This window comes from Rhipicephalus sanguineus, chromosome 2, assembly GCF_013339695.2.
Source record: "Rhipicephalus sanguineus isolate Rsan-2018 chromosome 2, BIME_Rsan_1.4, whole genome shotgun sequence".
NCBI classification, from domain to species: domain Eukaryota; kingdom Metazoa; phylum Arthropoda; class Arachnida; order Ixodida; family Ixodidae; genus Rhipicephalus; species Rhipicephalus sanguineus.
In genome coordinates this window covers 62254252-62321624 of record NC_051177.1, presented here as the reverse complement: position 1 = coordinate 62321624, position 67373 = coordinate 62254252, and the positions used below count along the sequence as shown (strand labels likewise).

The window sequence follows — 67373 nt, the reverse complement described above, 5'->3', positions numbered from 1 at the left end:
CTTCGCAACGCGCTACACAGAATTCCAGCCATGGCGCGCGCACTTCGATTGTTCGGCGGCGCGGTGCGGCGAAAGGCGCGCGCGGAAAGCGCGATAACAATCACCCGACGCGGCACTCGGCATACAAAGGGAGATAAGGACGTGATGATGCGATCACCGGCGCACAGCACAGAGTGGAGGAGGAGGAGGCGGGGACAGAATTCGGGCAGCAGGGGAACGCGTAGCCGGGAATTCCATTGTGCTGCCACCGCTTTCGTATTTTGACTATCTTCTCATTCGTAAGCTTCGGTACGAGCATCCGTAACGTACCATCGGGGAACCGGCTTAATCGAGGCAGAGGTATGACAAGGCACGCTATACGGGTATATACGTATATGCATGCGCGATCGGCTGTAAAAATAGAAATGAATCCAGAGACCAGAGCACATTTTAGTCTCGTGGCTTGTACTACTTCAGAGAATGCGTTGTGACATATTCCTGCCCGTCGACTGCCCCATCGGGAACTTCGTCTCTACACGATATTGCATGCACGTACCTTTGTTTAACGCTGCGTCTTGCTGTCTGAAAAGCTGCCTTACCTTTCTTCATGACCACCCATCCCACACGGACGGTAATCATCATTGTGCGAAACGCAATTGTATTCTCTAAAAGATGTAACTCTATTAGAACGAGGGCGGGTGAGACTGTTTTATTCTGACTTGTTCTAATTTAATTTCGGTCGAAAGTAGCAGTTCAGTGCCTCATTTATGACAGGTACATCAAGTATAATAGACATTCTTTTTTTTATTTAATTTTGGAAAAAAGAGCAATACTTGGTGTTACGCCCATACGCGTGCGCAGGGTTCCCCATCAGGGGGGGTGGGGATGGGAAGGTTCATTGCAGCGCCCGCCCACCATACTAAGTCAATGTACGGGGCAGATTTTGTGCCTCCCTCTTAGGTGATAAGGGCCCTCCCCCCTGCCCCCCCCCCCCCCTGTGCGCACGCCTATGGTTACGCCACTGTATATACTCTTTGATAGAAGCTATTGCTTATATGCGTTTCGGAGCTGCAATCGATGCAGCGATAGCGACAAAGTTGAATCTCGTAAGCGACACATGGCACACAGTGACCACATCACTGCATAAAGTATTCCAGACACTGAGCAGCGAAGTTTATCCACAAAACAATAACAGCCACCGCTGCACTGTCTTTCCCGTCAAGGACATTTCTAAGATGCGCGCTTTGATTATTGATTATGCAGTGGAAACGTTGGCAAGAAGCGCAACACTTCGTCAGCTTCGCCGTAACTCAAAAAATTGTTAACTGGGTGACGGGCGATGATTGATGGTGGCGAACATTCCAGCTGTTGAAAAGTTCACAAGTTTGAAAGCTTGGCAAAATCGTTCCCTTGGAGGTCTGCTTATTTCAAGAAATAAACAGAACCGTTCCTTCGCCCTTCTGTTAACGGAGCTCCCGACCTGCAAACGAAATGCCCATATAGAAACACTCCTCGCTACGATTCCATTATGAGCGATAATACTTGGATGCGCTTTCCGCATCTGCATTCTCCTGCAAGGTGAGATCTTAAAATTAGTTCAGTTTTATTGCGATAGCAATTATATGGACAGTCTCGGCTGGATTTTGCCGTCGCCGCCGTCATGCACCGTATATATATATATATATATATATATATATATATATATATATATAACAGCTGCACCGTATATATATATATATATATATATATATATATATATATATATATATATATAAAGCCCCAAAGAAAAATAATTCAGAAAAATGCTTCCGAAGCGCGGAATCGAACCAGGGACCTCTTGCTCCGCAGCGAGTGGCGCTATCCACTACGCCACGAAACGCAGCTTTTACTTAAAACGCAACGTTTTATTACGAGGACGATGCTTGGCATCACGACGTTCCTTCCCCCTCGGAAGCACTGCTTGAGATGCGAATGATAAGCTGTATAATGATATACTCCGGATATATTGCAGTAGCCACATATAAGTGGTTGATGCAGCATACTCCCGGAGATCGCCAATTTCTGACCCCTTATCGAGTCTGCCATCCTGCCATCTTGTCAGCTTTCTCACTGCATTATAATATAAACCATGTCGTAGAGAGAAAGAACACCTCCTTTCTGGACTGTTACACGGGAGTACGTGTATATAAAGGCTGACGCCGCTGCCTCGGCAGTGCATTTTTGGAGGGCCGTTACAACAGCCCGGACGGCAATATGGCGGCACCCAAGACGCCCTTGTTGCCAGAAGTACATAGAGCTAGGACTGCTACACGGCCTCTCTGACTGCCATGAAACGCCGCAGGAATTTGACAATATCCACAACAGAAACCCTAGACACAGTATCCAGGTTCCATGGGATGCACACAAGAGCAGCCGCCGCTCGCTGTCGACACTGCAGTGACTACCCGCTGCGTCTGCTGCATTATCTTGCGAAGGAGAGTTGCAAAAGGCGTACACGCGGAGGATAGGGTTAATTAGATCCGAAGATTCGCGCGATATAAGCAAGCACGCCATGCACTCTGAGCGTGCCGTACGCGAGGCGGTCTTAAACGCTTATCTCTCGTATGCGAGAGCGACCAATGCAAGATGCAACACATCGGCAGAGCCGGTCGCGCGCAACGTGCGCGTTGGTATAATCGGCGCCTGAATGAAGAAAGTATAGGGCCACGCATATCATTAAGCGGGTGAACCGGGAAATCCGCCTGCTTGCAATGCCGCTTTCACAAGGCGTTGCAACCCCCCCCCCCCCAAAAAAAAAAAAATCTGACTTAAAAATCTGCACAGTGCAGCGCAATCAAACATACAGACAATGGAAAAGGTCAGAAAATGGCGCTTTGCGGGAAGGGATCAAGCTTGATCAACATTGCACTGAGTGAGATACCAAAAATAAATCTGTTATATTGTTGCGATCAAAATTTAGAACTCTGTGCAAGGTCCATGCAAGCATTACACTACAGGCTTAGAGCAAAATGCAGCCGCTAATCAGGGCTGGTAAGACAAGCGGCGAAGAGGGGGCGAGCAGGGGCGTGGGCAGAATTTTTTTTCGGGGTGGGGGGGTGTGGGGGGAGGCACCTCCTTGATCTGTAGTGGGGGCCGGGCTGGCAGATGTGGTCGAGTGTAATTTTCTGCTCTGTATGCTTTGGCAAAAAATGCTTCGGGGGGGGGGGCACGGGCCCGGTGTGCAACCCCCCCTGGCTACGCCATTGGGGGTGAGGGCCGGAGCAACACCCCCCGGCCTACATTCCCCGCAAACCACCCCTTTTTCTTAATTTGGTATGTCATATACACACACGCACACTTATACATAAAGGTTGGTAGAACCCTAACACCCCCCCCCCCCCCGCCAAGAAAAGATAATAATAAAGAATATATATTCTGCCCTCTGAATCGAGAGGGTGCCCCGCTCCTCTACGAAAGATCAATTAAAAAAATTCCTGGCTACGCGTCTAGAGGATATTATTCTAGTCCGCTATAGCCACTACTCCAGGCTGAGGTCCCCCAATAAACCATCAACAGAAATTTTATCTAGGAAGCTACTATTTTTGGTAAGCTAAGCGCTCGAAACTTAGACAAGTGAATTAACAAACCTTGGGTAAAAATGTCAGTCTCTGTGTCACGCAGTGGAACATGTTCCCACGCATAACTTTGATTAATTTATTAAGTATGCGCTTGCTGACTGTTACTAATATCGGATTAAGCTCACCACCGCCGCGAACCATCGTTGCTCTGTGCGCACTAGCGCGCGTTGACGGAGAGTTCTCCAGTTAGCCGCATGCTGAAAGACGGCATGAAAGTCATAGCCTCCGTGATTAGGCGCGCAAAATCAAGGAGGCCATGCGTCAGCGTGACAGCCCTTACAAAAAGTGGTTTCACCTGTCTGTCACCTATGAGTCACCACCCAGTCACCCCAGTCAGCTCCCTGTAGACTTGACCTTTCTGCAGACCTGGTCTGCAGATTTTCTGCAGACCCCGAGGAGACGGCAAGCAGACTTTTCTGATAATGTGCGCCCAGAGTGTGTGCGTGTGGATGTATATAATATATATGTATGTATCTATATACTCTGGACCATGACACATTTGATAATAAGGATTAAATGAATTTCACCTTTCAGTCACCCACCAGTCACCCCCATAGAGACCTAGTCTACAGATTTCCTGCAGACCCCTAGCAGACGGCAAGAAGACCTTTCTGATAATGAGCGCCCAGAGTGCGTGCTTGTGGATGCATATAATATATATGTATCTATCTCTATATTCTGAACCATGACACATTTGATAATAAGGATTAAATGGATTTCACCTTTCAGTCACCCACCAGTCACCCCCACATAGGCCTAGTCTACAGATTTTCTGCAGACCCCTAGCAGACGGCAAGCAGACCTTTCTGATAATGAGCGCCCAGAGTGCGTGCTTGTGGATGCATATAATATATATGTATCTATCTATATATTCTGAACCATGACACACTTGATAATAAGGATTAAATGGATTTCACCTTTCAGTCACCCACCAGTCACCCCCACATAGGCCTAGTCTACAGATTTTCTGCAGACCCCTAGCAGACGGCAAGCAGACCTTTCTGATAATGAGCGCCCAGAGTGCGTGCTTGTGGATGCATATAATATATATGTATCTATCTATATATTCTGAACCATGACACATTTGATAATAAGGATTAAATGTTTTTCACCTTTCAGTCACCCACCAGTCACCCCCATATAGACCTAGTCTGCAGATTTTCTGCCGACCCCTAGCACACGGCAAGCAGACTTTTCTGATAATGAGCGCCCAGAGTGCGTGCGCATGGATGTATATAATATATGTGTATGTGTCGATATATTCCGGGCCATGACACGTTTGATACTAATGAATAAATGGATTTCACCTTTCAGTCACACACTGATAGGGGGTGACAGAAAGTCTGTCACTTGTCTTCACGTGCTCTGCACCTGGGTTGTTCACGGTCTATAGAATTTCTGCAGAAAGGCTGCAGCTCTTCTAGAGCACCATGCGACAGCCTGCCAGCTGTTAATTGGAATTCGCTAATTAAAACAGCGTTGCACATTTGGCTGGTGTAGATTAACAGATCTGTGTGTTTTATGGCTACCTAACATCCAGCATACATTTACATTCTGTGAACGTGTAAATTTAAAATTTTGAAGCGTGGGAATTTTCCCACCGGCACTGAATGGCAGGTCAAGATACCATGGCTATATATACCGGGTGGTCGGTTTTAGGTTGTGAAGCGCGAGTGCGCGGTATTTACTTTACTGTTGCGTGTACGCAGTAGTCGTGTGTTGGTGGGTGTATGTACGGTACTCTATCCCTGGATGCTGCATGTTACCTGACTCAGGGTGCTAACGCAAAAGGTAGCTCCACTTTCCCTCTCCCCCTCCCCTCCCCACTTTTTCTCTTTCCACTTTCCCTCTCCCCTCTCCTCTCTTCCTCTGAAACGCGGGCTAGACATGCCGAAATTCTCTCCTGCGCAACGCCGCGATGAGCTCGAGCGCATGCGCGTCCCCTCCCCTTCTCTCTCCTCTCCTACGCTGCCCCCCATCTCGCCCGCCTGTCGACCGCGTTCCCCGCTCGCCCTGTGAGAATTAACGGCCAGGCTAGATGAAAGATACGACGCGCGTAGCGTCCCTCTTCGCGTTCCACGACGCGAGGTCGGCATGCCCAACGAACGCCAACGGAACGCGATCGTGCAAGTGCTCCGGCTTCGCATCGCCTCATGGTCCCCTTTAGCGGGAGATGGTGTAATTTTTTTTTCATCCGCGACAAATCTCCGCACATATTCTGCAGAAATGCTGCGGAAATTCTGCAGACGTTCTGCAGACATTCTGCCGGCATGCTGCATCCTGGCGGCTACAAATGCTCTGCAGACTTTCTGCAGAAAGGGTGTTCCAATTGCCTACTGGGAGGTGACAAGGGGTGACAGAAAGCATGGGCGTAGGCAGGGGGGTGCAAAAGGGGCACTTGCCCCCTCAAGCCACACCGGCACTTGGCCCCCACCCAAGCTATGCCAGCTCTCTCTACCCCCCCCCCCCCCCCCCCCAGCCACGATGTAACACGGGTTTGCACCCCCCAAGGCAAAATCCTGCCGACGCCCATGACAGAAAGTCTGTCACTTTTCTTTTCGCATTCCGAATCCGAGGTGATACCCCGGTCACACTGGCAAATTTAGTGTCATTTTGAGCGAGTGCACTTACACCACCAGAATGTCACTTTGGCGGCGCGCTGCTACACGAGAAAGGTACAAGGTACTTTGGAAATGATGGCAATGGCGATGGTTAACTAAGTAGAACAGCAGATATTTGTTATTTCAGGCAATGTTTCTTAAGAAGTAATGTATTATAGCCAAAAGCAGCCTTTTAATTAAACTTTAGATACAAACGCGGCGGATGCAGCCATTGCACGGCGTGTGCTCGGCATGCCCCTGGCGGCCGTGGCTCCAAACTGCCTGAGAATGAGAATAGTAGTTTTCTGTGGTATAGTATGGTTTAGTACATAACAATATTCCTAATAACGAAAACGATAGTTTAAAAAACACTATGAACTCAACCTCGGATAATAACTTACTTGTTATCGAGCCACTGCTAACGAGGCTACTCGGCGAAGTGAGGTTGGCGAACGCACTCGACGGCAAGTGCGCTTTGCAGCGACTGTCACTTAGCAGTCCCGTGTGACAGCGTGTGAAAGACACTTGCGGCGAAGTGCACTCCCTCAAAGTGCACTTAAGTTACCCCGTGCGACAGGGGTATGACTCGTGGTCTGTAGAATTTCTGCAGATGGGCTGTAAGTTTTTTGGTAAGGGAGCGTCCCGTGTAACGGCCATAGGCGTGCGCAGAAGGGGGGCGCCCCCCCCCCCCCCCCACTAGTCACTTAAGAAGAGGGGGCGCAATATCTGGCCCATACATTGCCTATGAACCTTCGCCCCCCTATAGCCCCCCCCCCCCCTGAAGGGGAACCTTGCGCACGCCTATGGTAGGTAGGGGCAACAGGCATGCAGCCATCAGAAACTGCGCGGCTACTCCATGTGGACTTTTGAAATGTGTTCCTTTCAATGTTACCAGGCTCTGTTAATTAACCGGCCAGTGACCACAGCTCATTCAGAAGTCATTATTGGGCTGCGTTCCCCAATTTGTGCACGGCATAATTTATTGTGTCAGGTTGTCAACATCAGAAACCAGTTGTGACAACAATGAAATAGCTTTTGACAGCTGATAGTTCTGTGTTCTCAGCATGTAGGAATCGACATCCAGATTACTTGCGCTCTACGAATTCGTGGGCATTAGTCTGGTCGCAAACCAATGAGCAGCTGGCGTAGTGTGCACTGTCAAATTAGCACAAGCTCATCTCGTAGCGTATCTCGACAACTTTCACAATGTTTTAAAAGTGGACGCCGCGTTGGTGAAAACAACAGAACTGACAACTGCAACGAAACAGTGACTCGCATGCAAGCGGTCCTCTTAACCTCACCGAGATGACACACGCAGAAGCAAAACAAGTGACAAAATAAACGGTAATAACGCAAAAGGAAAGCTTACTCATGCAACATGACAGGTGCAGATCGCCAAGATAACGACGCGGCGGCATGCTTTCGGAAAGACACGAATTTCAAAACTTTCGAGGCGCTCGCGCACACCGCAACTTGCCGCAACTCAACGAACAACTAGCGGCGCATAGCGACCAAAAAGTGAAGCTTATTAAAATCCACACTTTTAACAGTTTCGTATAAAAACACATCGTTCCCAGCAACTTATACTAGTGTTATAATTTGTAAAACAAATAACGCACAAATATTACAAAAGGAACTTTTGAATTGTTTTACGAGAAATTTCTGCGGTGTCAATATCCTTAAGATACGAAACTGGCTCAATTAAAACGTAAACAAGGAAATGTAAACCGTTCGGGACGCTGCGGGAAGACTAATGAGGCGTTATACCAACCTGCTGGTGAGTAGACGTTAATTTGCGACTTTGAACGTGTTGCTAATGCAGTTTAGTCTCGCGTAACCCTTCACGAAGTGTCGGCTTGCAAGGGCTGGCTCTCTTGTTCGCGTTGCGTGCCATCGAGTGACATCCCCGAATCCTATCGTGGAGGGGGGACGCATTGCCAGCCGGATTGCCAACTTAACGAGAAAAAACTCTCCCCGCATTACTCTCAGGCGGTCTAACAAAGCCACGCGCCGGGTATTTCTTGAGGCGCTACAGTGGAGATCGCGATTTCTACGAACCGCAGCTCATCAGAGTTGATCGATCCCGCTGCGGCTCCCACTGCCACTATCATGGAGGAGGAATGCTCTGCGCTTCGGACCCAACGGGAAAGTGGGAAGAAGACATGTTTTTAGTGCTCGTCCTAAGTCAGGTTTGTGCCCTACGTCGACCGCGTGATACGCGTTAGGTTGTGTTTCGTAGTTTAATCGCGATTGTGCCGAGGATTCCGGCCGTTTTTTGGCCGCAGTTCGCAGTTTTTCGAAACCTGACCTAAATCCCGTCGCACTGGACGCCGCCTTCTCCTCGCTTCTTAGGACGTGGAACGTCTATTGTTGTCCCAGGCCGGTTCTGTGGGACTGTCGCGGAAGGGAGAGGGCGGGGTTGTTGCTTTCAAAGCCGCCCTTTCTTTTCCATTTTTTTCTTTGCCCTTTACTTTTCCCTGGATGTGTGTGTGCGCGTGCGCTTTGCGAAGCGTCCCGCGTGTTTTTTTTTTTTTTCTTTCTGACCTAAGCTTTTATGCCGAATAAATGGAATCGCCTTTGTTCGCTTTAGCGGAACATGTGACCGCGACAGGTGCGCTAGGCTTCCTTCGTCTCCCTATGGCATGGGAAGCTCCCTTTATCTCTGCCAGACTTTTCGGGCGTTGATAAGCGTGCTGCGTAGCTTTGGGAGGCGGCGCTGTGCAGCTGAAGCGATAGCAAGCTTGCCTTGTGGAGCGAGTGTCATTTGCTTTTCGAATTTAGTTCGATCGCGGATGTCTTTGAACGTGGGCCGTCACGGTTAGGCATCCGTTCCGACTTAACCGTTTATTAATCGGAAAAGGTTGGTATATTGTTCGATTGTGTCACCATTTCAGCGTTAGTGTATAAATCTCGCGCACGTCCTGTAGGCGTTGCATAGCGTGGCTGAGCATTCCCGTGTTCGTGCTCGTTGCATTTTTTTTTTTCCTTGACGCGCATACCATTTTAAGCGTAGGCGAATGCTCTGTGCAACTTCGCGTTTGGCGTAGTTGCTTATGGCTAACCACGATGATGTAAACATTGATTTTTTGTTTGCTTTTGTCGTTGACAAACATTCCGGGTAGGATTTGTGTGGTGACGTATCCACGTTTGATTTGTATGCCGTGCGAACTGAACGATCGCTGTCTTTCCAGGCCAGCTCCTGCTGACTGTGTGTTCCCGGGGCGTTTATTTCACCAAATGCCAGCGCACTTGTAAGTAGGCAAGATATCCGCACCTCGAGCTTAACAGAAACGGTAGTAGTAGTGCATATGAGTACTTCTTATTGCCTTTTTTTTTTTACTTAGCGGTGATTACTTTTTATAGGCACTCTTTGAGACTGCCGTTGTCCAGTCAACCAAAGCATTGTTCTTCATGTGCTAGATTGAGTGATAATTAATTGTATGGCAGATGTATAGTTAGTAAATATGAACTTGCTGCAGTTGTTAATCTTGTTCAGAATTGCATAGATCTCATTGCCATGTTATTGCTTCTAGTGTCTGTATAGGCGGTTGCCAGTTTTTCACCCTTCTATGTGTAATGGTCCCATGGTTTGTTCACTTCACTAGTGATTACGTAACAAGAACTAAGAGTGGGCAATATGCAACAAAATTGAAACCGTGACATGTCAGGCCGGCACATGCTCATGCTGCTGTAAGTTTTGGTGTTTTTTATTGCTTTGCTAACCAAGTACAGTGCACGCCTTTCTTAAAGACAATGCGTACGACATCAACATGCAGCTACCACACTTGCACGTTGCTGATGTGTATGTTGCAATATAAACAAATGACATCGTGCAAACACGTTGGGAGCTGCTTTAAATCAAGCACACAAAGCTGAGTTCACCGAAGAAGGTCATAAGTTTGGCCACTTACTGAGCCAGAGCATTCAAAGGTAGCCTTGCGATGTAAAGCTCCCTCCTAGTTCATTACTTTCGCTGTCCATACTGCGGGTGTTGTGATAGTGGCAAGCCCTAGCCTCGGCAGCGGGCATTACATATTTTGACGAGGTGAACAAAAGTAAGCAGGAAGTTAACTGAAGACAAAAACAAACAGTTGTAAACACACTTGTTTCCTGCGGGGAATCGTTTCTAGAAAAGTTCCCTTGCCTGCTAAGGGTGTGTGTTGCTAGTGATACTGTAAGTGCACAAAACGTGCTCATTGTCTTAACTGCCCTCTTATCTATTTGCATGCTTGACAGCCTCGACGTGATTATCAGCTGTAGTCACAGTAGGAATTGTCTCTGTGCAAGCGGGTGACATTAGCTGAAGGGCAAGCTTTTCTGTGTACAGTAATCCCTAAACCTTAAAATGTGCGGGGTTGTCTGATAAGACCGTGTTCAGACAGGAAGCTTCTGCCCGTCAACCTCGTGTGAACAAACCGCGTCCTGTTTCATGTCTGAGCCTGTTTGACCTCTTAGCGTGGTGTGGATTTGTTGATGGCATTCTAGTCTTGGCGCATGATAGTGAGAGTGGCAGTGCATGACTTTCCAACAACCTCACGTTCTGATACATGTTGTGTTCTGGCTGCTTCATGTCAACGCTATGCAAGTGTGGTGGACGTTGAAGGTCTGACATCATACATAAGTGATTTTGGATGCGATACATTCAGAAACTACTGCTTCGAAATTGATTCCTAGCTGATTATAATAATTTAATTTCATCTTTGTGCACCACTTCTAGGGTGTTGCAGGCCGCTCACCAATTTACATCCGTGAGTTTTGCCTTGTTCATCGTGACTGAGCATTCCAAATGCTTATTTTGGCGAGCAAAGTGTTTATGTACGATGCATGGTAATAACCTGTGTTTTCAGAAATGCAGATCTATGTCACAAGTAATGGACAGGCCAAGTGGTGAAGTAGACAAAATGACAGAGAGCAAGAGAATGTTCAGAGAGGCTCAACTACATGTGGTTTAAGCTCGAGGCATAAGAGCTGAGGTATATTGGAGGGTGACGAAAGGCAACTTGACATCACTGTTGTGCATGCGCCGAGCAGGGAATGGTCATCTCACCGATGATGCTATGGTGACAGGATTAGAGAGGTGGTCATAGTTTTGGCTGTTGACCTGCCGACGCTCAGCAACACTGCAGCTAGATGTATGTAGCTAACTGATGCAGTCCCTCTTTGAAACGAGCCAGTGCCACTCGGGCAGTCGTTGGGAGGGCCGCAACATCAGTGCAGCGAGGCACTGAGCACTACTGTGAATGAGGCCTAGTTGTAGAGGTAACATCGTTGGGCTGCCACGATGCGGGACATGTCAGCAGCTTATTGCGAGGCAGCTTGTTCTGGTTAATTGATGGAACGTCAAACACATTGGCTGCAATGATCACAGAGACGTGCCAACTTTGAAGTGGTCTTTGGGGGAGTGAGTCAACACGCACTACATTATGAAATTAATGCCTTGGCAGTAGTTAAAGCAAGCTCTTGACCTGTCACTGTGGTCTAGTGGTTACGGCGCTCGACTGCTGATCCGAAGGTCGAGGAATCGAATCCCGGCCATGGCGGCCGCATATCGATTGAGGCGATGTTCTTGACACCTGTGTACTTGCATTTAGGTGCACGTTGAAGAAAACCAGATGGTCAAAATGTTTGGAGCCCTCCACTACGGCGTCCCTCATTATCATAATGTGGTTTTGGGTCGTAAAACACCAAAATTATTATTATTATTATCATTATTATTAATATTATTACACTCATGTCACAAAAGTTTAGGGGTGTGACGATTCGTGGAGGCAGGAACTCAGATACCAAGAGCAGTGTCATGGGCAGGAAAAACATTTATCACAGACATGAGAAAAAAGTATGCAGACAGTAAGTGGACAAGACATTAAGTAACTGTTACATCCGTTTAGCAGCCTACGCCTGATGTGCATATCGTCGAATGTCCTCACTGACAGCACACCCAGTTTATGTTCTTCGTAAGTGGATGGTCACTCACTGTACCGCTGCTCGCAGACATCAGAAAAGTTGCGCTCACAGGTCTGCAGTGCAGTTGCTTTGCTCCACTTGTACTAGGAAGGCAGCCTGCGAGGCAACCATGAATGGCTCTCGCAGCAGCACGGCAAGACCATGCTGTCCACAGGCGGAGCACTGTGGCCACGTCGTCAGCCAGGCGGTTGTGCCAGCACCATTCGTCAGGCTTGTCCGGAACACAGCACACTCAATCTCGCGGCTTCTTCTAAGCCAGGTCCATAGGCATAGCCAGAAATTTTTTTCGGGGGGGGGGGGGTTCAACCATACATTATGTATGTTCGTGCGTGCGTGTGTATGTGTGCGTGTATATATGCGCAAGCAAAATTGAAAAATTTCGGCGGGGGGTTTGAACCCCCCCCCCAACATCCCCCTTCGCTACGCCCCTGGCCAGGTCGCTCGCTCACTGCAAAAACGGCACAGTCCTGTTCTGGCTGGTTTGCAAGTTAGCCTGGGCCTAGTATATTGTTTGATCCCAGGAACACGCCAGTCTCGTCCCGGCTGGTGTGGTGGTACCGGCTGGGTCCATTTGGTTCCTCTGACTGCACTCTGGCTAGCCTGGCAGCACTAGCTCACCCCGTCCAGTGTTCAGAAAGCCATGCGCTTCTGCCACCTTCTGCTCGCACAGGCAAACGCATTTCCTCATCTTCTGCTTCTTCTTAGTTACTTGTAAGTTTTTGTCAGTTTCTTTATGTTGCCACAAAGGTCTTGGCATACTGCCTTGAAAATCTCTTACTACAGGGGATAGCAGGATTTAGACATGGATTGACTTTCTGCATCAAAGTTAGTTTGGGTTTCATTTGAGAGTAGAAACATTAGAGTGCACTAGCACTTCACTAAAGCTTTAGGTGTGTGCCAAGTTTGTGGGTGGGTTGAATATCATTCGCAAGTTTGATTTTTCTATGTGTAGTGTGCAATTTTTGATAAATTGAAAAGTTTGTTCATGCACTCGCAGTCGCATTCTGTCTGTCGACACTCCTGTGAAAATCTCGAAAACCACTGAGGAACTTGTTCTTGAACGGTATCTGCGGCAAGAGTGAGCTTGACCTTAATAATCTTATGATTCTTTCTCAGTGCTCTTAGTTTCCACACTTTGTAAGTAGATCTGGCAGTCCTCTGCCTAAGTAATGCCATATCGGTCGGCCGTGAGTGGCTGGTAATAAGTAAGTGAGCGAAGGGAATCTTATGCTGTACCATTGTCATATATACCAAAGCAAACATAGATTTTTTTTTTCTACAGTGAGCATTTCATTAGTGCAGTAGGCAGCCCTGTAGCTGCTGGGTTACCGTGTCACACTTGAAACTGCCCATGTCGCTAGTTCGAGCCATCGGCACGTACGTGTGACTAGGTAAGATAGATGACCACGGTACATGCAGCACGCTATAGGCCTAGTACGCTGCAGCTTTGAATGAACTAGTGGTGCCACCCGCGGCGCGGCGCGCTGCTAATCAGTTTTGGCTGAGAGCGGGTGTATACAGGCGGAAACACAGCAGCTCAAAATGACGAAGCTAATTCGGTCATAAACTCTGCCGTTTTTTAGCTCTGATGGAGGTCTTCGGCAACTTGCAAAGCACTGAAATTGCATATGCACTGCCCGCTTCTTGGGCAACGAGAGAAGCTCAATAGCCCAGTACCCTGCCTACACGTTCCGACACATTTTCCTGCGCGCTGTGGGAAAGGCGACAGCGTGACCCTACAACGAAGCATTAAAGAATTTCATATCTAGAAGGGGATGCGGTGATTGCCAGATCCAGGCGCATGGTAGGTCTGTGCAGGATGTGTTTTCGCATTTGTTGACAAACATAGCCCAAGCGACCGCGTGCTTGCACCATCCTCAGCGCCCAGCCTTGCACGTGCACCTTGCTCTCACGATGTGCAATTGGTTCTGTAGACAACTGGAAAAATGTGCAGAAATCATCTAACAACCCGAAGGAATGAGCGAGCGCAAAAAAGCGAGAGGAACGGAACGAGCCAATTTTTCTCTTGCATAGCCCGAACACCAACTACCAACAGAATGGATGCAAAAGTCAGAGGAAGCTCTTTGTGTAATAGATGAAAAACAAACTTTTGTTTAATGTAAATAATACAAGACCTTAATAAAACTTTGATAACCTAAAGGCGGACGTCCTAGTCGACTCTCTTCATCTGAGCAACACACTTGCCAATGAGATCAGAGGGCCCAGAGATCACACTTGCAATGAGATCATCTGCAAGCGATGTACTTTCCTTTGGTTCTCTTAGTGTCACTATGTCTTAGGAACCCAATCTCCTGCAAAGCATTTCTTAGCGAACCCCAGGCACTTTGAGTGGATCTGTATATCTAGCCGCCTCTGATCTTGTGATTGCCCACACAACATGCACTATTCCATTTACGCACGAGCGTCCAGCGATGTGAGAGCAGAGCCACTCGATCTGCCGTGCAGCTACAGAGAATGGATAAGAAGGCGACGTGTGAGGAAAAATGTACCGTGTTACCAACGCAATTGATATAATAGTAGAAGTGTTGAAAGGCGGGCAAGTTGGCATAGGTTCATACTGAACCTATACCATTCCCTTCATGTTTTCCTGGTATATATTATATTCTGTAAATAAATCCAAGTTTCAGTCTGCGCTTGTTTGTGTTCCCCTTCTGTGTCCCGTTAGTTTGCGCTGCCAATATTTCAGTATGATATAATAGTATTCTCTGCTGCAGAGCGGCAAAGCATGCGTGGCGGTGGTTCGCAGGTTGCCCTTTGGCGCTTGCTGTTCGCTGCCATCACTATTTGCAATTTCTTACTGTAGTGCAACCACGACGCATTATACTAAGTTGCTGCCTTGACTCGGACACAGTGCTCGCAATGGCTGCCAAATTTCATGATCAATGACATCATTAGAGGGCCTGTTGTGACTGGGGGGACTGGGTACATGGACGTCGAAGCCACCACGAAGTGTTGAGAGACCTCAGAGCGCAGGGCCCGACATTCAGGATGCTTTTTACTCATTGTACATTAATATGTACAGTGAGTAAGATGATTATAGAGACATCTTCAGATGTGGACTAACAACCACGCCGAGCCTTCTCTGCGGTTCTTTCAGACTGGCCTCCTCCTCCATTGGTGGTGGCCTATTGCAAGAGGACAAAGAGGCCTGTAGTCCAGGTACGGCACAGTCCAGTCGGTGCTGGGGCCAGCATGCAAGGCACATCGTGCCGGCCTCGTTGTCTTCACTCCTCTTTTTTTCCTCTGAAGCGAGCTGCTTTCCATGGAGATCCCAAGGCAGGGAAAGCCAGCCAGGTAACGGCCACGTTGTATCCGCAGGGTTGAAGGAATGCATGGGAGAATGCGTTTGGCATGGCTCACGTGTGGACACAGCTGCCGAGGAATGCGCACCTGTGCACATGTGCAGGACATTCTCCCTCCTTTTTTTCGGGGAATGCCTGCCCGATCACAACAGCCCGGCCACTGCTGGGAAAAGGGCTCGCAAGAGTGCAGCCTGACGCTGTACCATGAAGAGGCGTGGCAGCGCAGCATGGCTGGATCACCTCCGGCTCAGTTTCTCTCTCTCACCAAGGAGAGGTCAGCAGGTCCGTAACAAGTGGGGCTCTCGGTCAAAGAGAGTCTCCACAGGTCGAAGACTGGGAACTGACATTAGCGATCAAATCCAGAGTACCCGAGCAGGGCAAGCACACAACCCCTCGTTTAACTTAGTGCAACGACGACGTGGACACATGAGAAGAGGAGACAAACCTCTTGTGTCCACGTCATTGTTGCACCAAGTTAAACATGTTCAAGTATTGTCACCAACTGGCCCAGCTATCAGTTCTTCTACACAACCCCTCCCAAGATATGCTGGGTTATCGAACTCTCATCTCAAATCTTATGACTTGAACTCGTTATTGGCAGAAAAGCAGCTAAGCTAGAGCGTTGACAGAGCAGCCCTGAACAAAACACAGTGGGGCCTACCTAACGTTTTGAAGACATTTGCCTTGATTCCATCTCATCGAAAGCGCAAATCGCCTAGCTTCGAGGCAAGCGACAATTGAGAGAAGATCAGCAGAACACGAAATAAAAAACAAAACACCCTTTTTCAGTGTCTGCCCTCGCAGACCAAGCCTAAATGTTTACTATGCTGTTAAAACAGCAGAAAAGAAAGATGGAAAACGAAAACAAATAAAACAATGGATACCGTAACTGAATCCGAATGTGCATGCTCCTTATTAGAAGAAACCTCTGCTGAGAGCATCCGCATTTCCATTCCCCTGCCCCTTTTTGTAGTGGACCTCAAAATTATGTTCCTGCTGTGCCAGACTCCATCGCAGTAGGTGGCCATTTTTAGGCGACATATTCCGGAGCCATGACAAGGGACATAGATTCGTCTCGACAACAAAGGGCGAGCCGGCCAAGTAGCAGTGAAGCTTATGAATATTTTTCTCTTGGGTACTATAAGCCTTTTCATGTGTCGACAGCTTACGACTAATAAAAAGCACGGGGTGCTCCTGTCTACTCGCATACGGCTGACTCAGAACAGCCTCAAGGCCCCTTTTGCTTTGCACTGAAGTGTGCAAGGTATGTTATAATCTGGAGCTCGCAAAATCAGTCGAGATGTCAGGGCTGCTTTAAACGCCAGGAATGAGCCTGTCATCCCACTTGACCTTAAAGGGGTCATGAAGCACCTCTTGGGCTGACTGAAAAAACACATCCTGCGGAAAGCTGACACGGCTATGAACTCCTCTGCCAAATATTACAGTCGTGCGCGCCGCGTAATGGCCACAAGCGGAGCGCGAAGTTGCCGTTTCCCCAGGCACCCTCTTTTCAAACAGAGGCCGGTTCTCACTCTCGTCGGTGGGCGGGGCGTCTGTCCGCTGTACGTCGCAAGAGACATAGCATGCTTATTGGCCGATAGCCGACGTAAATCGAGAGCGGCGTTCGGATCAGATGCGCTTCTTGCCGCGGGGTGCTGCCACTTGCCGGCGCCGCACTCCTCAGTACACGGTAGCCGCACTCGCGCAAGCGAATCACAGCGGGAGAGCGATCGCGTTTCATGACGCGCGCTGGCGTAACTTCTTTCCCCCATGCCATCCCTCCCTGTCTAGCTTCCAGTGCGCTCGCCGGCACGAGAAAAGAGAGAAAGCGCTGGGAGCGTGTGCCAAACCCCCGTAACTCCGCTGATTCTTGACGGATTCGAGAAATTTTTGCGGCAATCGATTCGGGAGGCAGTACACTTTGATACTGAGGCCATTAGATCATTACTTGGAAAAGTGGTTCATGACCCCTTTAATGGGCTTACCCTTCCTTAAACTGTCATTGAGAGGACTGACAATCTGCAAATAGTTGGAGAGACAGTGTTCATAATAGCTAGTGAGACCCAGAAATGTCCGGGGATCAGTTTTATTGATATATCGGGGATAGGTCTCGATGGCTGCAAATTTTATCTTGTGAGGCCGCTGGCACCCTCGCCCAACAACGTGCCCTAGATACTCCACTTTTGCCTGTTCCAACTGGCACTTTTCTGCGCTCACCGCGAGTCCTGAGTACCTTGAACGCGTCAGTGGCTTAGGTGTGTTTCCCAGCTCTTCAAAAAAGACCGCAGTATCGCCAAGATAGGGAACAGCGTAGTCCTCTGCTCCTGCCAGCACCCGATCAATGAGCAGTGAAAAACAAAAGCACGCGTTTTTGAGCCCGAAACTCATGACTAAGGGTCAGCAAGTGTCCAAGGGAGAGATGAACGCTGCGTACTTACTGGTTCGTTTCATTATGGTTACCTGCCAATAGCTGCGTGTGAGGTTGAGCATGGAGTTGTACTGTTGTTATGAGTGAAGTGCGCGAGTGTGGTGCTTCCGATGGTTGGAGCAGAAAAAACAACGAGGATGACGTACAACGTGCTACTTGCGCGAGCGCGCCGCACATTGGAGCATGGAAAAAAAAAACGCAAAAAGAAAAATTGCCAAGAGCCACTGTGCCGAAAAGGACAAAGAAGAGCTGTGCTGGTGGTTCGAAGAACGTGGCTAGGGTGCGGAACGCGAGCTTGTCGGGCGCTTGTACCCGGGGCTCTGAAGGCGTCCACCTGGCCGGCGCAAGCCATCACGAGGACCTGGCGACTATTCTACCGGCGTGGCTATTGCTGAGGCCCCGGTATGGCGTGGTTGTGGTGCTCGGGCGGGAGACAGCACCACCGATGACTGCATCCACCGGGAGTGGAAGTGAGCCGTCGGGCTGAGGGCCCGAGCTTGTGGACTTCCACCACCCCGTCCTCCTCACTTGACTGCTTGTCTGCCCAGACCGTTGGTGAGCCGTACCGCTCTGTTTCCACATCAGGACTATTCTGACGACGTTAGCGTGTGGACTAGCACGATTTTAAGCTTAGGATAAGATTCCCTTGCTTAAGGAGAACTCTATGTAGTTGTGGTCAGGCTGACGCTTGTTAGTTTACCGTTTGTTCATTCTAGTGTTACCCTTTTGTTTATTTTTTTGTGTGAAAATATATTTTTCGTTTGTCTGAAAATCAAACGCTCACCTCCGTCTCTTATTCGAGAATAGTATTGCACAACTCATTCTAGTTGCTTTATTAAACGAACCTGTCACAAACAAATGTCACCAACGGTCTGGGCAGAAAAGCAGTCAGGTGAGGAGGACGGGGTGGTGGAAGTCCACAAGCTCGGGCCCTCAGCCCGACGGCTCACTTCCACTCCCGGTGGATGCAGTCATCGGTGGTGCTGTCTCCCGCCCGAGCACCACAACCACGCCATACCGGGGCCTCAGCAATAGCCACGCCGGTAGAATAGTCGCCAGGTCCTCGTGATGGCTTGCGCCGGCCAGGTGGATGCCTTCAGAGCCCGGGTACAAGCGCCCGACAAGCTCGCGTTCCGCACCCTAGCCACGTTCTTCGAACCACCAGCACAGCTCTTCTTTGCCCTTTTTGGCGCAGTGGCTCTTGGCGATTTTTCCTTTTGCGTTTCTTTTTCCATGCTCCGATGTTCGGCGCGCTCGCGCAAGTAGCACGTTGTACGTCGTCCTCGTCGTTTTTGCTGCTCCAACCATCGGAAGCACCACACTCGCGCACTTCACTCATAACAACTGTGCCTTGCTGACAGTTTCCACTCTATCCTCTATGTTGCGAATAGTGTACAGCTAGTCTCGTGTAATTGTATTTAATTTCCTGTAATTGATGCAAGGTTTCGGTTTCTTCCCAGGCGCTTCGACCAGTATTAGAGGCAAGGTATACTCAATCTCGGACGGGAGGATGACACCGATTTCCAACATTATTTGAATCTCGCTTGTGAGAATCCACCTCTTTCACGGTGTTACAGCGCATGCATCCTTCCCCTAGCAGAGATGACGCGAAACGCCCCTCCATCTCGGAGGCTTTCGTTCTGGCAATACCAGTTGTCCCAGCGCCTACCAAAAGCCTACCGAGACGGCAGAGGGCAGCACAGGAAAATGAAAAAGGCGGATTTCTTTTTGCCCAGGTGACACTCAATAAGGCTGTGAAAGAATGGGTTCATCGGAAGTCAGTTCAATGTCGTGCTCAACTAAATCGGTTCTTCCTGGCCCATCCACAAAAGCTCCCTCAAATTCTTGTAGTAGGCGCTCAAGCTCTCTTTTCTGTTCTTCATTCAAATTCGAGTTGCGGGTGACTGTGTCTGGCAAGCTGGCGAGCGACTGAATTAGAAGCCTGCCCGGAAAATACAAAGTCTGTCTCTGCTGATTTGGCTTCATCAAATTTGAATGGTAAATCTTTTACCTCCTTCTGCCTCCTTGATAGTTAAACCACATAATTGGTGTCCAACAGCTTCTGCATTACCTTCGCAGGGCCCTCCCACTGAACCGCGAGCTTGTTAGCTTCAGACGATGCCATGAGCATCACTTGGTCTCCCTCTGAAAATGAACGTTGGCTTGCGTTTTTATTGAGAGCAGTTTCCCCTTAACCCATTGGCTTCCGCGGCCGGCGCTCCGCCGGCCAGGTTGGCGAGGCCAAAAGCGCTTTGACCGGCGAAGCGCCGGCCGCCTAGAAAATGTTTATTTTTTACATTGTTTCATAGATGGCAGCACAGTACTGTGTGTTTGCTTTTTGCTTGGTATATTGTCCGCTAGATGGACATAGTTGTCCAGGTTTTTTAGCTGTTTGAAAGTGGTTTTTTTTCCCTTCAGAGGCGAAGGGTGCACTATCGCGGCTTTTTCGAAACATGGCGTCACGGAAAAAACGCGGTTTGACGGATGAAGAAATACTGAATCTTGTGTTCGACAGTGACCAAGAAAGTGACGTTTGTGATGAGGACGATGTTTTGTTAGACAATGGGGACTGCCAAACTGATGAAAGTGGTAGTGATGAAGAAGAGAATCTGTGTTCAGCGGACGCCTCCATGGATGCTTCGCAGACATTTCCAAAGAAGCGCAGGATTGAAAACTGGCGATGGGAAGAAGATGACAGTGTTGAAAAAATTGTTGAGCACCCTTTCAGCGGCCAACCAGGTATCAAGAGATCTATAGAACTTCAAGTAGGTGCAAATCCGAGTGCTCTTGAAATGTTCAACGCGCTGCTTGGAGAAGAGATTTGGGGGATAATTGCTTTGCACACAAACGCTTTTGCAATCGAGAAGCAGCGCTCTCATCCCGACCCCTCATGGCATGAAACAACGCCTGGTGAAATGAAAGCTTATTTCGCCATGTGCGTGTTGATGAGCCAAGTGAAAAAGAGCAGCATTCAGTCCTACTGGTCAACGAGACCTGTCATCAGCACACCATTTTTTGCCACTGTCATGCCAAGACATCGCTTTTGGGCACTGTCACGCTATCTGCATTTCTGCGACAACAGCATTCCCCAAAATGGAGATAGGCTCTGGAAGATACGGCCTGTCCTTGATCACGTACTAAAATCCATTGGTGCAGCCTATCATCCCGAAGAAGATCTTGCGGTCGACGAAAGCCTGATGAAGTTTCGCGGTCGGCTGTCTTACGTTCAGTTCAATCCTTCGAAACGAGCAAGATTTGGATTGAAATTCTACAAACTGTGTGAGTCATCCAGTGGTTACTGCCTGAATTTCTCAATTTATACTGGAAAAAGTGAGAAAACACCAGCAACTGATGGGCTTCTGTGCAGTGAGGCCGTTGTTCTTGACCTCGTTGGAAAACACTTACCTGATGGCCACACGATATATATGGACAACTGGTATTCTTCACCGATACTGTTTCGTCGCCTTAAAGAATCTGGTTCGAATGCAGTCGGTACAGTTCGTCTACACCGTAAGAACATGCCAGATGAATTCAAGAAACTCAAGATGAAAAAAGGTGAATGCAAAGCTCTCTTTGCACGAGGCATCATGGCTCTGACATGGCAAGATAAAAAGCAAGTAACTATGCTCTCTACCTTGCACAATGCAGCTAATGTGACCGATTCAGGAAAGAAGGGTCGCCAGAACGGCTTGCCAGTTTTGAAACCGCAAGTTGTACTTGATTACAACCGAGGCATGGGAGGAGTTGATCGCGAGGACCAACAACTCGCTTCCTTTCCCATCATGAGAAGATATGCGAAAGGCTACAAGAAAATCTTCTTTTACATTATGGACATCACTGTGTATAACAGCTATGCTCTATTTGTCAAAGCAACTGGCAAGCGGCTCCACTACACTGATTGGAAGGTCAATCTCGCTGAGGCCATTTTCGAAGAGACCACTCTGCCCCTCTACCATGATCGAAGAAACCCGCCTGTAGCGGCCTCACCAATGCGCCTACAAGCCGCCGAATGGGCTCATTTTCCTCGCCACATCCTGCCAAACAAAGTCAAGCAAAATCCATCAAGACTTTGCTTAGTTTGTAAGGCACACGGCAAAAAGTCCGAGAGCCGATGGGAGTGTGAAAAATGTGAAGTTGCTCTTCACATGCCCGTGTGCTTTAAACTTTTTCACACACGAAAGTCATACTGAAGCGCCTGATGCAGTCAAGCATTGTTAAGCAAATAAAACAAAGTTTGTTATTCTATGACGTTTGTTGCGGATTTTATTGCGGTTTAGGTGCACCTACCCAAGCCGCCGGCGGGCGCGAAAATTTTCCGGCGGAATACCAGGCGGGAACGGCCGCGGAGAGCGCGGAAGCCAATGGGTTAAGCTGTGCAGATGTCATGTTCGCCTCCATGATCCCTGCTGGTCTGGAGTTGCCCGAGTAAGCCCAGCACTTACTCGATCACTGTGGGATCCTCACCTCTTCCCTCCCAAGATTCTCGCATCATGCGGAGTGGGGTCTTTAATGATCTCCCATATACGAGCTCGGCCGGACTAAGGCCAGTGGCCTCATGCGGCACCAACCTCACGGTAAACACGGTGGCTGGCAAGCATGCCTCCCAATCTTTCCGATTCTCATAGCATAATGCCCATAAGACTCTTGAGGACGGAATGCCATGCTTTTACGGAATTACTCTGGGGATGTCTGACCGAGCTGTGTATTATCCTAATGATGCACCTCTCCAAGAATGTGGTAGTGAGTGCGCTAGTAAACATGCTGCCGTCGTTGCTCTGTAGCTCTGACGGGAAGGCCAATCTCAAAAATACTGAAAGCAGTGCATCCACTATTTCCACTGAAGACAGCTCCTTGAAGAGAATCTCTTCTGGGAATTTCATGCCAAGACATATCATAGTTAACATATAGCGGCACCCTGACTTTGTCCTGAATATCCTCCCACAACTCCATGCTCTCCTCGTCCACTCTGCCACTTGCCTCTATTGCCTCGGTGACTTCCGCCTTCTTTAGGTGCATACCGCAATCGATCCCACATACAGCGTCTAGGTCTGATCTACGCAACTTCCTCCAAGGCATAGCTACTTCTTTTCTGCCGAAAAGTTTCTCAAGAAAATTTGTGTTGAAGCAAGGTTCCCGTGAAAAGGCTTCCAACACCCTCATTACTAGGAAGAACAGCTATGCTAAACCTGGAAAAAAGGTCGTGTACTCACCATGGTGGAGTCTAGTTGCCGCGCAGATTATCTCACTGCTGCCATCACTGTTGCAACTAGGGGACCGGATATGTGAATGCTGAGGCCACCACAAAGTGTTCAGAGAGCTCAGAATGTGGGGCCCAAGATTCAGGACGCTTTTTCTTCCTAAAACAACTGTATTTACAATATGCACAGTGAGTAAGATGATTATAGAGACATCTTCAAATGTCGACTGACGACTGCGTCGAGCCTTCTCCGTGGTTCTTCAAGACTAGCCTCCACCTCCATTTGTCGCAGCTGATTGCAAGAGGGCAAGGAGGCCCGTAATTAGGTATGGCACAGTCCATTCGGCGCTGGGGGCAGCATGCAAGGCACGTTGTGCAGGCCTCGTTGTCTTGCTCCCCCTTTTTTCCTTTTTCCACGGAGATTCCAAGGCAGGAAAACCAGCCAGGTAACCGCTACGTTGTTTCGGCAGGGTCGAAGAAATGCATGGAAGAATGCGTTCGGTGTGATTTATGTGTGGACACAGCCACCGAGGAATGCGCACCTGTGCGCCTGTGCAGGACGGTCCCCCTTCCTCCTTTTCAGGAAATTCCGGCTCGATCACAACAGCCGCACAATCCCGCCATGAGGCCTGCACTTTCCTGCTGCAAATCCACCCTGTGCCCAACAGCGACTCATTGAGTTTCGCCATGACAGCGGCGAACATTACACCATCAACTCTTGTAAACTATTTACCCAAACACGTTCGTCTGCCTCTTAACATATGGCGGAATGTAAAAAGTGCGGCATAGCCAACTTCCCCCCACCTGCTTTGCCTAACATCAATTCCCACAGAGCATGAAATCCGTTTTTCTTTGCTTTGTTTTGCTTGGCTTCACATCGACACTGGCAAAACTGTGTACTCCACATAGGACCGCGGTCAGTCATGTTCTAAGGAGATCCTTGACCTGGAGCATTTGTACAAGCGACTTCCACCCTCTGTCGAAGTGTGTGCATCGTTCTGTGTGGAGTTTTGACTTGTTTTTTTGCCACATAGTGCTCCCTCCTTAGCAGACACAGTCGCCACTGAGCAACCTGCATGCCATGCCTGTTCATCTGCAGTGCCCATACGCGGTGAAGGGCCAGTTGCTGCCGAGACACTTTTCTTCTGGAGCTGCATGATAATTTATGCTTTCTTGTGACTCTACAACCTACCCCTATAACCACTGTGTAATGGCTACCATAATTTCAGATGCCACACTGTGGGCTGCTTTACATTTTCGGACACAGTTTGCCCATGCGGTGGTGTAGACATGATGGCCATGAACGAAGCAAACGTGGCAGCCATAAACACTTCACACCTGGCTCTTACACTCTTACGCACGTAACTCATCATGAGGTCTTTAGCATGTGTGTCGCTACAGGTTGCAGCAGCGCTGCCAAAAGTTTACAGCTGCTCCTGCCCAAGGGTTGTCATATTGATGAGCGAATTCACTTGGGCGAATGATCTGATTGGCTGTCCCACTGATGTCATGAATCATTTTTCCAACTTTGTTGTGAACAGATGTTTATAAAAGTTGGAATGCTATAATTTGTTGTTGTGAAGAAGTCGGTTTGGGGAGCAGGCTTAGTGAAGTGTCACAGAGAGGCTTTTGCGGGCAGCAAAAAAGAGGATACTGCGGGCAGAGCATGTGAACGTGTACTAAAGCACAGACAGTGTACAAGTTACAGCATAATACAGAGCACTGCTATGCAGAATGAACGCTTGAATCATCTCTAAAGAAGAGTTCGTGCAGTTGGAACGCGCACAGGTTGGTGTTGGACAAAGCTTGTCGTGGTGGCGTCCCTCGTGGGTTTAGCTGACGTGAAGCGGTGGGCAGGTCCTTGCCGGTTTTTCAGCATCTTCCCTGCTGGGCCCCAGGAGTAGAAGGCATGTCGTTCTCAGGGACCCTCGGGTGTTGTCGCTCGTCTAGGTGCCTTCGACAAATGCTGGCCTCTCAAATGTTTTCACTCAACCTGACCAACACGTCTTGCTTTCTCCAGCTCCTGGCTTTGTCTGATCGGTGGACGTAGCATGTTCTTTTTTTTTTTCTCCATGCGGGCATGTGTAGCAAATTGGCTACCAGGAGAGGGTAAACACTCCTGCTGCTGAGCGTGTGTTAGAGCGTTTGTGTGGCCGCTTTGTCATCGTTGTCTTTGTGGCGTCAGTGCACTTCACCACAGCTGTATTTAAGGCAACAGTAACACAATCACATTTTCAGCTGGACATCGAGTGTAGTTTCCCAGTATTACAGTGGGCTCCATTTTGACACGATCTGTGCAACCACTATTTCACAGTGTCCTTTCTGTAACACTGTGAGTTGCTTTCTGCATTGTAGGCTGTAAATAGAGAGTTTTAGTTTAGCGCGCGCAACGGCCTTGCGCATGCATTGGGTGAGAGAGAGCAAGACTGCACATGCGCTGAACCTAAGAGAGATGCGTGCGTTTGCGCGCGAGAGAGATGCGCACGCTAGATCTCGGCGCTTACATTGCACCCGCTACGGTCGTTGCGTACCTTACGGGCGCTTCTCTCGCGAGATCTCAACCGGTCGAGACAAGCAAAGTGGCTGCGTCCGACAGCAGCACAAGCGGCACGGCGGTCATGGCAACGAATAAATCCCGTGTCCATTTTGGAATTGCCCTCGATTTGGAGCTCCTTGCCTACATGAGTAGCTTGAATCCATTCGCGGACCCAGTGCAGTGGACAGTGATCGCTGCAAAGATGCAGGAGATATTCAATGTCGTCGAGACTGCAGTCACCCCTCAAAAGCCACCGCTCTCGGTTTGTGAGCATCAAATCGTCTATCTCTTCCCATGAAAGAGTGGCCAAAGGGCGCTGATTCGAAAGGATGCTGGAAGGCATTTTTCCTCCCTCGCTGCTGCTCGCCTCGTAGAAGTCGTACCAACTGTCACCGTTCACCACAGATCACCTCAACAAAATTTGCGCCATTGTAAAATCTTGCCTTGTCTCGTGCCTTGACTTGTGTCAACTATGATCGGCTATTGTAGTTTATTTCTTAGCCACTAGATGGCGCAGAAAAACACGCCGAGACGAAGGGGCTGACGCCTAGACACAGTCCACGTTTCGGTTGTTGCGTATGGTAAACTAAAAATGTAGGAGACAGCCTCAACTCTAACGTACGCAGCGCTCAGGCTGTTGCACACGTACAGGTTTGCGCGCGCTAAACTAAAACTCTCTAATCTTGCGGGGTCTCTTGTGCTCAAGAGCAAAGGACACAGTACACAGTAGTGCAAACATACAAAGGGCATTTGTCTGCACTTTACATGTGCAGTAAAGCCCACTAGCCAAAATATACAACGAGTAGCATGCCAGTGTAACTTGTTGCAGAATCAAGAACAGTTCGATTCACCACGCCAGAATAATGAGCGAGGAATATTTGCTGATTTAGAAGCACAAGCCTACGTCATTCGCAAGTCATGTCTCGCTGTTGTAGATGCATTTGAGAGAGCAGAAAGGTGGCCGCAAGGCAGTCTCTTGAAACTGCCAAGGGCATCAAGTGTGCCGCACGCGATGCCACAGATGGGAAGGTGTCCTCATGCGCCTAGTAACCTCACCGTCACTCTGTGCTATTGACAAAGCACTGGCACCATCCCTCGGCCTACTGTGAAACTTTACTGACCTCAGTGAAGTGTCGTCGCAAAAAGCCAGGTTGCAGCAGATGCGAGCATCATGCGATGAAGACAGTTTATCAGGAGCTGCTAGACTGACAAGCATACCCGTACCCTAGTGATTGGCGACATGCCATGCTGCAACATCGTGTGGCTGTGCAAGGCTGGCAGGTGGAATGGCTGCAGTGTGTTGTGACAGTGAGCATCAGGCTCTGATTGACGCCAGGATCTATGCGTTTGTGATCATGTCTTAACTGCCTTATCCACAGATTCACTTACACTGTTTTTTCCTCGACGAACCCAGTCTGAGTTGTAGCCTGTGGGAAACAGAAAGCAATAAGTGAAGAAGGCATTGTTCATGTTATTTACACAATGCTTGTATTTCATCTATGAAGAGGATAAATAGGTGATGGCAGCTGTGTTTAAAGGGACCGACAACTGATTTTTCTCCACACAGTTTTTTACGGCGCGACAGGATAGCGTTTGTAGCTGCAGTGGTTTATCCGAAAAGCACAGTAATTTTATAAGCAGTATTTTACGATCTGAAAGGCTCCAAACACGCATGGAGGCTTGCTCCAGCAACGCTGAGAATTGATAGCGATGCCGCTAGCCCTTGTGAAAGCTGTCGTTGTTCTGCTTTCGCAGGAGTGACTGTAACTATGCTTAACCACCTTTATTTTGAGCTTTCCAACCAATTTTGAAAATAGCAAGCTGTTACAATGAGATGTGTAGCTTTATACACCTTCCCGGTATTTGTACAGCGTCGTGTGCGCCCGCGCCCAAGGTTGCCTGCGCCTGTGTCATGGATGACTTGTCCCGGCGTCGTTACTCTCTCGATACACGAGCCAAGCCAAGTAATCGAAAACGTAACTGTGCATATGCGCAGCCGCACTGAGTAGCAGCGCGCGTCATTTCTGAGACGAAGTGTAGGTAGCAAAACTATGTCGCTCCAAAATCTTAGCGACCTGGAAACTGCGTGCACGGTTGCATGAGCACGCTGAAAAGTTGCTCAAGACGCGCTAACGAGCATGGGATCATTACATCACGCGAAGGCAGCGCCACTTTAATGCATACTACTAACGCAGGCCTACATGTACTATCGCACTCAGTATGAGCTACATCACGCGAGCGCGTGGCCGAGCGCTCTGCAAGGTTGTACAGTGGCGCCAATTTTGGCATATTTTCGAGTTATCGGGAGAGAGTGTGGCTGCTCGTGCGAGCGCGTATCGCCCCCACTTGCTTGCTTTCACCCGCGAAGTTATCATTTTCTAAGCTGATATCACCGCAGGGCAAAACGAGGGCGAGGGAGAACGCAAGTGTAGGCGATGCGCGCTCGCAGGAACAGCCAAACTCTCTCCCAATAACTCGAAAATATGCCAAGATCGGCGTCACTGTACAACCTTGCAGAGCACTCGGCCACGCGCTCGCGGAATGTAGCTCATACTGAGCACGATAGTACATTATTATGGAGTAATACCTTTTAATATAAAGAAACGAACAATATTTCAATACTAACAAAAGAAATTGTCAACCGTGATAGGCAATCAACGGTCACGTGGCCGTCTTCATCGGATCATTCATGTCTTTGCCGCCAGAGGCGCCACAGGTCATTTTTCGCGACTTTCAATTAAGAAATAAAAATATAAATCCATCTCTCACGAAAAAAACAGGGTTGGTTGAGTCAGTGCGACGGACAATCTTTACATCAGTGGAGTCAACTCATTTCATATTCTGGGCAGTTGTCGGTCCCTTTAAGTACAGTTTTTCCCAACATGAGATATTGTTATTTCTCCCAGCACTGCTGTTGTTGTTACAATTCATAGTGGTAACAGAAGCCTTTGGGCAAAGTAGCTGTTAACCACTCATGCGGTGAGAGAATGCTTGGTCGTTGAAGATAACAAGAGGGTGAAGACATTAAGTGGTTATTACCAAGCACGACACTATAAAAAGGAAGGGAAACCGCTTTTGGTTGTTCTTGGGATGTTAGAACCTCATTATGTTTGTATTTCACTGTGCCATTTTAGACCCAACCTGGTGGCCTAGTAGCTGCAGCGTTTTGCTGCCAAGCACGCAAGCATCTGTTCAATTCCTGTCCATGGCAACTGCATTTTGATGAGAGCAAAGTTCAAAAGTGCCTGTATTACTTAGATTGAGGTGTGCTTGTGGAATACCAGGCAGTCATAGTTAATGTGGAACCCCTCGACTATGGTGTGCCTCATAATGAGCTTGTGGTTTTGGCATGTAAAAAACTAAAACTAAGTTTTTTAGCTCCTTCACTCATGAGGTTTCTTATCGAATTAGATGTACAGTCACAACTGAGGTTGAGTACCTCATGCATTTGTGGAGCACACTTAAGAAAACGACTTGACATGTCCGTCTAGCGACGAAGCCTAAAACCAACTAACTTTTTCTTTATTTTTCTGCGCCCCTTGTGCCAGCCTTGCTGCCGCGCCGCACGAGGTCACATCAGACCTCTTCTTTCTTCACTGTGCAATCCCGTCGATGTCGGTGGCACTACATAGCTCCTTCCCTTAGAGAGCAGCATGGTCTGCGAACGAAATCAGCACTGCCAGGAAACTCTGTGGATTGAAGTAGTGTCCGCAGCGACGGGAACGGAGACATGTGGAACTGGATTGAGCCAGGCGACTGTGGGAGCCGTCTCACAGTAGGCTGGCTTCAGGCGCTCCAGTGTGATGGTGTCAGGTTTGCCATGAACATCTACGACATATGTCGATTCGCGTTTCTCCAGTACCGGAAAGGGCCCGAGGTAGTGTGGGTGGAGAGCAGGCTGAATAGGTCCGAAGCGCACGAAAACGTGGGTTGCATTGGTCAGGTCGGATGTAATGTATGGTGTGCGGTCTGGAGGAGGACGTGTCGGACAGGGTTTAAGATCCCGGAAGAGGTCCCTAAGAAGGTGTACGTATTCATGAGTAGACAGAGCTGCCGAGGGTGGTTGAGGAGAAGTCGCAGGGCAGACGGAGCGGAGTGCCGTAGACGAGCTCCGCGCTCGAACACCCGAAGTCCGATTTCAAAGCGCAGCGGATACCCAGAAGTACCAGTGGCAGATGTTGAACCCATTGCGATGGCGTGCCATGGGCCATCAGTGCTGCCTTGAGCTGTCGATGGAAGTGTTCCACGAGGCCATTGGTCTGGGGGTGGTAGGCAGCCGTGCGAAGACGATGCGTGCCAAGCAAGCGTAGGAGTTCGTGAAAGAGGGCAGACTCGAATTGCTGTCCTCTGTCAGTCACGATCTTGGTAGGGCATCCGAAGCGGGCAACCCATGTTGTGACGAATGCTGCTGCGACGGTTGCAGCAGAGCTGCAACTGGCGTATTGCTGAACTGGCGTGTTGGGGGCACAGGGTACCTGTGGACTTTGGCACGTTGGCAGGGTGTACATGCACGTACCCAGTCCGTACGTCTGCGTTCATCCGGGGCCATACATAACGCGGTGAAACAAGGCGTTGCGAGGCACAAACGCCGGGGTGAGCGAGCTGGTGCAGTGTGTCGAAAAGCTGCTTGCGTAATGTGCGAGGGACAAATGGTCTGTGTGTGCCTGTAGAAGTGTCACAGACGAGGTTGGCGCCATCAAGCAGGATATCGTGCAATCGCAGTGCTGTTTTAGATGAGCGCAGTTGTATGAGCTCGGGATCATTAGCTTGGTGTGCTGCGAGTGTCGGCACATCGAGTGGCGCAGGAGTTGCAGGTGATGTCACGGCGTCCATGCGGCTGAGAGTGTCAGCAGGTATGTTCTGGTCGCCGCTGACGTGTCGGGTGTCGGTGGAGAATTCAGATATAAACAAGAGATGGCGGATTTCTCGTGGCGTGGGCGTCGCCGACTCTCTGCAAAGCGCATATGTCAACGGCTTGTGGTCAGTGAAAATTGTAAATGGTCGACCTTCGACGATATGGCGAAATTGTCAGATGGCAGGGTAAATTCCAAGTAACTCTCGACCGAAGGTGCTGTAACGAGCTTGTGTTGGGCTGAGTTTCTTGGAGAAAAAGGCTAATGGTTGCCATGAGTTGTCAACACGCTGCTGGAGAACCGCTCCCACGGCTGTGCTAGACGCGTCACTCATGAGGGCTAGAGATGCCGTGGGGTTGGGGTGGGCAAGAAAGGCAGCGTTGGCGAGCGCGCCCTTGATCTTGATAAAGGCGTCTTCAGCAGTGGAGTCCCAAGGTAGTAAGGATGTCTTGTTCTTGCTGGTAAGCAGACGGTCCAAAGGCGCCACTATATCGGCACAGTTCTTGATAAAGTGGCGGTAAAATTTAAGCATGCCGCGGAATTGCCGCAGCTTCGTGATCGTTGTGGGCCTAGGGAGGCTCTGGACTGCTTCGATTTTTGATGAAAGTGGGCGGATGCCACTGGTGTCCAGGTGATGTCCCAGAAAGACTAAGCTAGTGACACCAAACTCGCTTTTCGAGGCGTTGATGACGATGCCGTGGTCAGATAGTCGTTGTAGCAGACAACGAAGGTGTTGTAAATGCTCTTCCACAGATTTGCTGGCCACCAACAAGTCGTCGACGTAGGTGAAAACAAAGTGTAGACCACGTGTTACTGTGTCAATGAAACGTTGAAAGGACTGAGCGGCATTCCTGAGACCGAACGGCATTCGCAAAAACTCGAAGAGTCCGAATGGTGTTGTAATAGCCGTCTTGGGTATGTCTGATTCGGCCATGGGAATTTGGTGGTAGACGCGGACGAGGTCAATCTTCGAAAAGATGTTGGCACCGTGCAGAGCGGCAGTGAAATCCTGTATGTTGGGTAACGGGTACCGATCCGGAATTGTGTTAGTGTTCAGAGATCGGTAGTCTCCGCATGGCCTCCAGTCACCCGATTTCTTGGGCACCATGTGGAGTGGAGCTGCCCAGTTACTTGCGGACGGGTGAATAATTCCCAATTCCAGCATATGTTCAAATTCTGCATGTGCAACCTTGAGTTTGTCCGGAGCAAGTCGACGTGGCCGGAAGAAAGCAGGAGGTTCGACAGTAATGATGTGATGACGTACGTCGTGGCACACTGGTTTTTTTCCAATTAGGCGGTGCGGTGATGTCAGGGAATTCTCGTAGCAAAGCCGCGAAGGATTCATTGGAAACCGTAGCACAAGAGAGGGCTAAATCTGTGGTTCCCGGCGCAGCAATGCCTTTCTCCGAGAGGTAAGTTGTCGCGTCTAGGAGACATTGTCGCTTGACGTCGACAATGAGGCCATGGTCGGTGAGGAAATCAGCACCGATAATGGCAGAAGGAACGTCGGCGACCATGAACAGCCAGCGGAACGGTCTTCGTAGTCCCAGGTTGAGGGTGAGCGACCGTTGTCGAAATACTGGAATCCGCGTTCCAGTCACAGCTTGCAAGTACAGCATGGGAGTAGCGGTGCGATCCATTCGTGTAGCAGGGAAAATGCTGACCTGTGCGCCTGTGTCAATTAGGAAGCGTTGCCCGTGACCTCGTCATTGACATAGAAGAGGCGACATGGGGTAGGCCTGTGACCGCTTGTCGCCGCTAGCAGTCGGCCGGATGGTTTTCCTACCAGGTGCAAGGGAGGAGGCAGCGACGCGCGTGAGCGCCAAAACGGCGGTGGTACCACCAGATGTCAGAGTGCTGTGATTCACTGTTGCACTGGCTCTCGATGGATGGGAAGCGTCGATAAGATGGAGAACAGCGACGTCGATGTGAAGGAGGAGAAGCGCTCCTACGAGTAGTGGCAACCAGAAGCTTCTCCAGTCTGTCGCATAACTCAGCGACGGGAAATGATGGTGATTCTGGCTCAGACCGCTTTGTCAGTGAAGGGCTGACGGCGTGCGATGCTGAAGCCGGAATTGCAGCTGCAACCACTGGAAGTGGATTGGCAACTTCCATAACCTTGTCAGCCAATGTAGCGAGCTCTGACAAATTCTGGGTTGAAGCAGTTGCCAGCACCATCTGGACTTGGGTGGGCAAGCGCTGAAGGAATAGCTCACGGACGAAGGTGCTGCCCGTAGTGGAAACGCGTGGGCCGAATAGATTAAGGAATCGACGCAGTGGCTGGCTTGGCCGTTGATTGCAGAGTTGTTCGATTGAGAGTAGCTGTTGCAACTGAGTGCGTTCCGACATAGCCGTGCGGTCCAGTATAGCAGCCTTGATTACGTCGTAAGGCGACTGGTAGGTCGTGCGTAAACGAATGGAGAAGGTCGGAAATCTCGTCGATAACGGCCGCTGGAAGCGCGTCGACCACGAGGAGGTACTTGCGAGTCTGGGACGTAATCCGTGAGAGTTCGAAACGGGCCTCTGTTTGGATGAACCACGCCGAGGGGTTCCGTTCCCAGAACTCTGGCAGTCGGATGGTGTTCGAAATAACCGCAGCGGTTGAAGAGGTCTCGGCGTTGGCCGAGTTGGTCGAGGCTTGCTGGCGTTCGTTGCCGGTGGTTGACATGGCTCCACGTCTTTTTGTTTCGTGTTGCACGTTATGATCAGGCACCAGTTGCTGCTTGATCCAAATGTCCGGGTCACCAATTTGTGGAGCACACTTAAGAAAACGACACGACACGTCCGTCTAGCGCCGAAGCCTAAAACCAACTAAGTTTTCTTTATTTTTCTGCGCCCCTCGCGCCAGCCTTGCTGCCGCGCCGCACGAGGTCACGTCCGACGTCTTCTTTCTTCACTGTGCAATCCCGTCGATGTCGGTGGCGCTATACATTTTTGCTGCCACATTCTAACAGGCTGCATCATTTTTCTATGCTTTCAGGTAGCACAGCCACGCTGTAGAACCACATAGGATGGATCTGGAGGGGGACGTGACGACGCCCAGGGCTGAAACCAGGGCTGAAACCAGGGCTGTACGAGAGATGAACAACAACACGAGTACCGCTGTGAGCAAGTCTGGCGATGACCCGCCCCCGCGGGACAACCGCTCGTACGAGTGCGATGTTTGCTTCATGCGTTTCACGCAGTTCGCCAACATGCGGCGGCACAAGCTCAGCCACTCGGGCATCCGCCCTTTTGAATGCCGCCTGTGCCTCCGGCGTTTCTTCCGCAAGGACCATCTCGTCGAACACACGGTTCGGAAGCACTCAAAGCAGAGGCCACTGCGCTGCCCCTTCTGCGCAAAGACATTTCCCTCTGTGCCCATGCTCAAGTGTCACCTCTCCAACGCCCACTCGTCGGGCTATACTCCGCGCAGCAACATTTGCAACATATGCGGCTTTGTCGCCACCTCGGCAGGAGGAGCAAAGATTCATTACATGACCTACCACGTTCGTAGAGCCCTGCGTTCCTCATCTCCAACTGAAAATTCATCAGGCCTAGCTTCCTTGCTCTCTTCACCGTACCAGGGTGCACATGGTGAAGTCTGCACCTTGGGGCCAAGTACCATGGCAATGGACGTGTATCGCGAGTCTTCCGAGGATGGTGTGGGTGCGATAGAGGTTCACCACATTGAAGGGGACTATTCGGAAATATCTCCTCGAATCACGAGCGTAACGTCTCAGCGCGACTCAGCTGACAAGGGAGGCGAGGAGGACGACGACGATAGCATGATCGTGGTGAAATCGGAAATGCATGAAAGCATCACCGACACGCTTACAGCTGACACTGGCGACAGCAACAACAACACAAACGTCAGCAACAACAACGCCTCGGCTGGCACTGGCACGAGGGCGGCTGGAGCTGACGAGAGCAGGGATTCTCCTCACGACAATCAGTCCACTGCGGAAGATCATGGTTTCATTACCTCCGACACGGGAAACTGGACCATGCCTTCATCGTCGTCGTCACAAGAGCACTGCTCCCTGGGGACCAGCAATCAATGGAGCGCGACAGCGGTGCACGGGAACCACGACCTCGGCATAGTCATCTCTCCTCCACCAACTGCGGCATTCGGCTCTACCTCCGCCACGGACAAAGCCGACGAGAAACAGATGCGCAGCACGCCCGAAACGTCCACTGCCGACGGCGACAGTGGCGTCGACATGCGCTACCCAAGCCCTTTGGCGTGCCAGTATTGTGATGTGGTCTTCTACGACCGCACCCTATACCTTCTGCACCGTGGTGCTCACTCCTTCCGCAAGCCGTGGAGGTGCAACCTCTGCGGTCACCAGTGCAAGCACAGGTACGACTTTGCCAGCCACCTGCTCGCTCACCCGCACATCTGACAACGCTTGCCGGTTGATCACTGTGGAGCACCGCCACCTCAAGGATGAGAAGTGGTTGTGATGCGTTGCATTTGTTTATCCTTGTTGCATTATGTGTGGTTTGAATGGTCACCACGATTTCGGGGGCAGTGTGCTGCCGCTCTCCGAGAGCCGTATTTTATGGAGTAATGAGGACTTCTGTTTGTTGGCTTGCACTTGATGGAGGGACTGGTGCGAAACGCAAGTCTGAAAAACAGCGATCAACCGGTGAAAAAAAAAAAAAAAAACTAGATGCGTGCATGCATAGCCTTTGTTGTGTTGACTGATCGTGACTCTAAACTTCTTCCTGTGGGAGTTGTCAGGCCGAAGCCACTCTTGAGATTGATGCTCCGTGTCTTGCAGACTAGCCTTTATCAAAGGAACATCGTCTCTTGTAACTTCCAACAAGTGAGCGCTGTCTCGCGACGATTTCTGAACATCTATTTCTTATCAAGTGTGTGCCTTAAATCGTTTTTGAATCGAAGCATAATTGTTGTTTCTACTGCATGTTTACACAGGGGTGTCACCCGGCTCCTTTCTACTCGCATCTTACTGTATTTGTCGTCTCATGAACTGGGCCTTTTATGTGGTACCGCGTTGCGGCATAATAGTGATGAAGGAGCACCGTTGCTCTCTACGTTAACTATTCTAACCATTCACCAGTCTGTGTCATCTACATCACCAAAGTGCCTTGTCGCATTGCAGGTAAACTGAACTCGTTCTCCCCGCATTCGGGGTGAATCTCAGTATGGACTGTTTCTTCCTCTGCTCATGGCCACAGGTCTCTGTATATTTACCCCTGCTTGAGCATAAGCTATGCATTATATATACATTATTTGTTCCTGTGTTTGTAAGACACAGGGGTTTGTCATTTTTTTTATTGCACACGTTATGAGCATGTTGCTGTAGAGTGCTGGTACTACATGATTCTGATCATGTGTAAGAGTTGCTGCTTCACCATCACCAACAATCGTGGTGCTGCAATTTTCCTTGTTGGACTGGGCTTGGAGTCAGCAATTGCATGATAGTCTGTCTAAAAAGCCTGAAATGACTCGCATAGTTTAGCTGGATGAATGCAAGCCTGAACAGTTCAGACTTGGGAAGCACAGGTGGTCTTAGAGTGCGAGTTAGACTGAAGTAACTTTGGGTCACATTGCTTTCTGATGTTTTGATTTCTTTGAACTAAAACTAATTTAAAATATTGTTTTTTCTTGTGGGGGCTTAGCTATGGAAGCATTCCACCATAGATTCTCTATTGTGAACAACTTTACAACGAAATTTGGTACTCGGCTAGGTTTTAATGACTAAAAGCACTCGTAAGATTAGGTTCACACCATTCTCTTGATTAAACATATCATACCTTATGTTTGTTTTTCTGTAATAAACCTACCATAGCTGTTCAGATTTTATGCTGTATCGTCCACATTGACTGCCATGGTCACTAAGTACAGCCCCACCCCCTTCATTTTCTTACGACAACCAACGTGCCTTATAAAACCAGAGTTGAACATTCCTATGCAGATGCTAGTTGTAATTGCCAACCATCGCAAATATACCATCAAAATTTTTGGGAGCTGCAGATATGCTTAAGCTAACCGATCGTCAGGGATTCATTATAATTTCACCACTTGTGTTGCAATGTGTTAGTTGTGCTCGACTTTTTTTTTTTTTTAACTTTTTTGTGATTGTCGTTTGGCATGTTGTGTAGAACAAAAAGGTTTTCGCTTGTGGAGGTGGTTACCCCGCTGTCTTGTTTGGTCTCTATAAGATGCCAGCTCTGGTCTCTTTTCTTATACCGGTGGATCAAGTCGCCCATAGTGCGACTTGAGAAATGCAATATGTAGTGTGCTGTGTGTGCATGTGGTTGTGTGAAGTTGAGCATGCTTTTGTGTCTCATAGCATTTCAAAAATCTAAGTGTGCAATATTGGTGTTGGGATCCTCTTGTCTCTGCTTGTGCAGCGCTTTTTTTTTTGTTTCCTTGTTTGCTAGAGAATTGTATGTCTGTTGTTTGTTTTATGTTGCTTCATTTACCAGAAGGACGGCATAGCTGTCTCTTGGGGACACCAGGCTCGTATTGTTACTACTAGATGAATTAGTGTCAGTAGCAGGAGTCACGCTTTGTTTAGGTGTGAAATTTGATGCATAGACCTGAAATGTGCAGATTTACGACGCCAGAGTGCCTTACTCTATACTCAGAATGGAATTCCCCCAAGGTATTTTTTTTTTTGTTATAGCTGTTGCCGCTGTTAGCGCCTTGCTGTTTTCATAATCACAATCGTGCCTTAATGAAGCTACAAGCTAGCTGAAAGTACGAGTGCACCTGCCCACAAATGTTTTTGGAGCATTTAGACATTTCAAAAAGCGTTTTGAAATTGCAGTGTTGTTTAATCCCAGAACTATAATACTCTGATTTGTAGTAAAGCACTGCTACAATGACTCTCACTCCAAAAAATGTTGATTAAAGATACAGGTTTGCACCAGGTGCAGGTATACAGGCAACTCAATCAACTTTGTTTCATACTTATGGTTGGAAAATATAACGTTATTGTTACATATGAGTAAATACACCATACTTAGCAATAACAAGTTATGTATTACGGATATCTACATCTTATTCACGTATATGACATGCTATGTTTTGGTCGTGTGTCTTAGCAGAGCCTTCGTAGTTTTACCTACTGTGCATAATACAATGCACGCATTGTCTGCAGTGAAATTTCTGGGTTGATGCTGTGAGAACATTTGCGGTCATGAGGTGCACATTGTATACATAGAAATGCATTTGTTCAATCAAATTACTATGCACGGGACCGTTCAGAGGGAAACTTTTTTTACGTGTTGCTAAAATAAAGAGTAACTCCTCCCTTCCCTTACTTTACCAGCAAGGAATTGTAACCGTTTTCTTGGCATATAAAGTCTTCATTTGTACCATGTGCCCCGGTTCTTGCCTTTTTCTTGTTCACAGCTATATTCCACAGAATTTCAAAATTTATGGGGTAATATACTTCATGCAGTAAACTGCACTGAGGAAAGATAAAGCATTGAAGTTGACAAGGTGCCTGTTGGACACGTTTTTGTACACAATGAAAACTAGTTTTGTGCTCTGGTGTTTGTTCCACAACTAAAATACAATTGCTGTCTACCTTGTGTACCATCATGTCGCCCATCTCATGGAGAAGGGGTGACAAGTCGGCTCCGCCGCAATGCAAAAGTCTTGTGCGGTGAAACATACCACAAATCATAAGGGGGCTGCTGTCGCAAGACATAGTGTGCCTACAAAGTAAAAGACATATTTTCTTGGTGTCTTTTTTCTCTTTTTTTTTTTTCGAGGATGGGTTTCGCGGACATCCCTGTGAGAGCCACTGGTCTGGCACCTTCATTTTAAGAAAAAGAAATTGTGAAATTTTCGCCTGTAATGCGAAGGAGGGACGTGACATCTGGCCAGTGTGTCAGAACGGAATGGAAATCAAAAAAAGAAGAAAGACTATACATTTGACCGGAACGAAAACGTAACAGAAACTTTATTATGTCGTTCCTGAGTGAAACGGAATTTTTTTTATTGTTTTTCGGTTAACGGAATAACTTGCCCATGCGGAACAACCGAGGTCATGCAACGTGAGTAATAATGCATATCTCAGGGTACAGTATTAGGCTATTAGCGCGTACCTAAGGCAGGAATTCCAAAGTAAAGATGTGTTGAAATTGTGCGAAAAACGAAAACAGTGGCAACCAGAGACGTTATACTAACGCAAGTAGACGTTCATATGCCTGTCACGCAGGTCAGCGTGGACAGGGCATTCTCGGCGTTGAAGTTTGTTTTACCAGAACAGCGGTCTCGCACGTCAGAGAATACACTTGATGACATGCTGCTTCCGAGATCGTGCTCACTTCCTTGACACAAAGCAATGAGCCTGCTCAAAACTTGAAATTCGTAATTGACTTTTGAGAAAATGATTAGCGACTTTAAAGGGTACTAGTTTGAGCTAGTTGGTAGGAATTCGTGGCACAGGTAAGAGGAGCGCAAGTAACTATACCCCAAATACAGTGTTTTTGATCGTTACTTTAACTTCAAATTTTTGCAAGTAAAAAACCGTTACAAACTGTTACAGAACATTTTTCTTTTCGTTCCTGAACAGAAACGGAACGGAACTTTCTTGCGGTGGAAAGAAACTGAAACCGAAACGAAAAACATTTCGTTCGACCAGGGAGGTAAGCAAGTTTTATTTAAACCTCCTTGGTTCCGACACCCTGCATCTGGCACATTACTGTGCGCAACAAGTCCTACCCTTTTTCATATGGTATCCAATTGAGTAAACTTTAAGGGGCATTAGTGCCCTTTTTTCGAGGACACTTTCTTCAGTGTTGAGGTTAGTCCAAGCCTTCATTTGTAAAAGTGGCTCTTCGTATTGAGAATACTGTATAGTTCCTACAAAGGTTACCAGAATATACTCTTGGCACTTTAATGTATGGGAGATGCCAGCAGGGTACTTCAGCCGGTATTGGAATCATAAGTTGTGTATGGATTTGCTTCAACTTTGCCCTTCTGGCTTCATACGACCTTGTAAATCAATAATTTTTCAACAACATACGTTTTAAATGCTGTAGCTTGCACCAATTATGCACTCGTGCCTTCATTGGCCTTCTGCACTTGCATAATTGTGAGTGCCTTAATAAAATAATGTGCTATATGTAATCTCACCGAAACGTTTCAAGCCACGAGCAGGGAGACAAAATCATATCCTAACCAATGTCATTACCAAGGTTTTCTTAGTAAAGCAGCTACGGTGTTGTACCACTTAGCTCGAGGACGTGGGTTCGATTCCTGGTCATGATGGCCGCATTTCGATGGGGACAAAATGCGGAAGCGTCTGTGGGCTTTGCTTTGGGCGCACGTTAAAAAGACATTAAAGAGAAAAACGATTTTTCTCGCATCAGAAATATTGGTAATGATGGTTAGGATTCCAAGCAACCCTGGCCGACTGCCGACGTTTGGCTGATCACTGGGAAATAGCTCTTTCGCTGTAGCAAAAGCGCCACGCTTGCTGCGAGCGAACGTGCAGCAAGAAAATGCGGGTGGCGACGCCACCTTTGAAGTTCCCGCGCCAGTCGCCGTGACGTCATAGACCTTGACGGCCTCTACTATTGCCTATGTATCATAATCGATAAAAACGAAGTACAGTGGCCTCTGAGGGAGCCACAATATACCAAGTTTCAGGAAATTTCGTTGAGCCAATGTGGCCAAAATACGGAAGAACACTGAAACCCGTGACGTCACCATCAGAGATTTCGGTGGGAAATGTAAAAGTGAAACTATTGGCATCGATTTCTTCATATATTTTAAACCTATGGTGGTGAAATTAACGATGCTAGAATTTTCAGAGTATAATTTATCAGTCTAAACTAATTTGTTTCACTCTTGTGTCCCTTTAAGGAACGCCAGGAAGTCAAAATTAATCCGGAGCTCCCGACTGCGGTGCGTTTCGTAATAAAATCCGGTAATTTAGTTTAGTGTTGCCTCATGTACCACTACCCAGCCGCACCTCTCGCATAACTCGTGCCGTGTGGCTCGAGCCACGGGCAATGCACAGAACTCAATGACGCTGCGCCGTGCTCCCGCCTGTGCCGCAGAAATGAGCGTCGTTTCCTCCCATGTTCCCTACAGTACAATCACCATATATCAGTGTTGGCGGTAACGCTTTACAAGTAACGACGTTACCGGTAACGCGTTACTTTTTTCAGTAACTTAGTAACGTACTTGTCACTATTTCGGAACTGTAACGGGTAACGTACTTTCGTTACCATTTTTTGGTAACGTGAGGTCTCACGTTACTCGTTACTTTTTATTCCAATTATCCTCGCAGTCTTACACAAAATTAATTCGTCTTGTAGGAGCGCCTTTCTCAGAGCTCGCCCCGACGTTATTTTGTCTCTCTCTCTTCATCCGAACTCGCACTTTGCTTCAGTTATCTTGTCGCTGTGGCAGACTGCTGTCGGCCCGCCAAGCGTTTACAAAGCGACCCCGCACGGGGTCCTTTTTTGCGCGGGGAAAATTTCAATGTGGAGCAAACTGCTGAAATTTATTAAACGGATCTGCTATAGTTTCGGCTACCTTGCTATCGAGTTTCAGTTGTTGATCGGCTATCGAGTTTCAAGTTGTCGTTTATTATCGATGAAGTGAAGCGAAATGCAGTCCTCGTAACCGTCAAAAGTGAGCTCTCGAGATTTCCTTGGCTTATGGACATCAAGACTATTCGCAACAATTCGCAACTTCCAGGTACCGTGGCGCCGCTGAGCGGTGGCCGCCGAAAGCTCTGTTGAGATTATTGAAATGTCGGACCCGCTTGAGTCAGCGAATGTTGCCACTTGTTTTGTCTCGTTTGGGGTCGTTTTGCGACGGTGTGCACGGTCTCGATACGTGACACTTTCGGTTCCTCAATGTGAACGGAAAATAAAAGAAAAAGGCAACTGATTTTACTGCGGGCCTCGGTGCTCACAGCGTACAACGGGAGGCAAAGCAAAAGCCTCCCCTTCATATTAGCGCCTCGAAAAGCCGTGAGTGGTTAAGCGGGTTAAACTTCGCAAGCAAATAACCAAGGCCCATGAATGTATGCAGAATCCCATTTTGTGTTTGAGTATATGTCTACTACCTCACATCACCTTTCTCGCGCTTCTTTCCTCCGCTCGACACAGTCGCTGTGCAGACAATACCAGAACTGATAAGGAATGCGTTCCGCCTCTACAATATAATGAAAAGTCCGCTTTCAAAGCGTCCATTGCACCATTCCACGTGTGAAGTGGCTGTGAAGTGCCTCCGTGACCTTCACATCTCCAGCTCTTTTTGTTCTCTATTACTTGCTGATGGCGCTGTGTTTTCGTCCCTGTCCCGTACGATGTTACTTATTGCACTTCTCATAAACACCGAAAGCGTAGGATGATAACAGAAACGTCCCTTCTTAAACGTGAAAATTGAGAGTCTTGCGCTGGTTTCATTCGCTGTTTGTCGACCTATTGTGGCAATCCGCTGTTTTTTTTTTTTCTCTTTTTTACCAAGAAAGCACAATAAAATCGTATTTCCGATAATCGCACATGCCTCAAGTGGTTCTTGTGCTTCGGTCTCGAAGGACAACACATTTTTTTTTCGTTTACTTACATTACTTCGTGCTTTGAAGCAGGGGTGTAGGCAGAAATATTTTTTCGGGGGGGGGGGGGGGGGGGGCACCTCCTTGATCTGCAGTGGGGACGAGCAGGCAGATGTGGTCGAGTGTCATTTTCTGCTCTGTATGCTATGGCAAAAAAAAAATTTCGGGGGGGGGGGCACGGGCCCGGTGTGCCCTAACGTGGCTACGCCCCTGCTTTGAAGGGAGCTGAGCTAGCTACGCGGCAGAATGCAATGCAAGCAAAAATGAGATAAAGCATGTCTCCGAGATTGTCTCTGATATTACTGAGACATCTTTACTGAGTCTCCTACTACCATATCGTGCTAACAACACAGCGGGGGTTGCAACGCGCGATTAAGCGCCGCAAGCAACGCGACTAGTGTGTTTGCTTTATTTACAATTGTGTGCATATTTATCTTCCTAATGAGGTTCTAATCACGTACCCGACATTCGTTTACTTATTATAATATGTCACCGCCACCCTGCTTTCACTAAAACATAAATCGGAGTGCAGCCGAAGCGCAAAGAACTGCTCTTCGCCAAACATGTACGTTCCTAAATCGTCTGCAGCGGGCCGATAATCTCAACGACCGCCATGTTGGATGTGCAGTCGCGCCACCTATAGGCCGTGAAAGTTGCGAACACAACGGAGGATGACTTCTTCGGAAATCCCTTCTCGACATCATCGCCATCTGAAGATGAGAGACTGTCTCAGTACCACGTGCCGCATGATATTGCGTTGAGCGGGCCCAAGGAAAACTTTACGCACGTTCACCAGCCCTTCCTGGCAGTGATTATTCGCCAAGAAGCGAGTCAAGCTGTACGGTGACACCTTTCAAATGCAGCTGTTGCTTACATTCAGCACTTAGTCGTTACATTAGGAAGTTGTCCTTGCAATGCTCTAGCACTGTTCATGAATTCAGTATTCAAAATGAGTTTTGTTTCTTGCTATGCGCAACTGCGACTACGCTTCAGCTTATTGAATTCCTGCGAGCGAGGCTAACACTGAACACCTTCACATACAGAGACGCCATATTTGCTGTAATTATACAAGTTGAAAAAAAAAATGTCCATGCGCGCAACATAAGGTCAACATAAGTAAAACAATGTTGTAAGTTGAACGACACAATTTTGAACACACACACACACACACACACACACACACACACACACACACACACACACACACACACACACACGCACACACGCGCACACACACACACACACACACACACACACACACACACACACACACACACACACACACACACACACACACACACACACACACACACACACAAACCAACAAGAATAACAAAAGGAAAATATGTTTTTAAGGAGACAGCTTTGAACAATGCAAGTGTAAAAAGTAAAATAGTAAAGTAATACAGAGTTTATAGAGGTATGTTGTTCCAATCATTAATGGTGCGCGGAAAAAAAAAAAGGAGTATTTGAATAGCTTCGTTCGGGCAAAATAGGGGGTTAGAGCATTTGGGTGACGTTGGCGAGTAGGCCTCGTCATTGGTGGACTTAGATAAACTGCCAGGTCGAGTGCACACGCACCAGATAAAAAAGAAAAGACAAGAAAAGTAAAACAAACCGTCGCATCACATTCTTGTCGGCAAAATTAAAGAATAAACAAGGATACCTAAACTCGTGATTCAGTTATAAAAATAAATAAATAAAAAATAAGGCAGCTTGGCACTGGTGGTTCCAAGCCTGAGGGAAGTGTACGGCTGGACCGTCTTTCCTGTTTCTCTTTATTTTTATCTTTCTTTCTTCTTTTCTTTTTTTTCTCATCTCTGTTTTTTCTATGCCTTTTTTTGTCTCTGTACATTTCTATTTCTTTCTTTCTCTCGTTATGTATTTCTTTCTCTTTCTCGCCTTTCTCTCTCTCTCTTTACTTCTCACTTTCTCTTTTTTCTATCTTTTTCTCTCTCTCTCCTTCTTTCTATGCTGTGCCTTACTCTCTCCCCACCTCCCTTCCCTCCTCCTCAAGCTCATTTCCCTTTCCACCCCTTGCTATAACTATACTTAGGGCTCCGTGTTTTCGGATAAATCCAAAAAAAATCCGACAAACACTCGCCGGTAAAATTGTTTACAATTCAGATTTATCCGATTAACTCCTGTTTTAACGGCCAATACGACCCTTTAGAACAACTGCCAGTTGGCCGTGTCCTGTGCTCTTCATAAGCCTCCGTTTCTGTTAGCGCTTCACCATCATGAATACGACCCTGGTGCGTTCTTTATCGAAAGGGCATGTCTTAAGCGGTCAGTGATAGATCGGCCGGTTTGGCCGATATAAATTTTACCTCACGTCAACAGTGTCTCGTACTCGTAGACCGCACCTAGCGCTCATTTAACGAAGGGCTTGTCGCGCAAGGAGCAGGAGACGCCAACCGAACGTAGGGCGCCGAAGAGCGCGAGACGACATCTTGATACAGGGGCGTAGCCATAAGAGGGGGAGGGGGGACGGTTGACCCTGCCCCCCCCCCCTCTTCCCCACGAAATTTTTCAATTTTGCACGTGTATATATACACTCACACATACAAACGCACGCACGAACATCCATAAAGTATGGTTGAACCCCCCTCCCCCTGAAAAAAAATTTCTGGCTACGTTACTGCCTTGATATGCCGTCCCCTGGCGGCACTGGTTCACGCCAGATGACGTCGCATATACGGACCTCGTAAAGTATGCATGCGTCAATTACAAGCTTTAAGGTTGTAATACGCGCAGACGTAGGTGTTTTGTAATCAAGTAGTTGTGCTTGTGTGTATATGTGTTTGTGGGTTCAAACCTTCCAGACAACTAAAATACGCTTCGTGATGTTTTCGTGTTCAGCTATGATTACATCGAAGATATTGGAGTAATGAGAATAATTCGAAATATGCTCCGAATTTCGGACAATTAGGGATACTGCGAAAACTAAACTCCGGTAAACGCCGAATTTCCGCAAAAAAAAAAAAAAAAACTCTATAAAACACCCTCCGAATTTCAAGAAAAATAAGCTCCGATGACAGGGAGCTCTTCCTATACTACAAAAGACTATGCTATGCTCTGCTAGAGTGCCTGGATAGCCGAGTGGTAACGACGCTCACCCTCGGATCGCGGGTACGCCGGTTTGAAAATTGAATCCTGCCTGGCGAAGAATTTTTTCGCCAAGAATTTCTCTCTTTCTCTTTCTTTCTATCTCATTCTACCTCTCTCTCTCTTCTCTCTCGCACTCTCTCTGTACTCGTTCTCTCGCCCAACAGAGTTATTGCATCCCACGCCAGACAAATCGGCGCACGTGTTCTGGGAGCGAAGCAGAGGATGAAAAAGAGGACGAAGAGAGCTCGTGCCATGATGATGATAGTTTTCTGTCTACGGTCAACGACGAAGCACCAAGCTTAACAACGTCGCAGTAAAAAACAATAACAAAAAAAATCAACATTGTCACGAGCTCGCGCCGCAGTTTGCGCACTCGAATGTACGCAAAATATGGGGGACAAGGCAACCAAATGCTTATGCATGACACAATTGCCCTTGGTAATCGCAGAGGCCTCAGTAACATCACCGCTGTCTGATCAATAAATTGCGTGTTTCTCCAGGACCAGCGTTTGATGAAGCAGTGGGACACAGGCGCACTGATAATCACGTAATGCAGGACAAGAAGGCCTTACAGCACCTGCCATTCTGCACCTTTAAGTTGCGTCCTTGCAATATCACATTCAGGCATCGTCCAGTTCGACCAAAGCCGAACCCTGTTATACCGAAGCAGCATCGGGACCGTAAATTAGTTCGTCATACCCGATATTCGTTGTAGCAGAAGAAATAAAAACTGGCTCTAAGAAATCGGAAAATCTGGTTAGCGCAAACATCCTAGATGCAAAAACGCATTACTCTAGGCTTCAAACGCCTTATAAACAAGGTTATCCTTACCTGCCTCCATGTGGCATCTCAAACTAAGGTTGGAACATCAGAAGGTGAAATCGCAACAAAGTTCGTTTAAGAAAACAGGCATGCATTCAGAATTCGAAGAATTTTATACCAAATCTTTAATGTCACAAGCAAATTTTTGAAAAAGCTGGTTGTGAATTGCCTGTAAATATACATTTTTTTAAATGCTACCTTTCGAGTCTTAAGACTCGCGCGAACCAAATATGCATTCTTTACAGCCGATATTTCGGCGGCACTCGTGTGCACGGTTTCGTTATAAAAAGAATGAATGTCACTGTAATCAAGCGCGGCCAACCAAACTTCGTGTTTAGTTCGCTATAACCGATAATTCGCTGTATCAGTGTCTGTTATAACGAGGTTCCACTGTATATGACTTCGCCTGCGCATTCGACAGAATTGTTTTTTATGTTTCCCTTTGCACTTGCCTGATGCCTTTTTCGCAGAACAAGTACAAGCATAGAACCGAGGACATTTGTGCCATCCGCCTAGCTGCTTGCTATGCCTCACTATCATTGTTGCCACATCGGGTCCTTTTCCGCAACTCCTCGGGCACAAATATGAGCAAGTGTGTCGGGTAATTCGCTTCTTGAATGACTCAAACGATTTCAGTGAAAGGATTTGTGTGTAAAGTCAAGACTATCACTACCGAACACTGCAGTAAAAAACACACACACTCACTGCCGAAAGGTCAGCATAAAAGCAGCCGATTTTCTCGATTTCTGGATATGAATATTTCTTGCGAACTAATTTAATATCTTCATTACCGTATAGAAACGTGTCGGACAATGGACGCCCTTTTCAAAGGGCGCGCATCTTTCCCTGATAAACCACTTTTGCAGGCATTGCATTACGCCCATGTACCGGACGAAATATGCTGAGTTTACTGAAGAATCTGCACTGAACACACACTGAAGGCTTTGCAATCAGGGGTGGATAACATTTTTTTTTGCAAAAAAAAAGGGGGGGGGGGGGCGTGTGGGTCGACCTGACTGGTCCTCTTCTTGGTGATATGCATTAAAAGTTAAGGGGGGGGGGTGTTAGGACATCCGGACTCCACCTCTGGATCCACCCGTCGTAGCAATACCACGGCCGCCGCTTGTCCATCCAGCGGCCATGGCAATACCATCACGGTTTAACACCAGCAGAACGGTGTTTATGTTGTACACCACCTATGTCGGTCGCTTTTCGAACACATATCGAAAGCAGTGCGCAGCAATCCTGTGGGTATTATATGCGCTATTTATTCACCACAAAACGACCGTATGACTGATATTGCCGCTGTGTCTCTCTCTCTCTCTCTCACACACACACACACACACACACACACACACACACACACACACACACACACACACACACACACACACACACACACACACACACACACACACGCACACACACACACACACACACACACACACGGTGTTCCAAGAAATGTGTCCGAAAATCCTCAAAAATATGAGAAATGGAATATTTGATCGTTGCCTTCATAATTACTTCTGTAGCGCCACACACCTTAAGAAGGCTGGAGACGTCAATTGCGACAGTAATCAAATAAATTAATATAATTAACATTTCAATTAGTCGAAACAGGCGGTCGGGTCAAACGGGAGAATCGAAATGCTTCCGGCGAAGGGCTCACTGCCACTTTGAGGTTTCCAAAAAGCGGCCGATACCCCCTGAAATAAAATTTTGGCAGCGTTCCACATCCGCGATGCGCAGCGCCTTAGGGGCGCCACTGAAAGCCGCGTAGCGGCAGCCGTTGGAACCGCTGGTAGGTCGCGTAGCGGACGCCTCATTTGCGGGCGTGCGATTTGCCGTTTGTGCGCGCGTGAGATTTGCCGCTTGTGCGCATCCCAGATAATTACTTTTGCGGCGATAGTGTGCGCACATGAGCGGCACTTTATAATAGTGGACATGTGTTCGATGTCACAGCTATATGTGGGACGACAATGTCCTTATGCGCCAAGTGTTTGCCACAGACCAGCGTCAACAAGCTTCCCTACGAAGTGGAGCTCATCGTAAGTACACCGCTTTCTTTATAACGTCCCGAATGCCTGCATGCGTTGACGCGTGAACCAACGTTTTTTCTCGACACAGTAGCTTCGTTTACGTGCCATGGGTTTATATAGTAGATATTGAGGGAGCGCTGTCGCACCGGCGTATAGATTTCAGAGGTGCGGCCACGCGAAGGGTCAGCGTTCGTAAAACTTTGAAACCAGCACGATAAGCTTGTGAAAAAAGAAACGATAAATTTGTCATCATCGGTGCAGAGGCGCACAGCGAACATTCTGCACCGATGATCGCATTCCAGTGCCATCAATAGGTAGAATGCAGTCGATTTCGTGCAGCACACGTGTGATTCCACGGCGCTTTTGTAAAGGAGCCGTCACCTGCCCCACATTCTCTGGCATTGCACTTCGCGCCATTCGTTTTTCAAGATAGCCTAGGCATCACGTTTTATCAGTAATAACAACCTCATGTGCATTGTCGCTTCTACAATGCGGTCGAGGCGACCATGTGCAGACGTAGTAGCGTTCGCTGAAGACGTAGCGACATAAATGGAGAAATTAAAACACGGTAACCGTTCTAACAATGCCGTAAACGAAGCGCGATTGCTTACCTTCTGCGTCGTACAGCCGCAATCCACCGCCGCCGTCGCTCTCGCTCATGAAATAGCACCGGAAACCTGTGTTCCTGGCGATTTTTGTGCGTTTTTGAGCAGCCGACAACGCAGCAGTTATTTTTAGACATCGCTGAAGCCCGACAGAGTCGTTAAATCACGATAAAAACACATCCCATTCGTGCACTCGCGTACACGCTCGCGGGAACACTGCTCGCCCGGACCCACCAACGCTTCCGAGCCGTGGCGGCAGATGGCTTCGTCAGCGCTTTGCGCATCGCCTATACACCTTTTCAACGGAGAGAAGGCTCTCCTCCTTTCTGGGCTGTTGCACAGGAGTACAAAAGCTGACGTCACAGCCTCGGCAGTGCATTTTTAGGGGGTCACGCATGTTAACAGCCCAGAGAGGCTTATGGCGGCTCCCAGGGAGCCTTCGTTGACAAGGTCTATAGAACATACTCGTCACAGGTTATAGAGAAAACAAAACTTGACAAAGCGACGAAAACGGTGTTCAGATGACCGCTGAGGAAGTATGTCTTCATTTAATATAACTTGTCATTGTGAGGCGCTCCTCGTAGCTTATATTACGAGTTCCGCGCTGCCGACAACGCACGCAGCACTAAGTAGCCCGCAGCCCTCATCAATCTTTTTCGGAAGCTGGAGTAATAATTAGCGCTTCGCTATGCACAAGGGCCAGCTAGCTGCTCTCAAAAGCGTAGTACTTATAGTACTTCTAGTACTCACGATTCGTTCACGTTTTGCACCAAACACTCCTGATATCACTGGCCTAGCCAGGGTGGGTTCAAATTTTCCACCCCCCCGTAATTTGTCAATTTTGCATGAGTACATATGCAAAAACAGATGCAAACGCACGCACGAACGCACATAAAGTATGGTTTGAACCCTGTACTCCCCCCCCCCCCCCCCCCGCCCCCACGAAAAGGAATTCTGGCTACACTACTGCCTGGGACTTGCGTGGGCGTCCCCTCTGTACGTCCCGCGCAACGGTCGGCGCGAACACCGCGTCTCGAACGAAACCTGCACCCGCATCCGCCGCCAGCAGTCTTCTTTTCCTTTACGCCACACAAACTGGCGCGCATTTCCCGAGACGGGAGCGGGAGAGCAAGCTGGGCATTCCTCTTCCCCAAAGAGGAGGCCGATGACCTTAGGGAAACGAAGGGGAAAAAGAAAGGCTGCATCGCAGTCATGAGCGGGGAAAAGGGGAAGGGAAAGCCTGCCTTGATTTACGCCCACCTTAGTTAGCGTACCCTCGCTCATTCGCTCCTGCTGTCTAACTCAGCTGCCTGACTGCTTGCTCTTGACTCTGCTACAACGAACTCAAGTGCACGTGCGCTAGCTGCCTTTGAACTTGAACGGGCGTATTCTTTCATTCACAAATTTCGTTTCAGTTCCTCTTACGGTAACTTATATGCCGTAAGCAGTTATTTAGGTTCGAACAGGTTAACTTTATTATTTTTCATTTTTTTTTCCAGAGCGCGCTTTCCCGTCGGGGAGGGGAGGACGAGGGAAGATGGTGAATGGGTGAGTGCCGTTCGCGGGACGGGTGCGCGTGGGTGGAAGCTTACAACGGCCCACGCAATATATCGATTGCTGCCGCCGCCGCCGCCTCCGCACGAGCTGCTGCAACTCTGGAGAGTGCTTCCGGGGGGGGGGGGGTCTCTTGTACGTTGCGTGGCTTTCTCAACCGGCTGGCAGACGGGCCGTTGTTTGTTTTGCTTTGGGACTATAAGGACGCTCACCTCGGCTTCGCGCGCGAACGTTATAGAGCGTCCATCGCTGGCTATGTAATAAGGTTTCTGTGCGCGTTGGTGTCCTTACGTGAGACTTGGTGACCACGTTCTCCTTCTCGCCAGGTCAGGGGATTAGGCGGGGGATATTACAGCGTCGGTCGCGAATGGGTTGACCAGAGTGGATTTTCGCGCACACGCCCGTTGTCGCTTAGAGGAAAGCTATAGGGCGTTCATAAAGGAAATTGCTTGTCTTTTACTTTTGCTAAGGTTTGTTTCGTCTGCATTCTTTCATTAATTTGACAGATGTTAATAGGAAGATGGCTTGTCTACTTCTTTTACTAAAGTTGCCTTGTCTGTATTCTTTCATTAATTTTACAGATTATATTCTTTCTTTCTTTCTTTCTTTCTTTCTTTCTTTCTTTCTTTCTTTCTTTCTTTCTTTCTTTCTTTCTTTCTTTCTTTCTTTCTTTCTTTCTTTCTTTCTTTCTTTCTTCTTTCTTTCTTTCTTTCTTTCTTTCTTTCTTTCTTTCTTTCTTTCTTTCTTTCTTTCTTTCTTTCTTTCTTTCTTTGAGAACCGTGTTGGACAATGGAACGTGAATAGCCGCCCGTCTGTAAAGCAAAACACCTTCAACTTTATTTACCTTATACCATTAACTGTCTAGCCGGAATAGTATAGGAGCGTAACTGCCCTAGGTGAGGCAGAATGTCGGTCTGTTTCCAAGTGTGTCTCAATGTGACCACTGCGTCGAGTGTAGCCTAAACACTGACATGGCATGGAGAGGCTCTGTGGCGATTTGCAAAATCAGATGCTTCTCGAGCATACAGGGTTGCGACGCTGTTGTAAGGCGGCACTATGGTAAAAAGCAGTAGTAACTGCAGTTTAGGGCATAGTAACTTGTTTTCAACTGGGAACAGGAGTTATCAACACCCCTAATCAAGCGCAACGGTAGTATTACGTTATAGTGTGACGTCGTTACGTAATATGTCACTCGTTTCGTTATTTCATTACGAAGGCCGAGCTTGCACGTTCCTGCTATACGGCAAACGCTGTATAGCTCAGAGACATCGAGGTAGTTGTATGAATCGAGGTTTGCAGTGAGGCGGTGCCTCAGGCACATTACAAGATAAACTCGCTGGAAAACACTTCATTGCCCCCAGTCTCGGATTTGCGTGCTATAATACTGCGTTACTTGAAGAAAACACCGGGCGTGTGCAGAACGCGCTGCTGCTATCGCGCGATTTCACTTTCTTGCCATGTATACGGCGCAGTAACGTCGCGTAATGGCTCGCTTCGTGGTAAGCTGTAATGGTGAAACGTGCGGCCATCTGGGATAGCGCGGATGTGTCCGTTGAGTGCAAGGAAGAGGTCCTGCGTTTCCTCCAACATTTTTTTTTTATGGAAGTGAAAACAAAAATTGAGAGAGTGAGTGAAACCAGGTGCCCTGTCCAGTCTGTATAGCGACGTTAACGCTCGCTTGTTTCACCTTAATGCCGTTGGTGTCTCACGGTGTTAGTATCTTGAGTCTTGCTTTCGCGGAGTCGACAGACGCAGCGCGCTCACTCAACCGTGCATTGCGGTGCACGGGTTTCCAGCTCGCTCCATTATCACTTCACTCTCGTTTCTTTTCCCATATTTTTATTTAATTCATGTACACTCGTGCTCTCGCTTGCCAGGCTACGGCAGCAGAGTTTTCACGACGTTAGCCTTGTCAGCCGTTTTTCCGTTTTCGCGTCGCGGCAATTCTGAGAATGATGGCCACTGCGAGGCGGAAGCTGTTACACAGTTTCAACTACAACCTCGCGCCGGACGCAAGTACTGTACGTCTCTGTCGACACACTGAGCATCTTGGTTATAATGGCTCATGAACGTCTTTATCGTGTCCAAATAAACAACTGCTGCATAGCACACACACGAAGTAACTGCAATATTTGACTGCATCTATCTTTTTTTTTACTTATCAACGCAGTATGGCTTAACGCCAGGCGCCACTCATCCTCTTCATGCGTTGATATACAATGTGTTCGGCTTGTTGATGGCTAAGTTGGCTTATACCACGCTGTGTGTATAAGCGCGACAACATGCAGGGGTGGCGCCAGGGCCTTCTTACTAAGGGGCACCCACGACAAGTGAATTCCTTCGGAGGCTGGGGCTGGGAGGAAGGTGACTTCTTCACATATGAGTTGTGTTTGACTATGGTTGCTCTTGGTGGGAAAATGGGGCCAGGCGGAAATATTGGGCCACCGCTCCGCCCCCCTCCCCCTTCTCAACCTTCCTTGACGAACCATTTTGTTTACAGTTGCTGACCTGTGCACGCTTGCAATAGGCTGGTTCTTCCTACACTTCAGAATGAATTACTACATTTCCTTTTGTTTAATACGCGGATATGGACGGTCATTTGCCAACCTTCTGTCTCTCCACACACACACACACACACACACACACACACACACACACACACACACACACACACACACACACACACACACACACACACACACACACACACACACACACACACACACACACACACACACACACACACACACACACACACACACACACACACACGAACTGTAAGAATATAACAGCATGTGAGGACTTCGTTAAGTAAATGTAGTTCTGTACACCGCATGGTTTTTTTTCAGAGAAAAAAATCCACAAAGAAAGATATTGCTTAAAAGTACCTGGATACACACGGACACCAGCCCACATACACGAATGGCTAATTTTTGGAAATAAGCTTCACAGGCGATTTGTGCAGATTTCTTGCGGAGAGCGCCTGCGCGAATTTACTTAACCACAGTGTGTCGTACCAGGAGCCGTACGGTAAGAAAAAAAAAGAAAGAAAAAAGACTTATTATATCAGTCTATCGCTTATTTCTTGCCGTATTACATACCTTCTGTCGAAGTACTCACCCGCCTACTCAAACGAAAACCATCCCCAACACCGCATCACATTAGACTGGTACAACAAGGTCGTATGTAATGTTTACGTTGATAGATAAAAAAGGAAATTAATAGTGAGACAAAAAATGAAGGCTTAGATCAAGTTTTTTTTCTTATGTCATGACGGGAGACTGCGTCTCTGTAACATTACATATATCAAGTTCTTTCTTCTAGGGGAGTATGAATGGCGAAATGTTTTAATCGAATCACAAGTATAACAGAAGAGCGCCCTGCGAATATCAGATCGAATGTCGTATATTCTAAATTTCGAAGAAAAGCGTAATGAAAATTTTTTGTCGAGCCTGTTCAGCAAGACGTTTGTTTATGTTATCTGTCATATCTAATGCCGTAGACAGCGTGACGTCAGGTAAATTGTGAAGATCCTAAGAGAGAAACAAAGGAAAGAATGATCATATTTTGTGTGCGATGAGAGAGACAACTCTTCCCAGATGCATGTAGCGCTCCCTGGTGGACCACGGCGCTTCATTTGAAAGTAATGTAAACATGATTAAGATCGGTCAAATATCACTTTGCCGAAATCATAACAGTATGTTTACAAGCGTACCTGAAGGTTAGACGTGCCTACTTAACGGCTGGTAACTGCTGTGCCCATGTGAAGTCCTCTAGGTGTCCAATTACAGGAAATGGTGCGCTAGAGCAGCGAGCGCTGTTCTCCTGGAGCCGTATAATTTCGAACAATCTGCCGACGCCCATGGGTGGCGCCACAGGCAGGGGTCTAGCATAAACCGCGTTGTGGTCGACTATTTCTAGTAGTAGGCTTTGTTCCAATACAGATTTGCTGTACAGTAAAGTATATGTTGTGTTGCGGGGAAGCACATTTATTACGCAGTGCAGCACACCAAGAGTGGAAAGGGGGCGCAATTGCATGCCCTATTACGTTCTTCCTTATTATAGACGTCCCCTCCGACGTGCATAATAAGAAATAATATAATTCTCTCTGGTAATAGTACAAACATCGCAACGTCGGGTACAACTTTAGAACTCTGTGGCATGTCCTTTCCGAAGGCGAATGCACACATTCGTGCACCAATGGGCGCGTCCGGCTCATGACTGACGTCATGAGACGGGCGGCCATTGACCGCGCCTTCGGACAACATTGCCGAGTGCATGAACGGGAGTATTCCTTTAGTCACGGAGGTGATCGGCTGCCGCTCTTCGGACGTCTGGGTGTGGCCTCTCCGGACTTGTGAAGCTGTATCCGACTATATATGGTTCGTTACAGTCTCCCGTACAGGACATTCAAGGTGGGCGAAACAAAGGCCTAAATGTTCTCATCTATGTTACAAACAGACAGACCAATGAGCCAACCCAGGCGCTGGGCATATCATTAACGAAGACGCCTGGCCAATGACAAAGACCACTTGGCGCTTACGAATAAGAATCTTTGCGAATTCGGCCTCATTTCTGAAAGCCTGTTAGTACTGTTATATCAAACGTCTCGGTGCTCGTATACTGTGACTGAAAATGTGGCAGGCGCGCGTGCATGATTAAGTGTGCACACAACTGTGCCCCCTTTCCATTCTTGGTATTCTTCACAGCACAAATACGGAACTTCATCACGCTACAATACCTTTCACAGAGTAGCACTTTTGTACTGCGGCAAAGACTACTTCAGGAATTAAACAGCATTGTGCCACGCATATTATCTTTGCCAGCGCCACCGCTTGCGTTTCTATTCTGTGTTTTCTTCAAGCTACCGAGCCGCCTGTCCCTGTAAGAGCGGATAGTTCGCGACTGTAAATGTGTGCTTTCTAAACATTCCTTAATCCAATATCTGCCATAGGCTCTTGTGAAACGCGTGTTTCGGCCAACGCCTGTAAAACTATTCGTGCATGTATCGTTTCTATCGACGTTTTAGTCTTAAAAGATGGCTATTTCGGATCATGCGCACACGGAGTGTGTCATAGCGCACCCTACTTCCTGAGTGGCTATAACCTTTCCTGTTGCTCACAAAAGATATACTATATCTCGGTAAAGCACAGTGTAGCCTCCTTGTAGTTCCGTTTTAACGGATGTTGCCATAAGCTAATTGGAAACTATTAAATTTTCTGTTCTTGGCCCTATGGGGTTTACCTTCGGTACGTTTCCACATAAGCGCCTTCGATACCGCCTGGTGCACGGCAGCTATAATGCTCTGGAACGAAGCATCCGAACCGTCCCTTCTACTGTAACTGCAGCAAAAGCACTGAAGTTGAGACCACCAATATGGCTTAAATTCTAATTTTGTATGTGGAGGACGCAGTGCTCTTGGTATTGAGGTGGGGGAGTGAAGCTCAGGGTTAGCGTAGTATTGGAGGGTATCTTGATAAGCTCCTTTGGAAAGCGGATCAGCGAAGCCCTTCGTCGTGAGATCCTGTGGGAAAAGCTCGACCGTCTTTGCTTCTCTATCCGTTATATAGACTTCTCTACGGCCGCTACGTGCGTTCCATGAAACATTCGGTTAATGTGCCGAGAACGGATACTGGACCAACAGCGTGTCATCAAAACGACACGTCGCGGGCTTACGAAGATGCGACTTCAGCGCCACGTCTCTTGGGGCAAGAGAAAGAGATTATCAATGTCCTAGAATAACAATTACTAGAGTATTACGGCCCAAAACCATGACAATACCCTAAGAGGAGGAACACTGAGCTTAGGATTCAAAACTCGGTGGAGACCTAAGCCGAAAATCGGCAAAAATTCGCCATGTCGCCATTCATAATTTTAGGTCGCCAAGGGCCCCTCAAATTCGCCAATTTGGCGAAAAGTAGCCACCATTGGCAACCCTGTACTAAAGTGCCACGCGAATTCGATCTCAAGAGCTTGTCAATAAGCTGTGCTGTCTACAGCCACATTCAGCCTGTTTCTAGCTATGTTTGCTATCCAAATATGCAAGCCTAGAAAAAGTATGCTCGTGTGCATATGTCGTAGAAAACTGCAACAAAAGCTTATGAAGAAGGACAAACACAAATCAGCTCTGCTGCAATGCAAAACTGTTATGCGGTGAAGCATATCAAACATCAGAAAGAGCTGCGGTCACGGGACATAGTGTGCCTAAAAAAAAGGTTTTTTGTTTTGAGAATGGGTTTCGCGGACCCCCATTTGAGAACCACTGGTGCATAAAATTATTAATTATTTTTTTATTTATTAATCTTACATAATCATGCATTCTTCGCCCCTTTTCTCAGTCTCGATAAACGAGAGCGGGTGATCCATTTGTGCACACGCGTGTTCAATGTGAAATCATAAATGGGGATTTACTGATGTGTTGGAAAGGCTGGACTTGTTGCTTACATCTCCTTGGAATAAAGGAACAACTATAGGAAGAAACGTAGCACAACATGATGGAAGTCTTGGGGGCATTGATAACACGTGATAATCGCATCAAATGCGCGCGGTAGGTTTTAGTGCTCACGATACACCCCCGCGCTCTGCAGGAAAGCCAGCTGAGCAAGTGTGCATCGAATGGAAGCTGCCGGAGACCAGACATTTTCGACCGATGCGCGAAGACACTAAGTTACGGACGTCTTGGGCTGACTTCTGTCGCAAAAAAGGAAACGGAACTTCTTGATGGAGAGTTGGCTTGTCCAGGCTAGTTTCATTACATAATGCAGCATCCTCTCTCACTCCCTTACATAGTTTGTTTCATTTTTGCGCGTAGGCAAGGGCCCCCGGATTCGTCCAGCCTTCTATATTACCGGGCAACTTTTTTTCTTTTTGCCATCGAAAGACTTTCTTTCGAGCAACTAAACCTTGCCCCTCCCCCCCCCCCCCCCCCCCCCCCCCGAAAAAAGTCCTGGCTACGTGCCTGAAGTGAACTGTTGTATAGTTAAGCGTTAGAAGTTAGCACGTGTGAGACATGTTCTTTACAGCGACTTTATAAACGTTCTGTATAATGGCAAAAAACTCACAAGTCACCTTTGTCTCGGCGTAGCATGTTGTGTGCGTGTGGTTTTGACCCGTGATGTTTCTGGGCTGCAAAATGTGACAGTTGATTTGCCATAGCTTGAAAGCGTCGCCACAGGAAAAGGACAGTGGAAATAGATAGCAAGGAGAGTCGCAAAGCACTTAGTGACCGTATTGGTATCTCATTAACAGGTGCGTAGCGCACTTCAAGGTCAGCCTACCATGCGAAAATTTCGAGGCGCTCTGCGAACTCTCTCGCGTCCCTTCACTGACGCTTTGCCTTGTGTATTAAGACACAGGACACGCTGGGTTTGCTCGAATGGCGCAAATTTTCCACTGGACCACTCGCTCTGAACAAAGCCCGGACAGCCGAAAAAATTCGATAGGCCAGTGTTCTGCATCTCTCAAATTTACCGCGTGAACCACGAGACACTCCCTAAAAAAAACAACAAAAAAAACAGGCTTATTGGCATTCAACCTTCAGCAGCGGTGATACAAAGAGTTCGAGAACTTCAATGACGAGCTCTTTCCAGAAAAAAAAAAGGGAAAAAAGAGGATAATAAAATAGAGGATGTCACGAACGGAAGACGCCGCAACAGCCAGATGAAGTCAGTGCATTTTCGCAGCGTATACAATAATCGTCGCGAAGGCGCGCGACGAGACGATGTTTTCTCGAAGCGAGGGGAGCGTCGCTTCTTAGCGCGCTTGGCCCGCGGCAGGGTCCAAGCGAGAGTCAAGCGCATCTAGCATGCGGTCCACCACTCAAGCAGTGAGGGGCTTTTCCTCTTTGATCGATGAGGGAAAACCGTGGACTGTAGCATGCAGCTTGCGTAAGCGACGAGAGTTCCTCACATATATGTACTGGAGGAAGCCGGGGGTCCCTTCCCCCCAGAAACACACCACGCGAAGACCGGAACCCCGGTTCCCCGCGCGTGCTCGGAGCCTGGCCACGGCACTCATATGAGGCCGCAGTTATATAGCTATAGGAGCCGCTGTTGCTGCTGCTTGACGACGCAAGTATAGCTCAAGACGTGCCTGCGTCTCTACGCCTGCTTGATCGCATAGTCGAACCGCGTTCGCTACCACCGCGGGAGGGAAGTATGGCCCGGCGCGGAAATGCGTCGCGGCCCGCTAATGGAAGGCTGCACTCGACCTCCCAGTCGGGGTGCCGCAGCGCCTATATGCTGCTGCGCTCAGGACACTCACTCATATACCGCGAAATCTCGCATACAGTGTAGGCTCTATCTCTTACTTAAGATGTTGCACGAACGTTCGAAGACCTGTCTTGGGTGCGTGCTTGGACGTGATTTTGGTACAGTCGTGCTTTAATTAATTTAACATTGATCATTTTGATTGACCAGAAGTGGGCAGCGAGGTCTAGAGGTCTTAGATATTGTGGGCTTAAGCCCTGTCCTCGCGATTCCAATAGCTATCGTTCTGCCCCTTCTATAAATCTTGTGCCTTATGCAGCAGGTAAAATTCTTGAAACTAGAAAGGAAAATTGAAATGGAGGCACAGATCGATCGAATCGATAGGCGATACGGACGTGTGGGAGGTAAGACGGCGACACTGCCTACTTGAGAGAAAATGAGCGCAGGTGACATTCGTCATTGGTGTTGAGAAGAAACGGAAAGGGGGCGGCTCGGCTCACGCAGTGCGTGTAACCGTTTACCGAGCCGTATTATCGTAAAGCAAGAAGGGTCTGATAAGAAGGAAAGCATAATCAAGACAACCAGATGAATAGATTTAGTTATTGCCAAGAGCTAAGAAACGTGCAGGCACATATACCGCTAACACAGGTCAGCTAACATATGGCAGGGACAAGCTGAGATTTTAAGAAGGTGACTGTCATTATCACGTGAGGACACAAATGCCTTTCGACTTGTTTTTACAACGCAGTCAGATGCTGTTCTGAATAGGCTTGGTTTCAAAATAAGATGCCATCAAATACCTTCCCGACTCTTATTTTCTGTAACGTACAAACTGCTCTGTCATTTTCTTTCGAGATTTTGCCATTGAAGATGTACACGTTCCGAGACTCGAACCGTCAAACAGCGCTGCGCATTCTTTACGCCCGTGCTCACTTCCTGCCCGAAAGCGGATCATCTGCTGCTAAGTTGCTATCTCAGCCGCATCAGTTTGAAGAGTTCTCTCGCACTAGATTTCGAAACCCCGGGTGGATTTGTCTATTATTCGTCTCGTATTAGTGAAACTATGAAGTTTCACTCACGGCAGACGTTTAAGCATGCTCTACTAGTGCACTAACTATCGCGTACAGCAATGCTACCATCATCGTGTCCTAAAGCTTAGAAAAAAGAAACGGAAAGCGCTACTGACGTGCCTATGTCGTGACTCATGAAACAGAGATACCACGTTTTGTGGTTGCAGAGTAAGGAATACTAATTGTACGATAAGTACGGAACTGTAGCCGTTGCTTTGAAGTCTTTTTATTTGAGCGATCTAACACGAAACCAACTTGAAGGAGCAAGATATCTTCAAGTCGGTTGTCTGGCGCGCTTTCACTAAAGAAAAAGAAAAAAAAAAGATTCAGACAGCTTCGTGCTAGGGGTGCCACGCTGAAGGAATCTTCATTTCACCCTTTCTTCCTTCCTCTGTTTATATTGTTTTTCTCTCTACTTTCAATTTTTTCTATGTCTTCTTGGACTTTATTTATATTTCTTTCTTTCTCTCTCTATATATTTCTTTTCATTTCTCGCTCTTTCTATCTTTCTTTCCCTTTCTTCCCTTTTTCCTCTCTCTCTCTATTTATCGCTTCCTCTTTCTTTCTATCTCGTTCTATTTCTGTCTAGATATTTCTCCCTCTTTCTTTGATTCTCTCTCTTTCCTTCTCTTTCCGTTTTCTTCCTCTCTTTCTCTCTTTCTTTCCATGCTATGTTTTACTCTCTCCCCTCCTCCTCACCCTTACTTTCCTTTCCCACGCCCTTGTTATACTGTACTATAAAAGGCTACGTTATGCTCTGCTAGCGTGCCTGGAGAGCCGAGTGGTCACCATGCTCGCCTTCGGATCGTGGGCACGCGAGTTCGAATCCCACCTCGTCAAGAATTTATTTTTCGCTAAGTGCGCTCTGGAATGATACTTGCCTTATATCTTCTTACGAAAATATAATGGCACTTTCCTCCAAACGACTCAGTGACCTTTATAACACAGTTTTTAATGTGTTAGCATTATAAGAGGCAAAGTGGGAAAACGTGTCCGAGCTTTGAAGGTAAACATTAGACAGAAGTCTGTCTGGTTGGGTAAGTAAACTGAGATAACTGATATTTATTCTCCAACCAAAGTTACGAAGACACGTAAAAACCCGACGTTTCGGAACCAGCTCGGTTCCTTCCTCAGGGGGGACTGCGGCGGCTTGGCAGCGGCCTCTTTAAGGCACTCTCGCGGCGGTTAACGACCCCACGCATTATCGAGGAGCGTAGCCCATGCGCATACACCGGGGGGAGAGTTCCGAGTGAACGGTTGATATTTTGAGTGGTCCTCTGTATATGCCACGACTCCAGTAGTAACCTCCTCCTCCACTTGGTTTCACTTTCGAGGATGGCGGTTCCGTTGAAGTCTATTCTGTGGTCAAACGTCTCTGCGTGCTCGGCGACGGCGCTGCGTTCTTTGTTGAGTTTACGGACGTCGTTGACGTGTTGCCTAATCCGTTCGGGGAAGTTTTTGGTCTCGCCGATGTATGACGAGGGGCAGTCGGCACACGGTATTTTGTAAACGACGCCGGGCGCCCTGTCTTTTGTTGGTCGGTCTTTCGGGCGGGGAAGGAAGCGGCCCAGCGTGCATGAAGGCACGTGCGCGATGTGCACGCCTTCTTTCCTAAAAATCCGAGCCAACGCCTCGCTGGCTCCCTGGACGTATGGGACCGACACGCGTTTTGGAGAGCTGTTCGTCAACTTTGGCTGGGAGTCGCGTAACCTCTTTTTCTCTGCGCGGCGGGCGACGGATCGAATGAAATTTCTGGGATAACCGTTTTTTTCTGAGGTCCGCAATTACGCGGGCCTCTTCTTTCCGGCGTTCCGTGTCAGTGGAACATATCTTTTTGGCTCTCTGAAGTAATGTGGACACAACGGAGGCCTTGTGGGGGGAGGGATGGGACGAATCGTATTGAAGGTACCGGCCGGTGTGCGTCGGCTTCCTGTAAACGGAGAACTCCAAGTCACTGCCCCTTCTTGCCACCTGGACGTCGAGAAAGGGGAGGATGCGGTCGCGTTCACACTCGACCGTGAACTGTATGGCTGGGAGAACGGAATTTAGGTGCAGTCTGAAGTTTTCAATTTCAGATGTCTTCACGACACAAAAGCAATCGTCCACGTAGCGAAGAAAGAGCTTGGGTCGCGGCGAGAAGGAGCCAAGTGCTTCCCTTTCTATATGTTCCATGGTCAGGTTTGCCATTGTGACGGAGATGGAGGCTCCCATTGCGGTTCCACTGTTTTGCCTGAAGATTGTTCCTTTGTAGGAAAAATACGTGCTGGACAGGCAGAATTCCAGTAGGCGGCAGAGTTCGTCAACAGTGAGTGGGGTCCTTTGACTCAAGCCATCGTCACCCTCAAGAGCAGCACGGGCACAGGATACAGATAAGGGTACCGGCACATTGGTGAACAAAGATACGACGTCGAACGAGACCAGGCTCTCGTCTTCGTCGATGCTCACCTCTGATGCTAGCTGCACGAAATGGCTGGAGTCGCGGACATGAGTTGGGGTATTCCGGGTGAGAGGGGCGATGATTCGGTGCAGGAAGCTTGAAAGGGCTCGGCATGGAGAGGAAGTGAAGTCGACGATCGGTCGGAGGGGGGCGCCAGGCTTGTGAATTTTGGGTAGTCCGTAGAAACCCGGTGCGGAGCCGTTGCGGCAGATTAGACTTAGGTAGAGTGCTTTTAATTGTGGGTGGTGCTTGAAAATTTCGGAGAGTAGCTTGTTTAGCTGAGTCTGAGTTTGCTTCGTCGGATCCTTTTTTAGCTGCGTATATGCGTCACCCTCTAAAAGGGCCGAAATCTTCCGGTCATAGTCCCGGCTGTCCAACACCACCGTTGAGTTGCCCTTGTCAGCGGGGAGGATGACAATGCTCTGATCTTGTCGGAGTTCCCGAAGGGCTTTGCTCTCTTCTGCGGTCAAGTTCTTTTTCCCTTGTGACGGCAATTTCGAAAGGATTCCAATTGATTTTAGTCTAATTTCTTCTCTGGCGCTTGGCCTCACACTCTGGACGGCTTCCTCTACAGCCGCGACGACTTTCGATAAACGGGGCGTCGTTGACACGTTATACCCGTGTCCCTTTGCCAGAACAGAAGTTTCCCGATTAGTGAGTGGGCGGGATGACAATTGGTGACAAACCTGGGATTTGGGTTGCCTTGGGGCGAACCCCGGTCCAACAGGTGAGAAAGTTTCCTATCCTGCGCGGTCCGATGCTTGTCTGCAGACGACGCCGCCACGGAGTCCGCGAATGCGTCGATCGGAGGCATCAATCCAGGGATGCGGTGCTGAAGTTTACGCTTGGCGAAGAACAGGTCTAATTCCTTTTTCCGTAGAGAGGCGTTGATTTCGTGCAGGCGGGCGTTGACCAGCCGTTGTTCTGCTCTCATGACGATTTCCATACCTTCGGGGGTCGAGACAGGGCGTTTCAGGCGTAGGCTTTGAGGGACGACTTTCCTATCTTTGCAGGTGCAAAGATAGGAAAGTACCGGGTTTCTACGGACTACCCAAAATTCACAAGCCTGGCGCCCCCCTCCGACCGATCGTCGACTTCACTTCCTCTCCATGCCGAGCCCTTTCAAGCTTCCTGCACCGAATCATCGCCCCTCTCACCCGGAATACCCCAACTCATGTCCGCGACTCCAGCCATTTCGTGCAGCTAGCATCAGAGGTGAGCATCGACGAAGACGAGAGCCTGGTCTCGTTCGACGTCGTATCTTTGTTCACCAATGTGCCGGTACCCTTATCTGTATCCTGTGCCCGTGCTGCTCTTGAGGGTGACGATGGCTTGAGTCAAAGGACCCCACTCACTGTTGACGAACTCTGCCGCCTACTGGAATTCTGCCTGTCCAGCACGTATTTTTCCTACAAAGGAACAATCTTCAGGCAAAACAGTGGAACCGCAATGGGAGCCTCCATCTCCGTCACAATGGCAAACCTGACCATGGAACATATAGAAAGGGAAGCACTTGGCTCCTTCTCGCCGCGACCCAAGCTCTTTCTTCGCTACGTGGACGATTGCTTTTGTGTCGTGAAGACATCTGAAATTGAAAACTTCAGACTGCACCTAAATTCCGTTCACCCAGCCATACAGTTCACGGTCGAGTGTGAACGCGACCGCATCCTCCCCTTTCTCGACGTCCAGGTGGCAAGAAGGGGCAGTGACTTGGAGTTCTCCGTTTACAGGAAGCCGACGCACACCGGCCGGTACCTTCAATACGATTCGTCCCATCCCTCCCCCCACAAGGCCTCCGTTGTGTCCACATTACTTCAGAGAGCCAAAAAGATATGTTCCACTGACACGGAACGCCGGAAAGAAGAGGCCCGCGTAATTGCGGACCTCAGAAAAAACGGTTATCCCAGAAATTTCATTCGATCCGTCGCCCGCCGCGCAGAGAAAAAGAGGTTACGCGACTCCCAGCCAAAGTTGACGAACAGCTCTCCAAAACGCGTGTCGGTCCCATACGTCCAGGGAGCCAGCGAGGCGTTGGCTCGGATTTTTAGGAAAGAAGGCGTGCACATCGCGCACGTGCCTTCATGCACGCTGGGCCGCTTCCTTCCCCGCCCGAAAGACCGACCAACAAAAGACAGGGCGCCCGGCGTCGTTTACAAAATACCGTGTGCCGACTGCCCCTCGTCATACATCGGCGAGACCAAAAACTTCCCCGAACGGATTAGGCAACACGTCAACGACGTCCGTAAACTCAACAAAGAACGCAGCGCCGTCGCCGAGCACGCAGAGACGTTTGACCACAGAATAGACTTCAACGGAACCGCCATCCTCGAAAGTGAAACCAAGTGGAGGAGGAGGTTACTACTGGAGTCGTGGCATATACAGAGGACCACTCAAAATATCAACCGTTCACTCGGAACTCTCCCCCCGGTGTATGCGCATGGGCTACGCTCCTCGATAATGCGTGGGGTCGTTAACCGCCGCGAGAGTGCCTTAAAGAGGCCGCTGCCAAGCCGCCGCAGTCCCCCCTGAGGAAGGAACCGAGCTGGTTCCGAAACGTCGGGTTTTTACGTGTCTTCGTAACTTTGGTTGGAGAATAAATATCAGTTATCTCAGTGTCCGAGCTTGCTTGAAGTGAACCGGCCATTTGTGGCTGGCCTACTGAATATACAAGCTCAATAGCAGCACTGTTGGCGAATATTGGATGCAGTGTTGGCGACTGTTGGGTAATGTTGGCAACTGTTAGCTACTGTTGGCAACTGTTTCCTATAATCTTGGCAATCAAGGTTGTTGAATGTAATCAGAAGTAATAATGAGATGAAGCTAGCGCTTTTCTCTCGCGCGTTTACCTCTTATTCGGCACTGAACTTTGTGCACGTCCCCTACAGCAGGGGTCGCAAACTCGCCTCAGATAGCTGGCGGCAGTCCCAAAATTTAGTCCCGCAAGGGCTGGCACAGCGTAGAAGGTTAGAGAAGGGGGAGAGTGAGCGATAGATTGAACAAAGGGTCAGCTAGCGCTGTCATGTTAGAGAAGGCATTTCCCATATCATCTTACATATGGGTCATTTGTGAAGTGGATTTGGCGTCAAATTCGAACAACATCATAACAATACCGATCTCCAGGACGATTAAACTCTGGACGCCGATTCTGAAAAAAACTCACAGGGCTCCTCATGCATACGCCTCAGTCGAGCCGAAGGTGAAAGCCATCTCCTTCTTTTTCTTCTAAGTCGACGTATTGAACCTACCGCGACCGCCTCCGGAAGCTTTCTGCAGCTAACGTGATTTTGCAATGCCTCCGGGATCGGCCCACTTTTGACCAAGCAATGATGTCACGTGATGACGTCACCACGGGGTGTCACGTTATGTGAGGTCCCGTTATGTGACGTCGTGATGACGTCACGAATTTTGGCTATCTGTGATGTACGTCATGATGATGTCATATGATGACGTCATCACGTGATGATGCTTTATTGCATGACTCGTGTTGACGCCGCCGACGTGGGACACCGACGCGGGACGCCGGTCAATTTTCGTGTTTGATGAGGCATCTAAGGCTTTCGCCTTAATAAAGAGTTTTTGTTCCACGGTTACGTTTCAATAGATGGTGACCGCTTGGGGTGCCTCACGAAAAAAAAAAAAGAAAACGCTTGAGCCAATCCGCGTCTGCGTAGCATGCCCGGACAAAGCGTTATTAGTCACAATATGCTATCAAATAATTCGAGTACAGTTTAGCAAAGTAACAAAACTTCAGTCACAAACTCAAAAAATATGGGATGAAGAAAGTCATGTGCGGTCCGGGCCGCTCCCGGAATGTCTGCGGGCCGCGTGTATGAGACCTCTGCCCTACAACGTGCGAGGCGTTACGGCACATAGCAGCGAAGAGAGAGAGGGCAGAGACCTGCTAGGCGGCGTTGGCAGAAGCATACCCTCGTCAAACACGAGATCCGCGGGCCAATATTAACTGTCGCCGGGCGTTGCGAGAAAAAAAAAAGCAAAGAAAAATTAAAGCAACTCCGGGAGGCTGCCACCTCTCTTGACCTGATGCATACGCGCGGGTTCTGTCGAACAGCCCTGAAGGCAGGACGATGACTCGCGATGCGCGTCCTCCCCCTTTTTGCCTGGCCTCCTAATTTGCCACTGAAGGGGCGTTCACCTTTCGCTCGACAGACTCTTGCGTTCTTGACACCGTTGCGACCTTGGTCACGCCCTGCAGAATCTGAAAACGACGATTACGATTATGACGACGATGATGGCCTTAGAACTACGGGCGGGTACACGCTTGCAATAGGAATGGTCCCGTTTGCTACTGCAAGCCGCAGCCTCAGCTACAGTGGCGGGACCAGCTGTGACCACTGGATAAGCGATAACAGATTCCACAAGCATGGCTGCTACCACAAGCCACTTCGTCAATTCATACACAATGCAGCCCTTACAGCGCACTACAGGGTGTTCAAAATTAAGCTTTACGGTTTTCTTAAGATTCAGAACTTCGAATTACGTAAAAACTACCTTTGAAGATAAGTTACGTATCCAGGGGGACACAAAGTGAGACATTACCTATTGCCGTCAGCCACCTAACTAACTAAGATTGAATAATGAACTTTTTAGTGATTGCAGCAAGCGGGCATGTTTGTATTGAAAAGTTGGAGGCAGTTGCACTTCTACACAGTTTCACTTGGAAGAATTCTTCTATAGCTTGTCTGCGCTCCGAGATATCCCGCTGCAAAGTTTAATTGCGGTTTGCATGATTACGCATGCAAGACAGTGAGCACTGGCGCAAAGCTCCTCCCCGATGTGCCGCGGCAGTTGCGTGCGATGTTTAATCTGACAACGGGTTGAACGCATAGGCAAAGATGATAACGGCTACCATTTTGCTACTGGCTGGCGACAGCAAGCGATAACTGCTCGTCACATAAGGCAGGAACATTGCGCTGATCCTCACCGCTTTCCATGCGTAATCATGCAAACCGCAATAATCTTTGCAGCGGGATATCTCGGAGCACAGACAAGCTAGAAGAATTCTTCCCAGTGGAACTATGTAGAAACGCGACGGCCTGCAACTTTTCAATACAAACATGCCCGTTTGCTGCAGCCACTAAGAAAGTTAATGATTCAATCTTAGTTAATTAAACGGCTGAGAGCGATAATTATTCTTCCACTTCGTGTCCCCCTGGATACATAACTTATCTGCAAAGGTAGTTTTTACGTACTTCATAGTGTTGAATTTTAAGAAAACCATAAAGCTTAACAAACAAACAAACAAACAAACAAACAAACAGACAAACAAACAAACAAACAAACAAACAAACATTTGGAACTAAGCACCTCAGGGCGGTGAAATAAAGACAACGTGACGACACACGAGTAATGCTATTGTGTAATAATCTCATGCGTAAATAGGGCGTGCCTCACGTTCAGTCACTGAATTTATAAATCCATAGGGTCCCACGAGATGTACACCTGAAGTGCCAAAATGTTGAAAAAAGCG

At 48.3% G+C, this 67373-nt stretch overlaps 2 protein-coding genes across 2 annotated transcripts; both read left to right on the top strand.

Moving 5' to 3' along the window:
* The first annotated feature begins 7899 nt into the window (after positions 1–7899).
* On the top strand, positions 7900–37837 carry LOC119383094 (zinc finger protein ztf-16). Its single transcript, XM_037651086.2, has 3 exons — positions 7900–7973; positions 9388–9447; positions 33478–37837. Exon 3 carries the CDS (start codon positions 33509–33511, stop codon positions 34880–34882), a length of 1374 nt encoding a protein of 457 aa, XP_037507014.1. The 5' UTR covers positions 7900–7973; positions 9388–9447; positions 33478–33508; the 3' UTR covers positions 34883–37837.
* LOC125757159 (piggyBac transposable element-derived protein 4-like) lies at positions 21290–22156 on the top strand. The gene has a single exon (XM_049412412.1). It carries the CDS (start codon positions 21337–21339, stop codon positions 22099–22101), a length of 765 nt encoding a protein of 254 aa, XP_049268369.1. The 5' UTR covers positions 21290–21336; the 3' UTR covers positions 22102–22156.
* Positions 37838–67373: the final 29536 nt, after the last annotated feature.

Excerpts from the sequence above, each read along its gene's own strand:
- LOC125757159 (XM_049412412.1), top strand. The coding sequence starts at position 21,337 with ATGGACAACTGGTATTCTTCACCGATACTGTTTCGTCGCCTTAAAGAA.
- LOC119383094 (XM_037651086.2), top strand. The coding sequence starts at position 33,509 with ATGGATCTGGAGGGGGACGTGACGACGCCCAGGGCTGAAACCAGGGCT.